Below are 72,089 nucleotides of genomic sequence, written 5' to 3'. Positions count from 1 at the left end.
TAAGAACTTAGTATTGACTAAGACCTCTTCCCCCTGTGAATATGGAAAATTTATTTCAGATTGCACTCTTGTCATTTTCAGTGATTTTAATGAATTATGAAAGTTTAATCTTATAAGACTCCTCCCCCAACATCTTCCCCCAGCTCCCCACACTTTGCATTTCCCATTGCCTCTGGGCCTGAAGTTTCATTCATTTGAAAACTATTCTTGGAAAGATGTCCCCTCCTCCAGCTGTTAATCTGTCATTAATGGACCATAAGTCATTCAGATATACTGCACTATTATGAAACCTCAACAGAGTGGAAAAAATCATTTGCTTTACTGTCAATGTAAGAACTTTTATCTTCTTTGACAGTTTTATTCAGAAAACCTCAGCTTTATTTTAATTTGATTCTAATGATGGTTTTCAGAAAATGATTTGAGTAAGTAAAAGTTTAGTGCAATGACAGCTGTCATGATTTCTGTGGTGGTTTTTTTCAAGGAGTATTTATTGAAAAGATGCATTTCAAATACAGTGCATCATTTTTGGCATAGTGGATGGAAGTTAATTATTCAGAGCTGGTAATGTGGTAGTATTTACTCAGTTGGGAATTTAAATGAGGAAGGCCTATTTGTTTTATCTCCTTCCTTTCCTAGCCAGAACTTCCTTGAGCAAAACAGATTAACAGATATCCCCATAGCTTTGAACTTAGAGCGATTGTTGTTGATTGTCCTTACAAGTGAACTGAGCTTCATATTTTTTATTCATAAAAATAATGACCTGAAATGCATTCAGAATGCAGTGGACTAATGAAATGGCTTTTTGCTCCATTTTTACTCTGAACTGCTGTGTTAAAACCAAGGGTGAAGTTATATATAACAATCTGAGGTTTCTTTATTTGGGAAGTACATTAAAAGAATTAAGCATAATTATGGTTCTCCATGCATGTTCAAACTCATTTTCATTTAGTGGAGAAATATTAACCACGTTTGACTTTACAAATCTGTAATGAATTTATGCTTGCTTGGTAGTGGTTAAAATACAAAGACCAAAACCTATATTCTGAAAAGAATTTTATTTGGAAATATTTACATCAGCTTTTCACAAAGCAATATGACCAGCTGAAATTTGCATTAGCCCAAATAATGGACTATCTAATGGCAGTTCATTCGGTTACCAGCAATTTTACTGTAGAATATGCTTCTTGGAAATAAGGGTAGCGATAGCTGAGGAAGCAAAGCTATGACATCTGCACATTTTCAGTATTAAGAGATCTATGTCTAAGCAAGCTGAAAAATCCATCATCATACAACAGCTAAATTAATAACACTTTAAGTGATTTTAAGACTGTCTTGTGGTTTCAAAGGAACAGCTAAGATTAGCTCAAGAATGAACATTTAATGTAAAAGACAAGATGGACTCTTTCTCTCAAAGCTTATTTTATTTCACAGTTGCAATGATACAAAACAGACAAAATGTAAAATGCCAAAGAGGAACAGTTCTTTTGTTTGTTTTGCTTATTTACCTGGATGGAGGCAAGGTGAAGGATGGCTGCTGTGGGAATGCTGAAGATGAAGCCTCGAAGAGAAATGTCTTCCAATATTACAGAGATTTGTTTCAAATAGTTACTTGCAGCAATGCATTGTCTCTGGGGAAGTTGACATATTCCAATAAAAGATGACACTAAACATTACGTTCTATATCTTGCAATTTTGTTATTAGGAATTAAGCAAAAAGGGAGAAAGTTCTTTCCTTTTCGTTCCTTTATTTTTTTTTTCCAGATTGCATCTTTATGCTAAATTCCTCAGCCTTCACTGAGGAAAAAATACATTAGTGAGATGATTATGTTCCCGTTCCTCCCTAATTATTTTAAACTGAAAAGTTCAAATCAAACAAGGAAGCTGTTCTAAATATGAACATGTTTCCAATCTAAAGATCTAAAGGCACTAATAGTTTATAAGCTCTGCCTGCATAATTTAGGCAGGATGGTGAACACAGCTTAGAGAAATTTTAAGCCATGCTTTTTAGACAACATTAGCTTTTATCCTCACTAGATGAAATCTTATAATACCTTGCTGAATTGTTCCATTGTATTTAAACAAAAACATAACAGATTTAGCAAATGTTAAAAAGAACATTAATTTCACCATAGTTAAGAGAAGATTTAACAAATTCACTACTTAACAAAAAGTTATACATTGGACAACCATCTAATTCTCGTAGATAAATATTTTGTTAATTAACACAAGTGGAAGTTTCCTTAGCAAAAATCTAATGAGTGGTGTGGTATTCCATCAGAGTAACCTAGAAAAGAGGTACTTTGATGTCAGCTATAATTTGTATGCTTTTTTTGTTTAACTACTTACATTTAATATCTTTTTGTCTGTTTAGCTTAGGTGTGGGCCATTTATCATTGCACCAAATGTCCTTCCTCTACAGGAGGGTTGGGCTCTGCAGAATCAAACCTCTGGACCTCATTAGCGAAATCAGATGGAGTGAGAGGGAGGAGGGAGAATCATTCCTTCTCATGCACAGGCATGGATGTTACCCAGCTGTGGTCCCCACAGACATCACAACAGACACACCAGCTCCCAGCTGAGCATTTCCAGGGTCAGAGCCAGCAGACACATAAAAGAGAAATACTTGTTAACCATCCAGTCCTTCAGGACCAATTCCATATTTACATACAGAGCAATTGCAAACAATCATATTGTTTTGATTCATTCTGGGGGACTTTTAAAACGTTATTTAGAGGTCCTGAGAGCCTGTTTAAATACTTACAGATTTTTCAGTCCCATTTGCCTTTGTGATTTTTCAGAATTTGTTTTCAGTTAGCTTGGGGAGTGAAAATCTGCTTTTGAATTTATGCAATCTTGAAGAGACTACTCAGCTGTTCACTGCCAATGTATATATTTTTTAAAACAACAAAACAAAAGGGCTTGTTGGAAGAAGCACCTTTAAATAAACAGATTATTTTCAATGTATAAATAGAATTGCTTGGAATAATCTCTTTGAGGTAATGTAGTGTTCATTCTAGTCTTGATAATTCTCTGCTCTACCTTTAAGGATGTTATCTTTCTTTTTCACAGTTCTACCAACATGAAGAAATATAATAAAAATGATTACAATTTAACAGGCACTGTATATACATTACTTAATTCTAACAACAAATATATGACACAACTTTTTATCTCTGTTTTACAGATCAAGAAACTGAGTCTCAAAGAAAGATTTGATGGAAGTCTGCCTGGCTCCAAAGTTTGGACTTCTAATAATCCACTCCACAGTGTTTGAATATAAAAAAATATCCTGCTAAATGATGGAAGCCTTCCATCTCTTCAGCTCCAAGCTTTCTGCATGCCTGGTGACAGGTGTAGCACTTTAGCTTTCTTTCAAATGGGTGACAATAGCACATAGTGAGTAAAGACATGGTGCTTGGAGTTTGGCTAAACATAGGTTTGAATTCCAGCTCTTCTTCTTACTGGCTCTGACCTTGGAGGAGTTACTTAATTTTTCTAAGCTTCAGTTTCTTGGCCTTTAAAAAAGGGGATTACAATTCTTGTCTCACAGGGTTGTTTTAAAGATCGGTAAGATAAGGTATGCAAAGCATTTAGCACAGTCCCTTGCACATGATAAGCCCTGAATAAATAGTAGCCAGTATTTGAATACAATATAATTTTAAACACTCGTGTCTCTTATGACTCCAATCTCACCCTTTTTCTATTGTCAATGCATTTGCTATGTGTCTCCCATATCTAATCTGGAACTTGCATTCAAAGCCATTATCTCTCAATGCCAAGAGGGTAGCCCCACATGGGTGAATAAGTACTCAAATTCAACATGCCCAGAACTGAACCCAGTAAATTCAGTCACACCCACAGTCCATCCATCCAAGGGACCAAGTTCTGGCAGTCATCTAAGACTCCTCACTATCTTCAGCCCCCATCCATGATTAGTCATCTGGTTGATTCTAACTTCTAATACTCATTTTTTTTTATCACCACTGCTACAACCTTAGGTCAGATGCCAGACTTCTCTATTCTTCCCCTTTGTTTCCTCTTGACTGAAATTCCTGCCTCAAATTTCACCTTGCTTCATTCTTTTGTCCACTCTGCTATGAGAGAGATAAAAATTACAATATATCTAATTCTATTACTCTTTCTTATAATGGCTCTCCAGTCTCCTGTGGGTTGCACACATTTTATGGAACACGAAAGTATTTGCTGGGAGTTAAGAAGAAAATACTGTTTTTCTTTTTGTTTTTTAATTTTATTCTGTCTAACATTATTTTGTAGATGTTTATAAAGTGTATATTTTATAATGTACGTGATATAGTACACATGAGTAATGGTTAATTTTATGTGTCTCCTTGGCTAGGTCACAGTACACAGATATTTAATCAAATATGTCTGGATGTTACTGTGAAGGTATTTTTTAGATAAAATTAACATCTAAGTTAGTAGATTGACAGTAAAGCAGATTACCCTCCATAATGTGGGTGATCCTCATCCAATCCGTCGAAAGCTTTAAGAAAAAAATTGACCTCTCCCGAAGGAGGGAGGATTCTGTCAGCAGACTGCTACAATATCAAATCTTCCCTACTATCTAGCCTGCCAGTCTGCCCTGCAAATTTTGGACTTGCCAGCCTCCACAATCATATGAGTGAATTCCTTAAAATAAATCTCTCTCTTTTTCTTATGTGTACCTATCCTTTTGGTTTTGTCTCTCTGTAGAACCCTGACTACCACAATATTTTAAAAATATATACAATGTTCTCAAAAGTTTTTCAAAATCAATGTTAGGAAACTTTTTTACCTTTTTTTTTTTTTCCCCTAGGCATTTTAGAGTTTCAGGTCTTCTATGTAAGTCATTAATCCATTCTGAATTGGTTTTCCTGTATGGTATAAGATAGGGTCCAGTTTCACTCTTTTGCGTGTAAATTTACTGGTTTCCAACACCATTTGTTGAGACTATCTTTTCCACATTTTGTATTACTGATGCTCTTGTCAAAGATCAGTTAACCATATAGGCACACATTTATTTCTGGCTCTCTATTTGGTTCCATTGGTTTTTATGTCTATCTTTATGTCAGTGTCATACTAAGTTGATTACTGTAGCTTTGTAATATATTTTGAAATAAGGAAATGTGACGCCTCCAGCTTTGTTCTTATTTTTTAGGCTTGTTTGAGGTTTTCATTGTACTTTTGGTTTCATATAGATTTAGAAATTCATTTTCTATTTCTGTAAAAATGCCATTGGAATTTTGAAGGAGAACACACTGAATTTGTAGATTGCTTTGGATAGTGTGAACATTTTAACAATATTAAGTCTTCCAAACCATGAACACAGGCTGTCTTTCTATTTGCTTGTGTCTTCTTTAATTTCTTTTATCAATGTTTTGTACTTTTCGGTATAGAAGGATTTTCCTCCATAGTTTTTTATTCCTAAATAATTTGTTCTTTTTGGTGCTGTGTAAATGCAATTGCTTCCTAATTTCCTTTTCAGATACTTTGCTGTTAGTGTATAGAAGTGCAATTGATTCTCATATATTGATTCTGTATTTTGCAAATTTATTGAATATGTTTGTTTTAAACAGTTTTCTTACAGAGTCTTTAGGGCTTTTATATATAAGATTATACCATCTACAAATAGGAAAAATTTTACTTCTTCCTTTCCAATTTGGATTTTTTTTTCTTTTTCTTGTCTAATTGCTCTGTCTAGGCCTTCCAGTACTGCGTTGAATAGATGTGAGCATTCATCCCTTGTTCTTAATCTTAGAGAAAATTTTTCATCGTTGGGTATGATGTTAGCTGTGGGCTTTTCTTATGTGGCCTGTGTTATATTGAAGCACCTTTCTTCTCTGTTCCTGGAATCTTGAGAGGTTTTATCATGAGATGTGCTAAATTTTGTCAAATGCTTTTTCTGCATCTATTAGGATTATCATATGACTTTTATCCTTTATTCTGTTAGTGTTACATGGTGTATCACATAATACTGAGCTTAGCAAAGATTTCATGGATATGACACTAAAAACACAGGCAACAAAAGCAAAAATAAACAAGTGATACTGTATCAACTTAAAAAGTTTCTGCATAGCAAAGAAAACAATCAACAGAGTAAAAGGCAGCCTATGGAACAGGAGAAAATATTTGCAAACCATATATCTGATAAGAAATTAATCTCTAAAATATATAAGGAATCCTACAACTCAATAGCAAAATAACTAATAATGGGATTGAAAGATACATACTACTATATAAAAAATAGATAACTAATAAAAACCTACTGCACAGCACAGGGAACTATACTCAATACTCTGTAATGGGCTATATGGGAAAAAATCTAAAAAAGAGTAGATATGTGTATATGTATAACTGATTCACTTTGCTGTACACCTGAAACTAACACAACATTGTAAATCAACTAGACTCCAATTAAAAAAACTGGGCTAAGAACTTGAATAGACATTTCTCCAAATACATATAGTTAACAGGTATAGGAAAAAATGCTTAATGTCACTGATCATCATGGAAATGCAAATCAAAATCACAATGAGATATATCCTCATACCTTTCAGGATGGCTATTATCTAAAAAAAATAAAATAAAATAACAACTGTTGGCAAGGATGTGGAAAAGTTAGAATCTGTACATTTTTGGTAGTAATACAAAATGGTGCAGCCACTATGGAAAACATTATGGAGGTTTCTCAAAAAATTAAAAGTAGAACTACCCTATGATCCAACAATCCCACTTCTGGGTATTCAACCAAAAAAATTGAAATCAGGATCTGGAAAAGATACTAGCACTTTGTGTGAATAGCCAAAATGTGGAACCAGCCTAATGTCCATCAGCAGATGAGCAGATAAAATGTGGCATATGCATACAATAGAATATTTTCTCAGCCTTAAAAAAGAAGGGAATTCTCAATATGTAACAATATGTGTGAACTTCAAAGACATTATGCTAAGTGAAAAAAACAGTCACAGAAAGACTAATGCTTCATGATGTCACTTATGTTACGTACCTAAAATAGTCATATTCATAGAATTGAAGAGTGGAATGGTGGTTTCCAGAGGATTGGGGAGGGGGGAAATGAGAATTACTAATCAACAGACATAAAGTTTCAGGTAAGCAAGATGAATAAGTTCTAGAGATCAGCTATACAGCACTGTATCTATAGTCAGCACTACTGTATTATATACTTAGAAGTTTTTTAAGAAGGTAGATCTCATGCTAAGTGTTCCTACCACAATAAAATACAATATATATTTTTTAAAGACTTATTGGCATTTTCATTGAGGGAATGGTTCACTTAAGGGAATTGCCTATGTTGAATTTTTTTTATTCAAGAAGAAGGTACACCCTTCTATTTGCCAAAAACTTTTGAGTCTCCAGTAGTATTTTAGAATTATTTCTTCAAACAGATCTTTCACATTTCTTGTTCAAACTATTCTTATGTATTTTTGTTGCTGTTTTGATATTTAAATAGGCTTTTTCTTCCATCATCTCTTCTAATCCATTGCTGTTTTTTAAGATTCTTTATTTCTATATATTCATTTGTGTCTAGCACCTTACTAAATTCTTAAAAATTTTTTAGTTTTTTATTTTATTTTATTTTTCTTTAATTTATTTATTTATATTTTTGGCTCCGCAAGGGCTTTCTCTAGTTGCAGTGAGCGGGGGCTACTCTTCGTTTCGGTGCGCGGGCTTCTCACTGCAGTGGCTTCTCCCGTTGCGGAGCACAAGCTCCAGGCACACAGGCCTCAGTAGTTGTGGCACGTGGGCTCAGTAGTTGTGGCACATGAGCTTCGTTGCTCCGTGGCATGTAGGATCCCCCGGACCAAGGCTTGAACCAGTGTCCCCTGCATTGGCAGGTGGACTCTTAACCACTGAGCCACCAGGGAAGTCCCTATTTTTAGTTTTTTTAAATGTATAATGGTATGCTTAAGAATTTTACTTATGGCTCTATATGATGAAGTCTAAACTCCTTAGTGTGAAGGCCCTTTGTGGGCTGCCCCTTTCTGACTCCCTAGTCTCATGGGCCACCATGCCCCCACACTCGGGCTGAACCCTTATATTCCAAAGTGCTTGTGGTTATCTAAATATAAATGATTCTTGAATGCTTTTTATTTACTACAGTTTTACTCTGCCTGTAATTCTACTTCCAAACTTCTACTGGTGCATTTGTCTAAAGAACTCATCACCTTTTTTGGACTCAGCTCATGTACTCCCTCTTCTGGGAAACCTCCAAATCCCCCAGACACACTGAGTTTCTCCCTTATTTCTGGTTTCATTGTGCCCGTATGGACCTAATTTATTTCAATTATACTATTAGTTTGTAAGTAGTTATTGTAATGTCTTCTTCATTAGATTGTGAGGTTCTTAAAAAGAGATTGTTTTCTTGTTTGTTTTTATATTTCCAATATCTAAATATAGTAGATAACAAATATATGGTGAATTGACTCTCATAGGTGCATTACTGTATAATATTCACCGAGATACTTGATTTTGCATGGAAGTGAGACACAGTCTAAAGCTGAAAAAGAACTATATGTTCTGTAAATCTAAACCCTTCAGCTTACATATGAGGATAATGAAGACACAGAGGGGTAACTTGCCTTAAATCTGGGAAGGGGCAGAGCCAGAAAGGGAATACAGTTTTTTGTGTGTGTTATCCAGATCTCTTTCCACTACTCCACAAGGTTGAATGGATGTATTTCCAGGTGTGCATTCATTTGCAAAATCTTGTTCTCTGAAAATCTGCGTATTCCTAAAATATATACACAGGAGCATGGAATATGTAATCACACACCTGTCAATACTCATGAGAAAATAGTGAAAACCTAAGTGCTATCCTGCTCATCTCCAGAGAAACAGCTGTTGTAATTTCTTACCCTATTCTCCCAAGGGAGAGGAAGCTGTATAGACAAGCTGATCTCTTAGTTATGCTATTTTCAAAGGATAGAGCCAAGAAGGAGTGATACCTGATTATTTTCTAAAGGATAATTTCTCTTTTCAGCATTACAGTTTTGAGTCACAAGAAGACTCCTATAGAAACATTTAGTGAATATGCACAAACAACTACAGTTTACCTAAAAACTTAGGCCCATTACTCAAATGGTGATTCATCCAGGAGCTTCATTTACTCACAGAAACTCAACTCTGTATCTCAAACTGTTGTCTCAAACCACTCTGCACCCAAATAGCTAACAGCTTTTTGGATATTTCTCCAATCATACAGAGCTAATCACATTTCCTTTTCTCCAATATCATTTTCTCTCCCTGTGTTTGTTCTTTTCAGGATCTCCTCAGCTCAGTTCAGGTCATCACCAACTAGTTTCTAAGTGAGTGAATATATGCCTGAACAATGAAACCAACCTCTTTCCTTTCTACCATCCCTCCAGTATAGACTCCCTTTCATAATAATTTTCTTATTTACACAAGTGGCACCATTATTAGATTGTCAAGAAAATTTTGGAATTAGTTTTCCCCACCAAGATTAGATATAAAACTCAATCCCTCTGACACTTCCACATACATTGCTCTCAAACCATTTTCTAATCTGTATATGATCCTGTGATTGTTGGCCGTGTTCCCTTTATGACTCGGGGTACAAAGTCTCTCTGCTGATGTTTTTTGGGATGGAGTCTTCTGCCCTTTCTGACCAAGCATCCACCTCTATTTCTATCTCTTCTAGATATTTTGTCCATCACTTGAGGGAAAATTCGCTGATGTGATTGGTTAGAGTTTAGGGCACTGTTGCAGCCACAGTTATTATGAGCATGGCTATTATGTCCTAAAGATTGACGTTTTGAGAGGTATTCCGTTTTGTACTTACTTGTCTCATGTGACAAGTATACTTACTCAGGGCATTAAGTCTTGGGGTAGGCTTGGCTAAGTGTCTCTTTTTTCTATGCTATCTCTTCCATGCTAACAACTGAATAGAGAGTTAAGCTTTGGTCTGTGTTGCAGACACAACCATCTCAGCTAGAAAGAGGAGGAAATCAGTGGTCCTGCTTTAAGCCATATGTAAAAACTCATTTTTACACGGACTCTGGATTTTTTAAAAATATTTTTATTTATTTATTTTTCCTTCCAATTTTATTGAGATACAACTGACATATGGCACTGTATAAGTTTAAGGTGTACAACATAATGATTTGACTTACATACATCATGAGATGATTATCACAATAAGTTTAGTGAACATCTATCATTTCATATAGATATACACAGAAATGGAAAAAAATTGTGTGATGAGAACTCACTCTCTTAACAAATTTCATATATAACACATATCAATGTTAATTACATTATCATCTTGCACATCACATCTCTAGTACTTATTTATCTTATAACTGTAAGTTTGTAGTAAATTTTGACCACCTTCATCCAATTCCCCTTCCCCCCACCCCCACCTCTGGTAACCACAAATCTGATCTCTTTTTCTATGAGTTTGTTTGTTTGTTTGCTTTTGAAATATAATTGACTTACAATACCATGTTAGTTGCTGTTATACAACATAGTGATTTTTTTCTATACATTTCAAAATGGTCACCATGATAAGTCTAGTTACTATATGTCACCATAGAAAAGTAAGACTTAGTTATTGACTATATTCCCTATACTGTACATTTCATACCCATGACTCATTTCTTTTGCAACTAAAAGTTTGTACCTCTTAATCTCCCTCACCTATTTCTTCCCTACCCTCTGGCAAACACCTGATTGTTCTTTGTAGCTATAACTCTGTTTCTGTTTGTTACATTTGTTTGTTTTGTTTTTTAGATTCAAATCATTCAGTATTTGTCTTTCTCTGTCTGACTCTGGCTGCAGGGTCTTAGGGATCCTGGAGTTGGTATTTTGCCCACTGGTGGGCAGGCCAGGGCCCAGGGGGTCCTGGGGCTGGTGCCTACCCACTGGTGGGTGAGGCTGGTCCTGGAGCTAATGCCAGCCCACCGGTGGGCGAGGCCAGTTCCTGGGCCCTCAGGTGCACAAGGCCAGGTCCCAGTCTGGGACAGCTGTGGGTTCAAGGGATTTTAGGGCAGCAAGTCTGCTGATAGGTGGGGCTGTGTCTCTACCTGGCTAGTTGATTGGCCTGAGGCATTCCTGTGCTTGTGGCTGACAGGCTGGTGGTGAGGACGGGTCCCACCCAGCACCTGATGTTGGGCTCAGACCACTTGCTTCTTGGGGAGAACCTCTGCAATTGTAATTATCCTCCCTTTTGTGAGTCATCCACCTGTGGGTATGGGTCTTGATTATACTGCCTCTCTGACTCTCCTACCCATCTTGTTGTGGTTCCTTTTTTTATATCTTTAGTTGTAAAAGATCTTTTTTGCTGGTTTTCTGGTTTTTTCATCAATAGTTTCTCTGTAAATAGTTATAATTTTGGTGTTCCTGTAGGAGGAGGTGAGCTCAGGGTCCTCCTACTCTGCCGTCTTGGCCACACCCCTCAGGACTCTGTATTTTGAATTCAGGGACTGCTTTAGCTATTGTAGATGTAATTTTCCAAATCTGCTGAAAAATTTTAACAAATGAACCCAAGAGGCTAAACAAAACCCAATTTGAGATAACACAAAGTAGCCAAGATATCCATTATCAAATTTCTGAAATACAACTATATAAAACAAAATCTTTAAAATACCTGTAGAAAAAAAGACATTACATACAAGGGAACAATGATTCAAATGAGGTCTGAATTCTTATGTGAAACAATGGAGGCCAAGATACAATGGAATTACATCTTAAAATGTTGAATGAAAAGAGGAACTGTCAGCCTAGAATTCTATATCCAGTGAAAATATTCCTCAAGTCTGAAGGCAAAATACAGTTTCATAGCAGGTGAACATTAAAAGAAATGTTAAAGGAAAATTTTCAGGCAGAATAAAAGATATAGTAGATGGAAACTTGGATCTGCAAAAAGAAATGTGGAGTTCTGGAAATGATAAATATATGAGTAAACACAGTTTTAAAAAATTTTTTTACTTTAAAAGATAATTAACTTTTTTAAAACAAAACTGACAAAAATATATTGTGGCTTTAAATATATATAGAAGTAAATTATGTGCAACAAATGCACAAAAAAAGGTGAGGCAAGAAAAGAACATATACTGTTGTAAGGTCTGTATTTTATAATTGAAGTGATGCAATAATATTTGAAGATAAAATATGATAAGGATACATGTTGTAAATACTAGAGAAAACTCAAACACACACAAAAGGCAAAGCAAATAAAGAGGTATAACTAAATATCAACTGAGGAGTGAAATGGAGTATTGAAAAACACTCAATGCAAAATAATGTTGTAAAGGAAGAGAAATAGCAAAGAACACATGCACAAATAGAAAACAAATAAATTGTCAGGCTTAAACCAATCATAGTAACAATTGTATTAAAAGTAAACAGACTAGGGGCTCTTCTGGTATGACTGAGCAGTTCCTAAAGGATGGTGCTGCCTCATAGATAACCTCTATAAGCTCTAGACAAAATACAAAACAAACAAACAAAAAATAGTGCCTGAAGGCAATGAAGAGCTAACAAAAAAAGTAGCCAGATTCTGCAGGCAAGTAGACACTTGAAAAAGGCAAGAGTACAGGGTGAGTTACAGGGTTTTACATCTTTTATCTTGAGGGTAGGTGAAATTTGCCACTGCATGGGGTGACTAAATCTTTAATTAAAAAATACATAGCCTTTCTAACCTGAAGAACCTGAGGATAGAGTTTGGGGAAATCCCAGCTACCTAGAAAAGAGTGCGAATTCTGATCAAGGGAGATGTAGTAGAAGCCCTGACTTGCTGGTGTGAACTCTACCAAGATCTCTCACTTACCTCTGAAACATGTATGTGAAACAGACCAGTTAAGGACAAAAAACTGAACTAAGATTTGAGGTGCTACCAAGAAAGAGAGTTTGTAATTTAAGACAAACTTGGAAATTCCAGAATCCAGATTTTCCACAATATGACATTCAAGATATCTAGGACTTAAAAGAATGCAGGAAAACATACCCATGAGCAAGATAAAACAGCAATCAATGAAGACCAACCTTGAAATGACTCAGCTCTTGGAATTAACATACATGGATGTCAAAGGACTATTATAATTAACCTCAAGGATGTAAAGAAAAGCATGTTCAAGTGAATGCAAAGAGGACTTAGCAGAAAAAAAAAAAGAAGTAAAATAATAAATGGAAGTTGTAGAACTGAAAAATACAATATGTTAAAATAAAAAAAGGTCACTGATGGGATGATCAGTAAAAAGATGACAGAGTAAACAGACACTAAACTTGAAAATAGAGAAACAGATATTATATATTTTGAAGTCTAGAGGAAAAATATAACATGTAAAGAACAGACCTTCACAGACTTTTAGAACAATATCAAAGGACTAACATACGGAAGTAGAATCCCAGAAGCAAGGGAGAGTGAGAAGAGGACAGAGAAAATATTTAATGAAATAATGTTTATCATTATTTCATTATAAATTATAAAAAGGATAATTTATAAATTCAAGAAAACTATCAATCCCAAGCAGGACAAATACAAAGAAAATCATACCTAGAAGCTTCACAAACATCTAAAAACCCAAAATAAAGAGACAATCTTGAAGTAGCCAAAGAAAAATGACACTTTGTAGAGTGACCAATAATTGGACAAATGAAGACCCAAATGCAGTAGGGAAGCATCTTTAGAGTGCTAAAATATGAAAAAAAACAAACCCCAAAACAGAAACTGTCCGCTCAAAATTCTATATCCAACAAAATGCCTATCAAGAAAGAAACAGAAAAAGACATTTTCACAGGAAAATAAAAACTTACAGAATTTAACCTCAGTAGACCTGCATTACAAAAAAAAATGTTGAAGGAAGTTCTTCATACGAAATAAAATAATACCAAATGTAACAAAAAAGAAACAGACTCACAGATATAGAGAACACACTAGTGCTTACCAGTGGGGAGAGGGAAGATGAAAGGGGCAACATAGGGGTATGGGAATAAGAGATACAAACTATCATGTATAAAATAAGTTACAAGGATATATTGCACAACACAGGGATTATAGCCAATATTTTATAATAACTATAAATGGAGTATAACTTAAAAAAAAACCAAATGAAAACTCAGATCTTCAGGAAGGAATTGTGATTGTCATAAGTGATAAATATCTTGGTAAGTTAAAAAGCCTATTCTTTTTTAGCTTAATTTCTTAAAATACTTAGGACTCATTAAATTAAAAATATAATATTGTGAGGTATTTAATGGATTTAGATGTAATGTATATGACAACTATAGTATGAGGGACTAGGGAGAAGAAAACAGATCTATAATAAAATACACTGCAAGGTTTCAAGAACTATTACAATATTCACTCTGAGTAGACTGTGCAAAATCAAGAATATATGTTGCTATTCCTAGAACACCCATTAAAATGAATGCAAAGAGGTATAATTAAAAAGTCAAAAGATAAATCGAAATTACTTTCCAAAAATGTGAGTAGGTTAAATACTCTAATTATAGGACAGAGATTATCAGATGCAATAAAGAAGGTAAACACAAAAATTTTTCCACTTATAAGAGTCACACATTAAGTATAAAGACAGATATATTTTTTAAAGTACCTTGCAAATACTAATTATAAGAAAGGTAGAGTAACAACATTAATATATCAGAGAAAATAGATTTCAGCAAAAAGAGGATTACTTGAGATAAAGAGGAATATTTCATAATGATAAAAATAACAATTCATCAGGAAATCCTAAAAATAATAAATATGTATGTACCTAATAGCAGTTTCAGAATAATTGAAGCAAATATTGACAGAAGGTAAAGGAAAAACAGGTTAATCTGCAGTTATAGTAGAAGATTTCAAAACTCCACTCTCAGTAAATGATAGAACTAATTGAGAAGTAATCAGTAAGAACATAAAAAAGTTGAAAAACTTTATCAACCAACTGGATCAAATTGACATTTATGGAATGCTGCATCTAACAATCTGCGGAATACAAATTTCTTTCAAGTACACACAGATCACTCATCAAAATAGAACATATCCTAGGCCATTTAAAAAGTCTCAATTCCAAACACTGAAATTATACCAAATATGTTTTCTTACCGCTCTGGAATTAAAGTAGTAATCAATAAAAAATGACGTCTAGAAAAGCCTCAAATATTTGGAAATTAAGCAACTCAGGTCCAAGAAACATATGGGTTAAAGAAGAAATCAGAAACAAAATACAAAATATTCTAAGCTGATTTAAACTTCAACATAAGAAGCTTAAAAAAAGACAAGCAATTCAAATCAAAGTAAGTAGAATAATGAAAATAATAAAGAGAGGAGTAGAAATTAATTAAATAGATAACAAACAATAGAGAAAATCAATGAAATTAAATGGGGTTCTTTGAAAACGTTATTAAAATTGATAAACTCCCTATCCATATTCACCAAGAAAAAAGAGAATACACAAATTATCAAAGTCTGGAATGAATATGAGGATGCTAGTGTAAATCTTATTAAAAGGATTAAAAGAAATATTAAGAACAATTTCAACCAATAAGCTCAGCAATTTGCATGAAATAGACAAATTGGGGGAAAAAAATAAGACTAAAGAAAAAAACATAAACTCTGAATAGCAAAGTATCTATTAGTGAAATATAATTTGTAATTAAAAACATACCCAAAAAGAAAATTCCAGGCCTACCTTGTGTCACTTAAATTTCCACAAAAATTTAAGCAAGAAATAATACATATCTTATATAAATTCATTCACAAAATAGAAGGGAACACTTCACAATTTATTTCATAAAGTCAGCATTACCCCAATACCTAACACAGATAAAGACATTACAATGAAATTAATCTACTGACTGAAATCCCTCATAAGAAAAATTCTTTAACAAAACAATAGCAATATACACATGCACACACATACCAGTGGGATTTATCCTATTTATGCAGTTCAACACTCAAAAGTCAGTGTAATTCACAACTTAAACAGAACAACTCAGAGCAATCTAGAAAATATATAAGCAACAGAATAAAAGCACAGAAAACATTTGACAAAATCCAAAACTCATTTGAATTAAAACTCTCGCTAAATTAGGAAGGAAAAAAAACGACTTCATTTTGATGAAAAGAAGAAAATACAGCTTGCATCATACCTAAGGATGAACACTTTTCCCTTAAGATCAAGAATAAGGCCAGGCTTAACTGCTTTCACCACTTGTATTCTACATTGTAATTTAAGTTGTAGCCAGTGAAATAAGCCGAGAAGAAAAAGAGTCATGTAGATTGGAAGGAAGAAGTAAAACTGTTTTTATTTCTAGACAATATGATAGTATGTGTAGAAATTCTAAGTGATCCACAAAGCAGCTACTTGAACTAATAAGTGAATTTAGCAAAATTATGGGATACAAGGACAGTTTATTTCTATATGGTAGCACCCAATGGAAATTGGTTAACAATATATACTATTTACACTAGCATTAGAAAATATAAACTACTTAAGATAAACTTAACATTAAAGTAAGTTCATAGCTTTATATTGAAAACTGCAAAACACTATTGAGAGAAATTAAAGACTTAGAGAGATATATTATGCTTATATATTTTGAAAAATTTAGAACTGTTAAGATGTCAATTCTCCCCAAACTGAGCTATAGTTTCAGCACAACCTTAATCAAAATCCGATCCATTTTTTAAAATGGAAATCAACAAATTGTTTTTAAAATTTACATGGAAATGCAAGACTTAGAATTCTTTTAAATCTTGAAAAAGAAACCAACAATAAAGTTTGAGTACTTACAAATGATTTGAGACATTAAAAAACCAAAAAGAGGGCTTCCCTCGTGGCGCAGTGGTTGAGAGTCCGCCTGCCAATGCAGGGGACACGGGTTCGTACCCCGGTCTGGGAAGATCCCACATGCCGCAGAGCAGCTAAGCCCGTGAGCCACGGCCGCTGAGCCTGCGCGTCCGGAGCCTGTGCTCCGCAACGGGAGAGGCCACAACAGTGAGAGGCCCGCGGACCGAAAAAAAAAAAAAAAAAAAAAACTAAGAGAGTATGCTTAAAAAAAAAAGGAGAGTATGCTTTTTTTTTTTTAAATAGATCTTTACTGGAGTATAATTGCTTCACAATACAGTGTTAGTTTCTGTTGTACAACAAAGTGAATCAGCCATATGTATACATATATCCCCATATCCCCTCCCTCTTAAGCCTCCCTCCCACCCTCCTTATCCGACCCCTCTATGTCGTCTCAAAGCTCCGAGCTGATCTCCCTGTGCTATGCAGCTGCTTCCCACTACCTATTTTACATTTGGTAGTGTATATATGTTGAGTATGCTGTTGATATAGAATAGACAGATCACTGGAGTAGATCGGAGAGCCCAGAAACAAAGTCATACTTTCATTATGAAGTTTCACTGACTCCAAATCAATCCAACGGGGAAAGAAGTGTCTTTTCAACAAATGGCGCTGAAATAAAAGGATTGTGATATGGGGGAGAAGCTTTGCTTCATACATCACTTCATATTTAAAATCTAACTTGAGATGGATCTCAGAACTAAATAGAAAAGCTAAAACTATGAAGCTTCTGGAAAAAAAATTGAATAATATTTTCAATAACTTGAGATACAAAATATTTCTTTGTCAGGACATAAAAAGCAATAATCATAAAAGAAAAATTGTTAAAGTACACATCATCAAAATTAAACACTTCTGCTTATCAAGAGACATTGTTCAGTAAATGTATACATAAGCCACAGACTGGCAGAAAATGTTTGCAGTGCATAAATCTGACAGAGAATTTATATCCAAAATATACCCCAAACTCCTACAATTCAATAAAAATAAAGACAACTAGTCCAATCAAAACATGAATAAAATATTTGTGGTTGTCTTCACTGGAGGATGGTCAATTTATTATTAACTAGGTTTTTTATGGGGTGTTTAAATGGTCTACATCTTGATCTGTGTGGATTACATTCGTGTATACCATTGTGAGAACTCATCAAATGATGCTCTTAAGATCTATGCCTCTCTTTTTGTAAATTGTACATGAATAGAAAAAAAAGTGTTACTTTAAAAAAATTTGCTACAATACCATTTTGTAATGATTTCCTCTTTTGCATCATGAAAATTAATAATCATAAGTCAAATAATGTATTTTAATAAAAATGCAGCTCATTTTAAAAGGTCATCAATGTAACAATAGGTGCTTAAATCTAGAAAGCCTATGTGTAGGGAACAAAACTGTCACCGAGCTTAGGTTATGGTAAATACTACTGTTTTGCTGTGGTTAATGAAAGGGCTTTCTTTTCATTGAATAAGTAGAAAATATATACCCATTAATTTTTCAGCCGCTTATGTAATAATAAGGTAGCATTTTAAGACGATGAAAAATGATTCTTTCAGGCAGCATGATGTAGCAAAAAGAACAATAGACTGAAGTCAGGAGGTCTGAACTGTATTCTTGGCACTGGCCCTTTGTAACTGTGCATTGAACCCTGGAGAAGTCCCCAGCGTCTCCGGCCTTCCCTTTCCTCATTTACAAAGTGAAGTGATTGAACTGAATGACCTCCAAGGCCGTTCCTCCTTCTAACATTCTGTGATCTATGATCCATCCCTGGAACTGTGACCATAGGTGTCCTCTACTTTGACATTTTAATATGTCATGGCACTTAACGCTTGTTTTCATTCATTATATTACTATTCAAAGTTCAAATTCAGGAAGCTATTTTAAGAATATTAGAAACATAAATTAATTTTAGTTGATATTTATTCTCCTGTTAGCACATTATTTGTTATTAAGGTCACATAAAGAACTAATCATTCCCAAACTGATTCCAGAGGCATAGTGTACATTACAATAACATAAATCACATTAATGTGAATGTGAGATTAATTTCAAAAAGAGACAAATTACATGCTTTGCTTAGTATTTACATATTGGATGCTATGAATTTATTTCTTATCCATGGTAATAACTTTAATTACAATAAATTTGGTTTATATTCATGTAGATGTCACACACTTCTGGAATTTAGCATTTATAATACATGAATAAATGGCCACTAGCCTTTTATTCTCACATTTCAAATGAAGTTACTCAAATGAATAATCACAATATTAACAAACTATGAAACCAGGAAAAACAATCTGGTGGTTGCATTTTATTGATTTTGTCACAATATCAAAATATATAATTTCTTACCTCTGGCATTTATTTAGTAATTTCATGTAATGAATTATTTATTAACAGCCAATGGCCTAACTGGAAATTATTTTGATCTACGTTCCGCACTTGAAGAAGCTGTTTTAAGAGGGCTGGGTACTCAGTGAAATCAGCGTTCCTATTAACATATAATCTGGCTCCATGTTTATGCCCCTCACCTCTCCTAAATTTTTTTTCTTTCTCTTCAATTGTTTTTTTATTGAAGTAGAGTTAATTTACCATGTTGTGCCTATCTCTGCTGTACAGCAAAGTGACTCAGTTATATACATATATACATTATTTTTCATCTTCTTTTCCATTATGGTTTATCACAGGTTATTGAATATAGTTCCCTGTGCTATACAGTAGGCCCTTGTTGTTTACCCATTCTAAATGTAATAGTTTGCATCTACCAACCTCAAACTCCCAGTCCATCCCTCTCCCTCCCCCTCCCCCTTGGCAACCGCAAGTCTGTTCTCTATCTGTATGTGTCTGTTTCTGTTCTGTAGATAGGTTCATTTGTGCCATATTTTAGGTTCCACATATAAGTGATATCATATGGTATTTGCCTTTCTCTTTCTGATTTACTTCACTTAGCATGATAATCTCTAGTTGCATCCATATTGCTGCAAATGGCATTATTTCATTCTTTTTTATGGTTGAGTAATATTCCATTGTAGATATGTACCACATCTCTTTTATCCATTCATCTGTCGATGGACGTTTAGGTTGTTTCCATGTTTTGGCTATTGGAGAATGTAAACTGGTACAGCCACTATGGAATACAGTATGGGGAGGTTCCTCAGAAAACTAAAAATAGAATTACCATATGATCCAGCAATCCCACTCCTATAACTCCTTTGGACAAAAATTTAATTCAGAAAATACATGCTCACCTCTCCTAATTTTGATGAGAGATAATGTGATATGATGCAAAGGATTAAAATTTAAAAATCAAGCCACCAAAAAACTGGAGTTGAAATCTCACTGCTACCACTTAAAATAGGCTTATTTTAGGCAAGTTCCCCAACCTCCTTATATCTGTAATATGTACATAACATTCAAATGTGGTTCCATTTGGAACTCTATAGGCAATCAATAAATATTACTTGGATATGGGTTTGCATCTTGTCTTCAGTCTAACGCCTACCTTCTGTTTTCTTAATCCCTTCACTTTATAATTGCTCTATTAGATGAAAAACTCTTCCTTTATCGCCTCTCTATGAAGGAAGAGTCCTCATTAATGCCCTATCCAGGCTATTCATATACATCCCTACTCCATCAACAGGCTCCTAGCTTCAAAACAGTGGCTCCCACTATTGTAGGCAAACCATCCTACTTCCTCAGACTCTTCTTGAAGAATTTTTGCTGGCTACCTTGACTGGTACCCTCAGAATATCACCGCTCCTTGATGGCACTGAAACCCTCAAAATACTGCTGAAGAAAATTCTTCCTTCTCAGTCCTTATTACTACTTAATTGGACCACTGAACTAGCTTCCTCACTGGCATCCTCCATTTTCCTATAGTCCATCATTTGTATTGCCCTTGATTCATTCCTGAGTCACTCCTGATGTCATTCCCTGGCTCAAGACCTTTATTGACTTCTTATGGCTAACATGAGAAACTCTAAATTTATTATATGAATTTAAAGGCCTCCATTAATCTGGTCCAAATCTACCTTTCTAATCTTTATATCTACTTGCAAATCTTTTATTTTAGTCAAACTGAACTGTTGCTTGTATGCCTTCCTTCTTTCTATCTTTGTAGTCATGTTCACATCCTCTCTATCAAGAATCCTTTTTCTCCTAACTCCACATGACCAAATGATACCCATTTGTCAAATATAAACTTAAATTCCACCCCTTCCTGAAGTTTTCTTGGATCACTGCTGGAAATAATGTCTTTCCACAGCATGTTGGTTCTGCCCCTTTCATGGCCCTTACAACTTTCCACATGCACCTATCTATTGAGATAGATGTATTATCTCCCTATGTATTCCTTGACTGCAGAACCCGTATATGATTCAGTTGTGACTGCCTAAAAACATAGCACAATGGTTTACAGAAAACAATTTCTTCAAAAAATGAATGAAAGAAAATAGGTCTGTCTTATTAAAACAAAACATTTCCTCATAAACATTGCTGAAAGGTTATTTGCTGCAGGAAACAGAAATTTATTACATCCATAAAAGAATCCCAGTGGAGCTAAATTTGGCAAAAAGAGTGAATTTATAATGAAGGTATAGGACATTTCAAGTACTGTATGGGCTGTGAATAGCAGGACTCAGGGATGAACGGTAACCAAAGGCTGGCACACTTGGGGAGACTGGGAAATCATTTCTCTCCATCTCTCATTTACAATTCTCTCTGAGTGTCTGGTATTATTTGATCTCTCTCCGAAAACTGACTTTCTTTTTTCTTTTCAGCCCATAGTTCAGATCTTGGCTGCAACAACTTTCAAATTTTCACTTCTTCTATTAAAGAATATCCATACTGCAACTCAAATCTCTTAGTTATGATTCCACATTCCTAGGGAAGGACTTTAATATACCTGGCATGGATCAAGTGCCCATCTTTAATCCTGTCATTTTTGATTAGAGAGCAGAGCCACATTATCAGATGCTTCTGGAGGAACTGCCCTTTTCCCAGAATGCAGATGATTATAGTTTGTACCAAGTTGCCCCGTTGCACTCAGGAATGTCTATAATCATTTGCGTCTTTTAAGAATGAGTAGCTCCTTCAGAATAGCGTGTGCATGCACAAGCAACCCGGTGGGTAGCCACATCAGTGGCTAGACTTCTAAAGCAGTCTACAAAATATAAAAATTTATAAGCCACTATTCTGTAGTTTTGCATGGCTGCTAGTCCCTCAAAAATATTTTTCTGAAGTACTGTCCTTTTGCATTTTGTTCCAGAAGCATTAATTCAGTCACTGGAGCCATTACTAGTGAAAATTTCAAGTCAGAGTTATAGCTTTTGATGAAAACTCATGAAATCATTTTGACTGCTTGAGGCTGTTTATCTTTGAAGCTGGCAGATCACTTTTGTCACTGAACCAGTTCCAGAAGTAGCCCCTCATCTTAAAATGAAGATAGAATCATCCAGCAAGGTGTAAAGAATCATTATTCTTCCATAAGCTAGAGGACAATGGACCTCCAATGTAGGATTCCACAATTTTGAAAAGGAAGATAAACTGGTCTATTCTAAATACAAGTTATTTTGGTCATTAAGTGTCCTTTGGTTTGACAGCTAGTTTCAGGCATGATTGGAAATTGCTTTTTTACCCCTAAATCTGTCTGATCTCTTTCTCTGGCCAGAAGAAAATTAAGTGAGATGAAGTGACCCAAGAACCCAAGTGTCAGAGGAAGGCAGGGGCAGGTGATTCTTACATGAGGTTGAGGTGTGAGGCAAGGAATGGAGGGCAGGTTCAGAAGTTGTTTCCTGGAGCTGGGAGAAGTCAAAGGAAGGAGAGCAAGTCTCAGCTGGGATTAGGTGAAGGGCTAGATCCTGGGTGGGACTGAATATTGCTGACTGAGGGAACTGGGGGTGAGGGGGAGGCGGGCAATGAGGAAATCTGAGAATGAGGGGTAGAGGAGCAAGCAAATGGATGGAGGTCTATAGAAAACACAGTGGGATGTTATTGACAATTTAATAAAATTATAATATCGAAATTTCTGTTTAGTCCTTTATATCAGTTAGTAATGGATTCAGTTGCAACAACTGAAACTCTCAAACAGGAGTTGCTTTCTCTCTATAAGCACAAACTCCAATGTGGACAAACCAGGGCTGGTGACAGTTTAATGATGCCACGTGGGATCCAAGGTATTTCTGCTTTCCCCTCAGCCATCCTGAGAGTACAGGCCTTTGACTCATGATGGTCACCTCTTGGTTGCAAAATGGATGCTGTACCTTCAGAAACTTTATGTCTGCATTCTAAGCAGAAAAAAATTAAGAAAGACTAAAGAGCTGAGTCTGAATACCCTAAATAGAATTAAGGCACTGTTAATTAGCAAGAAGAAGAGAATAAAATTAGAGGAGGTAACTGGAGATATTTGTCTTACTCTACCCTTGATCAACTAAATCTATGGGTTTTTTTTTTTTTCATTAAAAGATCAAGGTGAATTATGAAATGAGGTTAATATATGTCTTATAACCTGTCTTGGGAAGTGAGGCTTGACATTGCCTGGGTTGAGCTGACCTAGTCTCTACTTGATTTTTCAAAGGCAAGTAAAGTATGTTGCAGTACTGATAGTTTATACAAGGCGTGCAAGTCACTATAACTAAATCCCCTGCACATTAGACTTGAAAGAGGAAAGAGGGCAAAAGGTCGATAGGAAATAAAGAAACACAGGTGTTCGGGAAAGAAATAACCTGTTGTGTGCTGTGACTAATATGCATAAAGCTGTCAGGTAAGTGATAAGACAGGAAGCCATGGTGCTGGGAAAAGGTGAATTATAGAGGACAATGTCTATGGTGCTAAGTGTTTTAGACCTTTTCTATAGCAACAGAGAACTTGTGAGGGGGTTTTGAGCAGTAAATACATGAAGAGCCAGAATCCTGAAGAGGTCATGAGGTGATGGCAAAGAACACTCGCACTTTTTAATCCGTGAACTAGCTCTGAACATTTGAACTCAGAGTGAGAAGTTAAAATATAAAATGCCCTTGTTATTAAAGTCACCACATTAGACTTCATAGAATGTCACAATTTATGAATCAGATATTCTTGTGTTGTGTCAGAGTAGTTTTTCTTTATATCCTTACCTGAATTTAAAGTATTTCTTCTTTGTCTACAGAAAGAATCACAGCTTGAAACTCGTTAATATCCGATGTAAAATTATTCAGTTTGGTCCATAATTAGAGGACAAATTGGAAGAAAAATCATGCATCAGAAAGATCTCTGTTCTACCAGCAGCTTGAATTTACACAAGTGCTATAACTGTGTCTGATCTGGGGCCCAGTCTTCATATTAAGGAATTTGTTACTTTCTGTTCCAGAGACTGGACAAACTACAAACTCTACTGTGAATAAAATTACTTCCTATGTTTGAAATTGCCCAAACAGCGGGGGTTGACAAGACAAAGACACATTGCCTTTTCCCCAAAGGAAGCAAAGGCCCAGATCTTTACACCAAGCCAAGATCCATTAAAAAGGATCAAATGAGGGCTTTTATCATTTTAGGTTTCTTTTCTGAGACAGAAGTTAAACACATTGCCGTCACTTGAATTTTAATTTAAGAACAGAGTATACAAAACTTTATTTAATAATTTATTTTGTTTACTGCTAGTATTCAAGAAGATGTGTAATTCTCTGGGAGGCTGTGACAGTTACCTGGAAAAATATTATGTTGAGAATAAAACTCAGCTCAATTCAACAGATGTAGATTTCTAATCTGCCATTTTTATGGTACAAACTGTGTTAACTCGGGAACTTAACAGTTTTCTGGGACTTTGGGTTTTATCTATGAAATGGAATAATTTTTTTTGCCTCCATTCAAGAATCTCTTTGTTTCTTTCAAGAAAGATTCAACTTTATCTTTGAAACTACTCAAAGTGTGAACAGAGAAAGCAATTTCCTAAATAATGTGATCAAAAAATAGAATAGATTCCTCTGGATATCTGAGTATGTAGTCAGCTGAAATACATAACTTCAATAATTATAAACCCATTCAAATTCCAAGCAACATAGTATGTTTTATGTGACCCAGAGAGTGATGCTGAGAGCAAACAGGCTTCATGTTCAAAAATACCTTTAATGCCTTTTGTTGCATTTTATTCTTTTGGAGCAATTAATTATCAATTAACACCTTAGTCTAGTTTTACTGACAACCAGATACATAAAATAAACAAAACTTGGGAAGATGAGAAACCAGCACACATAATGTTTCTGATGAGATTAGTCAGTGAATAAGAAAAAGGCCTCTTGTTTTCACCTTTAGACTCTAACACTTGTGTGTATGCTCTTAATTTTCTCAGATCCAAAGTAACAATGACATTTCTCCAAATATTGTACTGTGTTTTTTAAACCTTTCAGCTTTATGCTATTCTCACCAAGATGGTTGTTCCCAATGGCTCACCGAAATTTCTGTGAAATTTGTCTAAGCTACAGGAAACCAATAGCAAGAAAGGATTTTTACCAGCATTTGTAGAGGCATTCATGTTTATTTGCCCTAATAGTATTTCTCCTAAAAGGGGGCTAGAAAGCAAAATGATGGCTCCTCAGTATCTCGTGGGGAAAGAGAAGGAAAGATGTTTGAAATTGCCTTTTTAAGTGTAGTAACTTTGCAATAAAACAAGAGAGCTTATTTTCTGCTAATGCCTTTGAAACCCAGGATAGTCCTTTTGAAAGCAACATGGCAATATAAGCCAACTCCCAAAGTGTCCCCTACCTTTCCCTCTAGTGAGGCCATCTAAAGGAAATCATCTAAACCAGACCCACAGCTCTACGTATGACGATATTTACTACAGGATTAGCAGGAATGGAAAGTGGCTAAAGGAAACCTTGGAAAAAACCTAACTGTCAAAATGTTTGAGAATGCATAGTTTTTTGTTTGAGAATTATGATACTTCTATTCTATTAAATATTATTTATTAAAAAAGAAAATCTACTTAAACAGGTTTCCACATCAACAGTAAAACTTAGCAATCCTTTTATTGTGTATGTGCTGCTTTCTGGATATCATAATGCTCAGAAAAAATGGCCAGAAGAGTGTATAAATGTGGTGTGTGTGTGTGCATGAGAAAGAGAAAGAGAGAGAGAGAGAAAGAGAGAGAGAGAGAGAGAGAAACTGTTGATGGTATGCTTAATTCTATGAAATGCCAGCAAAATATTATATACAGGGTGGTAACTGGTAAATACTGAGATATGCATAATGGTGGGTTTTATTTTTTTAATATGTTCTAATTTCAGAGAATCCAAAATCCAAAACTTCTGTAGCACAGAAGTTTTAAAATGTGATTTGAGGAGAGACACCACACATTTCTATGGGTTTGGCCATCTGTCATCCCCCGTACTGTGCTTCTGAACAGAAAGGTTCTAAGGTTAAGGGGACAGTGAATGGAGCCCAGGAATATCTACAACCCCTGTCTATCGGCAACCTCATTTTTGCATAGACTTTCTCTTTTTTAAGATGAGTAGAATGATAAAGTGCAAATGAGAGTTATGAACAATAATGCAAATGAAGCAAGAAGAAACATTATTCTGAAGAATCAAAGAGAAAAGCAGATCTCTGAAACTGATCAACTAAAAGAACCAGAAGAAACCCTTCTGGGTCTTCACAATAGAACAAGCAAAAATGGTAGGTAAAATAGAGTGAGACAGTTATAAGAAGAAATCATATTGAGAAAACAACAGTAAGAAGAGTGGCAAAGTAAATATGCTGAGATTCAAAATAACAGTTAAAAAGAGAGAGAAGGGTAAGCTAAAAGATATTGGCACGAAATTTTCAGTAGGACACTAAAACTCTGTGTAGCAAAAGTTACCCAGTCAGGGCTTCCCTGATGGTGCAGTGGTTGAGAGTCCGCCTGCCGACGCAGGGGACACGGGTTCGTGCCCCGGTCCAGTAAGATCCCACATGCCGTGGAGCGGCTGGGCCCATGAGCCATGGCTGCTGAGCCTGCGCGTCCGGAGCCTGTGCTCCGCAGCAGGAGAGACCACAACAGTGAGAGGCCCGCGTAACGAAAAAAAAAAAGTTAACCAGTCAGCATAACAGACAAAAAAAAAAAGAGTTATGTGAAAGTATAACTTGCATGCTATCTCAAAATAATGAAGAAAAAAAGAAAGAAATATAAATAGTAATAGAATATGAAAGGGAGAGAGAATTTTAAGGTGTAAACATTGTAGATGTTCCCCAGATATAAGACAGATAAAATAAGACAAAATCTAAGAATAAAAATACAAATTTAAAACACTAGATACTATAATTAATAGTTTTGAAGAGAGAATCAGATTGCACAGATGAGTCATATTCTTTTTTTTTCAAGTATGTCATTTTTTTTTATTAGTCATCCATATTATACACATCAGTGTATACATGTCAATTCCAATCGCCCAATTCATCACACCACCACCACACCCCCCACTGCTTTCCCCCCTTGGTGTCCATAGTTTGTTCTCTACATCTATGTCTCACTTTCTGTCCTGCAAACCAGTTCATCTGTACCATTTTTCTATGTTCCACATATATGCGTTAATATACAATATTTGTCTTTCTCTTTCTGACTTACTTCACTCTGTATGACAGTCTTTAGATCCATCCACGTCCCTCATATGACCCAATTTTGTTCCTTTTTATGGCTGAGTAATATTCCATTGTATATATGTACCACATCTTCTTAACCCATTCATCCATCGATGGGCATTTAGGTTATTTCCATAAACTGGCTATTGTAAATAGTGCTGCAATGAACATTGGGGTGCATGTGTTTTTTGAATTATGGTTTTCTCTGGGTATATGCCCAGTACTGGGAGTGCTGGGTCATATGGTAATTCTATTTTTAGTTATTTAAGGAACCTCCATACTGTTCTCAATAGTGGCTGTATCAATTTACATTTCCACCAACAGTGCAAGAGGGTTCCCTTTTCTCCACACCCTCTCCAGCATTTGTTGTTTGTAGATTTGCTGGTGATGCCCATTCTAGCTAGTGTGAGATTATACCTCATTGTAGTTTTGATTTGCAATTCTCTAATAATTAGAGATGTTGAGCAGCTTTTCATGTGCTTCTTGGCCACCTGTATGTCTTCTTTGGAGAAATGTCTATTTAGGTCTTCTGCCCATTTTTGGATGGGTTGTTTGTTTTTTTAATATTGAGCAGCATGAGCTGTTTATACATTTTGGAGATTAATCCTTTGTCCGTTGATTCGTTTGCAAATATTTTCTCCCATTCTGAGGGTTGTCATTTTGTCCTGTTTAGGGTTTCCTTTGCTGTGCAAAAGCTTTGAAGTTTCATTAGGTCCCATTTGTTTATTTATGTTTTTATTTCCATTACTCTAGGAGGTAGATCAAAAATGATCTTGCTGTGATTTATGTCAGACTCTTCTGCCTATGCTTTCCTCTAAGAGTTTTATAGTGTCTGGTCTTACATTTAGGTCTCTAATCCATTTGAGTTTATTTTTGTGTACGGTGTTAGGGAGTGTCCTAATTTCATTCTTTTACATGTAGCTGTCCAGTTTTCCCAGCACCACTTATTGAAGACGCTGTCCTTTCTCCATTGTATATCCTTGTCTTGTTTGTAATAGATTAGTTGACCATAGGTGTGTGGGTTTATCTCTGGGCTTTCTGTCTTGTTGCATTGATCTATGTTTCTGCTTTTGTACCAGTACCATATTGTCTTGATTACTGTAGCTTTGTAGTATAGTCTGAAGTCAGGGTGTCTGATTCCTCCAGCTCCGCTTTTTTCCCTCAAGACTGCTTTGGCTATTTGGGGTCTTTTGTGTCTCCATAAAAATTTTAAGGTTTTTTGTTCTAGTTCTGTAAAAAATTCCATTGGTAATTTGATAGGGATTGCACTGACTCTATGGATTGCTTTGGGTAGTATAGTCATTTTCACAATATTGAATCTTCCCATTCAAGAACATGGTATATCTCTCCATCTGTTGGTATCATCTTTAATTTCTTTCAGCAGTGTCTTATAGTTTTTGGCATACAGGTCTTTTGTCTCCCTAGGTAGGTTTATTCCTAGGTATTTTATTCTTTTTGTTGCAATGGTAAATGGGAGTGTTTCATTAATCCCTCTTTCAGATTTTTCATCATTAGTGTATAGGAATGCAAGAGATTTCTGTGCATTAATTTTGTATCCTGCAACTTTACCAAATTCATTGGTTAGCTCTAGTAGTTTTCTGATGGCATCTATGTATAGTATCATGTCATCTGCAAAACAGTGACATTTTTACTTCTTCTTTTCCAATTTGTATTCCTTTTATTTCTTTTTCTTCTCTGAATGCCATGCTAGGACTACCAAAACTATTTTGAATAATAGTGGTGAGAGTGGACATCTTTGTCTCGTTCCTGATCTTAGAGGAAACGCTTTCAGTTTTTCACCATTGGGAATGATGTTTGCTGTGGGTTTGTCATATATGGCCTTTATTATGTTGAGGTAGGTTCCCTCTATGCCCACTTTCTGGAGAGTTTTTATCATAAATGGGTGTTGAATTTTGTCAAAAGCTTTTTCTGCATCTATTGAGATGATCGTATGGTTCTTATTCTTCAGTTTGTTAATAAGGTATATCACATTGATTGATTTGTGTATATTTAAGAATCCTTGCATCCCTGGGATACATCCCACTTGACCATAGTGCATGATCCTTTTAATGTGTTGTTGGATTCTGTTTGCTAGTATTTTGTCAAAGATTTTTGCATCTATATTCATCAGTGATATTGGTCTTCAATTTTCTTTTTTTGTAGTATCTTTGTCTGGTTTTGGTATCAGGGTGATGGTGGCCTCATAGAATGAGTTTGGGAGTGTTCCTTCCTCTGCTGTTTTTTGGAAGAGTTTGAGAAGGATAGGTGTTAGCTCTTCTCTAAATGTTTGATACAATTCGCCTTTGAAGCTATCTGGTCCTGGGCTTTTGTTTGTTGGAAGATTTTAAATCACAGTTTCAATTTCAGTGCTTGTGATTGGTCTGTTCATATTTTCTGTTTCTTCCTGGTTCAGTTTTGGAAGGGTATACCTTTCAAGAAACTTTGAAGAGAAGAGAACCACTTTGGGACACTTTTGCATAATTAAGTTAAAGATAATTCTACAGATATCTGGACAGAATAAACACAGAAACAACCAGCACCACCAAATAATAAAAAACAGCTTACCTAGACTAGGGTTTTTTCTTTTGCTACTAGATGTCTCAATATTACTGTTGAGAAACTATTCTGAAAAATAAGAAATTGAAGGATAAAAGTCACAAGTCAAGCATTTATTTTAAACTAATTTTATCCTTGTGGTAAGGCACAGGAAGAAATCATCAAACAATATATAAAAACTCAGAAAAGACAAAACACACCTGAATTTCTTGAACAACTTAGAGGAGGTAAACAAATACATATTAAATTCCTTGTCTGAAGAGTAGTCAAGGGGTACAGTTTCATTCTAAACTCCAAAAAAAAAGTAATGTTTAAATATGGCTCTTGTAAAGCTTATAGGTGACTATAATGGAATAGGTTATGGTATGTTCATTTTAGATTTAAACATCCTTCTATTGGCCATTTTGATGATATAATTTTTCTATTATAACTCATGCTGAAATGAACCTGTCATAGAAGTCTCATAATTATAATTTTCTTATAATTAATTATAAAAATTGATCACAAATTAAATTTTAATTTTTGTAGACTATTTAATGACGTAAAACCATATTCATGACATGACGTTATGAACAAAACCAGAACACAAGAGGCCATATAAATCACAACCTGTAAAGTGTGCTTGTAAACACACACACACACACACACACACACACACACACACACACAAAGAAAAGCATCCCTAAAAAGTGTCTATCTGTTGATCATGGGATTGGGGGTTATTTTTATTATTCTTATCTTTTTAAAATTTTATAGTCATTTTACATTTGAGAATACTGAATTTCAGAGAGGTTAATAAGTGTTACCATGTTACATAGCTAATAAATGGCAGAGCTAGCACATATACATGCACTTATACATAATTATTTAAGTATCCATAGATAAATTTATATTAAAATATATGTTGTTACCCTTCTGGCATCCCTAAAATTAATATTAATATCTTTATTTCACACTGTTCTATTATACAGAATACTTATTCTCAGAGAGTTTGAGTAACTTGCCACTGTCACGAACATCATAAATTGTAAAACCAGGATTCAGACTCAGGCCCTTTTCCCACCATGCCAAGCCTATAACCTGTATGAAAGCAGTAGGGCTTTTACGAATAATCCTGGAAAGTCATTATAAAATGAAAAGTAGGTCAGGTGACTGATACTCATCTATCCTAGAGTATAAATGTAACAGTAACCGTAAGGTTACTCTAATCCTATCTTTTATTTGTGTGTCTTATATATTTATTTTCTATTCTTAACTTCCCTGTGAAATAGGCTATGCAGCTGGTATTATCTGTCTTTTACAGATGAAGGAACAAGTGTTTAGAGATAGAAAGTACTTCACCTGAGGTCACCAGGCTAACTACATGGTGGAGGAAGTTTCCCTGGCTGAGCCCAGAGTTGCTTTTGTACCATATCACACCAAACTGCTTTCAGATTTATTTTTCATATCCCCACTCTTCTATCTGTTGACCAGGAATAACAATCCAATCCATTCCATTTCTTGGATGCATTAATTCTGAAGCGTTTCCAACCAGCCCCTGAAAAGGTGTCTACAAGAAGCATGTGTCATAGCCATGGCCTGGCTGGTAATACTGCTCTGCACAAAGTTCCAGTCAGGAGTCTAGATTCTAAATAACTGAATCAGCTCTAATTTAAATGGAAGAAGAATGTATTGGAAAGATACAAACAGTTGGGAAGGAAAAAGAACTGGACTCAGGAAATAGCCTGGAACCACTGAAAGCCACCAAATCAAGAACCAAACCAGAGTCATGCCTCAGGCACTGTGTGCTGTGGACAGCACTGCTTGATGCACAGCCATTGATGATTACTACCTCCGCCATGTTCTCTGTTCTCCACCATTAGTGACATGAATAATCTCTAAGTCCCTCTAAAAGCTCTCCTTCAAGGTTCTAAATCCTGGGTGGAAAGATCCCCTTGTCTGATCCTAAATCACATATTCTTTTTCTAGCTTCCAAGAGGGCAGAGGTGGAAATTTACCCTCTTTGTTTTCTCTAGTGTCATGGGGCCTCATCAAGAATCAAACAGTAGATCGTTGGAAGTTAAAGTAAAAACAGACAAATTCCATGACTTTCACAAAGAACAAATTTTTACATCTGATCAAATCCTTGTTTGTAGTGAAGTTAAACACCTAGAGTTTAAAATTCAAGAAACTTAATCTCCCTCATCTTCCAACATAGATACAAACACATATACACATATTCTGAAATGTACCATGTGACTGAGCAGATGTCCTCACTCCAGCTTGTGTGCATCCTCAGTTAGAAAACAGGCACTTTATTACTGGTCACCCTCTAACAGGGAAGTTAGAAGGATTTATGGCCACAATGATTTTGAGCACCTACAAATTAAAATAAAAATGCTCTAAGGCAGTTGAAAAGTGTTTCTCATTTTATAATTTTGAGGCACAGATGCTGTCTTGTAACTTATTCAAAGTTCTTAACTTAAAACTATTTTTCCATCAAGATATTAGAACTTGCTTGCTGTAGTGAAAGAGGGTTCTATAAAAGCCAGAAGTGTGGAAATGCATGAGACACATCACTCTAAAGTAAAGCTCAGCCTTGGAGAAATCAGTCCTGATATGTTGCTGGGCTTGTGTACACATGGTAAGGTAAGCCATGGGTGGGGGCACCTCAGGACTACTTGGCAGCTCTGCTCTATCCAAGCTTTTATGCATTGTGTTCTTAAATTCTGGTTCAAATATTGATGACTGAACAGTTTACAAACATGCTCTTCTCTTAATTCATGCAAATATCATTAATGAATGAAGCAAATGAAAAGATATATTCTGAATTAAAAATACCATGATTTTTCTAAACAAAATAAAACTAACAGAATTCATATATATATATATATATATATATATATATATATATATATATCTCCCTTGGAAAAATGGAGGAAGTGAGAAAGAAAAAGGTTACAATGCATCGTAAAACAATAACTTGCTTATGGAAAGGATTTATGATCACATAAAATTTTTAAATAGCGTAAGAGCTTATTCTCCTGTACATGACAGTCTGAGGACATTTACAATTTTATTTAAAAAAATAAAAAGCTCTTCTTGAGCTACTGTGTAACCAAAGATGCCATGAAACCTCAATAAAATATCTATTTTTACACTTTTACATGGGAGAGAAAAGATTGAAAAGAATATATAGAGCATATAATACCAGAACCAACTTGCATATCTGAGTTGTAAATATCTTCAATAGGTGTTCCTGAAAAGGACACAAATGGAATTGTCAGTTGCTGAAGCTGAGGCAGGAAACACACTATCGAGCTTCATTGGTTGGTATAATTCCTTAAAATTTATGGTAATATTCCCCATGTCACACTCCCAAAATGTAGTCTGTTGATGTTTCTTGGCCCAGAAGGGAGATGAAATAGTCTTAACCAAAAAGTCCTCTTCCTTTTTCTAACAGTTGGCTTCCTAGCCAGGATGAACCATTTATGAAAGGGACAACATTAGGATAAAATCCCTTCCTACAAAATATGTAGATTCAAAGTAAACTGTGTCTTAACAGGACCCCCAAAATTTGAACACAGTTTGTTTGAAGATATGTTAATGCTTGTTGGTGAAAACACTAGAGCTGGAGCCTAAACCCTCAGTCACTCCCAGAAGACAGGAGTAAATACAGAATTAGAGAAACCAGGTTTGAGACTTTCAAGATGGATGTCTTAGAGCTGCTAACACTAAGGATTTGAACAGGGGCTCTATTGGAAGAAATTTCAGTGAGACCCTAAATTGGGTACATGCAGTTAAATTTCAAATAGTTGGTCTTCAGACCCAAAGTTTGATTTGGATACACAAATATGAAGACCCTTGCTAAAAGAGTTGGGTAAACTATTACTATTATTGTGCTAATGAAAGAAAATAATGAAGAGAGAATTAGCACGAGTGTAAAAACTGATTTATATGTACACCTTTGTTTCATAACATTGATAACTTAAAGATTTTTTATATCAATTCCATCCATCAAAAAATATTGAGGCAAAGATGACCTAAGCCAAATCTTTCTCCTTAAAGAATTTACAATATGATGTGTAAGACAAAATTATACAAATACCTATAATGTAATGAGGTGGTTCTATACTAGAGGGATAGGAAATAGACAATATTAATTCTCACTACAGGAATGAAGGATAACTTCATCCAATAGGTATTTACTTTGGACTTTGAAAGATGAATAGAATTCTCATAGACTTGAGGATTATGTGGAAGAAATCCAGGGAGGGAGAAAAAATATGATCAAAGACATAGAGATAAAAAACATCGTTGGTATGTTTGAACAAAACCTTAAGAAGTTCAGAATAGAAGGTGGAAAATATAGTAAGAAATGCTGTTATACTGAGATAAGTTAAGTCCTGATGGTAGAGATCTTTCAATTCTATGTCAATGAGTTTATCTAGGGAGAATAAACTCATTAACATAGCTTTGAAACAGCAGGTCATTGTAGTGCTTAGAGGTCATAAACACTTATAGTTTCTGTAATTTTTGTCAAATATATATGTCAAATGACTGAGCATATTGTGCTAAGTTAAAAAGAAAAAAATAGCTATATATGAGGTGTGAAGCTTAAAGCAAAGTAGTTCTTTCTAATCACCACAACGACCCCCCTAGGGCAAGTATTGTTCATTATACTGAGCAGTGGAGGGGACCCAGAGGGTCAGAGAAGTCAGTTACCTGCCAAGTAGCAGAGCCAAGATGCAAACTCAGATTCCGTCTCATTCAAAGACCATGCTCTACATCATGGAGAAGGTTTGCCTCTGCAGAAGTTGAAAGGAAGCATGACAACAATGCCCTGAGAGTCATTTGGGAGACAAGATCTCAAGGCCCTGGTTGGTGGCACCTGAACATAATTCCTAGTAGCCTACAAACTATAACCAAAGGAATAGGCTTTCCAACCACACTTGGGCAGCTTCATATAGCATAGGAAGTTCAGGAGTACTTGCTTGTGGGAAGCAGGAAAATATTTCTCTTCTTCCTATAGGAAAACACAATTATGAACTCAAATAATAGTGGGAATTCTAACAGATCTTCCAACGTGCTGCATGAAGCTCACAGGAATTATTGGACTTCAAGAGTGTTCCGTTCTATTCCAAGGGAAACAAAATCTTTCTTGCTTCAAAACATTTTGCAATCACTGCAATAAAATAAGAAAACACAGCAAACTGTATATCTGCATTGTCATATATATACACATATGTTAATATATATGTTGGATAAGCAAGAAAGCTATTTCTTAATTAAGTGCTCCAAAAAAGGCATAAATTGCAATTTATATATTTTCAGAAATTGTGGCATTAATTGTCTAAAATTTCATCTTAGGGATAGATAGTTCTTTATTTTTCTCTTTCCAACAGACAGAATTAATCAGAATACGACAGCAGGGAAAGGATATACACTAAGATGGAAAAGTTAGGAAGTTAAAAAAAAAAAACATGTCAAGTAACAAAAATTTTTAGTAGTTATTAGCTGATGGCATTTTTTGGTATTTTAACAATGAATTTTAAAACCAATTCTTAGATATGTCACACAAACTCATTATAAAGATATAGGTGTGAAATAAATAATGGTATATGTGTGTGTGGAAATGCACATGTGTGACAGCACTCAGTGCCATTCTATTTCTCTTTCTTTCCAGGGTGATGTTGACTCATCTTCTCCAATAGATTACTATTCCATTTCTCCCTGATTTAATTGATGGGAACACCTCAGTCCTTTGCCAGAGATTGGATAATGAACAAGACCCTATGATTAAAGCTTACAGAGTATATCTTTGTGTTTTACATTGAGAAAATTAGAGAAAGCAGAATCTTTTTTGTTTCTGTCTTATTTCCCCCATTTTATCACATGACCTAATAAGTATAATATAATAGCTTCACATTACACTTAAAATAAAATTTAAACCTACTACCATGACCTAAAAGCCCTATATGATCTGGCGCCACTTATATTTTTGACCTCATCTCCTTTTTTGCTTTTCCTTGTTCCTTGAACAAGTCAAGCATGTGGACATGGATACATATGTGTGGACTTACTATCTACTTTGCTTGCTCCACTCTTTCCCTAGGTAAGAAGTCTACTGTAACTGCACATTAGAATCACCTTGAGAACTATTCAAAATACAGATGTCTGAGCCTTATCACCAGACATTCTGGTTTAAATGATTTTGAATGGGGCTTATGCATCAGTGTTTTTAAAAGTCTCCTTAAGGGCTTCCCTGGTGGCGCAGTGGTTGAGAGTCCGCCTGCCGATGCAGGGGACACGGGTTTGTGCCCCAGTCTTGGAAGATCCCACATGCCGTGGAGCGGCTGGGTCCGTAAGCCATGGTTGCTGAGCCTGCGTGTCCGGATCCTGTGCTCCGCAATGGGAGAGGCCACAACAGTGAGAGGCCCACGTATAGCAAAAAACAAAAAACAAAAAGTCTCCTTAAGAAGTACAAACAATTATGTATGAAATAAGCTACAGGAATATAATGTACAACATAGGGAATATAGCCAATATTATATAATAACTATAAATGAATTGTAACTTTAAAAATTGTGAATCACTATATTGTACATCTGTAACTTACACAATATTGTATATCAACTATATGTCAATTAAAAAAATTTTGGAAACTCTGTAATCCACTGTATGCTTATTTTTCCTAATCATTGTATGTGTTTATATTGAGAATAAAAGTATTTTACAATAGCAGAATAACAGAGGCAGAAGAACAGATAAGTGACCTGGAAGACAGAATGGTGGAATTCACTGCTGTGGGACAAAATAAAGAAAAAAGAATGAAAAGAAATGAAGACAGCCTAAGAGACCTCTGGGACAACATTAAATGCAACAACATTTGCATTATAGGGGTCCCAGAAGGAGAAGAGAGAGAGAAAGGACCTGAGAAAATATTTGAAGAGATTATAGTCAAAAACTTCCCTAACATGGGAAAGGAAATAGCCACCCAAGTCCAGGAAGCACACAGAGTCCCATACAGGATAAACCCAAGGAGAAACAGGGTGAGACACATAGTAATCAAACTGGCAAAAATTAAAGACAAAGAAAAATTATTGAAAGCAGCAAGGGAAAAATGACAAACAACATACAAGGGAACTCCCATAAGGTTAACAGCTGATTTCTCCGCAGAAACTCTACAAGCTAGAAGGGAGTGGCATGATATACTTAAAGTGATGAAAGGGAAGAACCTAAAACCAAGATTACTCTACCCGGCAAGGATCTCATTCAGATTTGATGGAAAAATCAAAGCTTTACAGACAAGCAAAAGCTAAGAGAATTCAGCACCACCAAACCCGCTCTACAACAAATGCTAAAGGAACTTCTCAAAGTGGGAAACACAAGAGAAGAAAAGGACCTACAAAAACAAACCCAAAACAATTAAGAAAATGGTCATAGGAGCATGCAAATCAATAATTACCTTAAACGTGAATGGATTAAATGCTCCAAACAAAAGACACAGGTTTGCTGAAAGGATACAAAAACAAGACCCATCTATATGCTGTCTACAAGAGACTCACTTCAGACCTAAGGACTCATACAGACTGAAAGTGTGGGGATGGAAAAAGATATTCCATGCCAATGGAAATCAAAAGAAAGCTGGAGTAGCAATATTCATTTCAGAAAAATTAGACTTTAAAATAAAGAATGTTGCAAGAGACAAGGAAGGACACTACATAACGATCAAGGGATCAACCCAAGAAGATATAACAATTATAAATATATATACACCCAACATAGGAGCACCTCAATACATAAGGCAACTGCTAACAGCTATAAAAGAGGACATCAACAGTAACACAATAATAGTGGGGGACTTTAACAGCTCACTTACACCAATGGACAGATCATCCAAAATGAAAATAAATAAGGAAACAGAAGCTTTAAATGACACAATAGACCAGATAGATTTAATTGATTTTTATAGGACATTCCATCCAGAAACAGCAGAATACACTTTCTTCTCAAATGCACATGGAACATTCTCCAGGATAGACCACATCTTGGGTCACAAATCAAGCCACAGTAAATTAAAAAAAATTGAAATCATATCAAGCATCTTTTCTGACCACAATGCTATGAGATTAGAAATGAATTACAGGGAAAAAAAACGTTAAAAAACACAAACACATGGAGGCTAAACAATACATTACTAAATAACCAAGAGACCACTGAAGAAATCAAAGAGGAAATCAAAAAATACCTAGAGAAAAATGACAATGAAAAACACGACAATACAAAACCTATGGGATGCAGCAAAAGCAGTTCTAATAAGGAAGTTTATAGCTATACAAGCCTACCTCGGAAAATAAGAAAAATCTCAAATAAACAATCTAACCTTATACCTAAAGGAACCAGAGAAAGAAGAACAAACAAAACCCAAAGTTAGTAGAAGGAAAGAAATCACAAAGATCAGAGCAGAAATAAATGAAATAGAAACAAAGAACACAATAGCAAGGATCAATAAAACTAAAAGTTGGTTCTTTGAGAAGATAAAGAAAATTGATAAACCATTAGCCAGAGTCATCAAGAAAAAGAGGGAGAGGACTCAGATCAATAAAATTATAAATGAAAAAGGAGAAGTTACAATAGACACCACAGAAATACAAAGCATCCTAAGAGACTGCTACACGCAACTTTATGCCAATAAAATGGACAACCTGGAAGAAATGGACAAATTCTTAGAAAGGTATAACCTTCCAAGATTGAACCAGGAAGAACTAAAAAATATGAACAGACCAATCACAAGCACTGAAATTGAAACTGTGATTAAAAGTCTTCCAACAAACAAAATTCCAGGACCAGATGGCTTCACAGATAAATTCTACCAAACATTTAGAGTAGAGCTAAAACCCATCCTTCTCAAACTCTTCCAAAAAACTGCAGAGGAAGGAACACTCCAAAACTCATTCTATGAGGCCACCATCACCCTGATACCAAAACCAGACAAAGATACTACAAAAAAAGAAAATTAAAGACCAATATCACTGATGACTATAGATGCAAAAATCCTCAAGAAAATACTAGCAAACAGAATCCAACAAAACATTAAAAGGATTATACACCATGATCAAGTTGGATTTATCCCAGGGATGCATGGATTCTTCAATATACACAAATTAATCAATGTGATACACCATATTAACAAATTGAAGAATAAGAACCATATAATCATCTCAATAGATGCAGAAAAAGCTTTTGACAAAATTCAACACCATTTATGATAAAAACTCCCCAGAAAGTGGGCACAGAGGGAACCTACCTCAACATAATAAAGGCTGTATATGACAGACCCAGAGCAAACATCATTCTCAATGATGAAAAACTGAAAGCATTTCCTGTAAGATCAGGAATGAGACAAGGATGTCCACTCTCACCACTATTATTCAACATAGTTTTGGTAGTCCTAGCCACGGCAATCAGAGAAGAAAAAGAAATAAAAGGAATACAAATTGGAAAAGAAATAAAACTGTCACTGTTTGCAGATGACATGATACTATACATAGAGAATCCTAAAGATGCCATCAGAAAACTACTAGAGCTAACCAATGAATTTGGTAAAGTTGCAGGATACAAAATTAATGCACAGAAATCTCTTGCATTCCTATACACTAATGATGAAAAATCTGAAAGAGAGATTAATGAAACACTCCCATTTACCACTGCAACAAAAAGAATAAAATACCTAGGAATAAATCTACCTAGGGAGACAAAAGACATGTATGCAGAAAACTATAAGACACTGATGAAGAAATTAAAGATGATACCAACAGATGGAGAGATATACCATGTTCTTGGATTGGAAGAATCAATATTGTGAAATTGACTATACTACCCAAAGCAATCTACAGATTCAATGCAATCCCTATCAAATTACAAATGGAATTTTTTACAGAAGTAGAACAAAAAATCTTAACATTCGTTTGGAGACACAAAAGTCCCCAAATAGCCAAAGCAGTCTTGAGGGAAAAAAGCGGAGCTGGAGGAATCAGACACCCTGACTTCAGACTATACTACAAAGCTACAGTAATCAAGACAATATGGTACTGGCACAAAAACAGAAACATAGATTAATGGAACAAGCTAGAAAGCCCAGAGATAAACCCACACACCTATGGCCAACTAATCTATGACAAACAAGGCAAGGATATGCAATGGAGAAAAGACAGTCTCTTCAATAAGTGGTGCTGGGAAAACTGGACAGCTACATGTAAAAGAATGAAATTAGAACACTCCCTAATACCGTACACAAAAATAAACTCAAAATGGATTAGAGACCTAAATGTAAGACCAGACACTATAAAACTCTTAGAGGAAAGCATAGGCAGAAGAGTCTGACATAAATCACAGCAAGATCATTTTTGATCTACCTCCTAGAGTAATGGAAATAGAAACAAAAATAAACAAATGGGACCTAATGAAACTTCAAAGCTTTTGCACAGCAAAGGAAACCATAAATAAGACCAAAAGACAACCCTCAGAATGGGAGAAAATATTTGCAAACGAATCAACGGACAAAGGATTAATCTCCAAAATATATAAACAGCTCATGCAGCTCAACATTAAAAAAACAAACAACCCATCCAAAAATGGGCAGAAGACCTAAATAGACATTTCTCCACAGAAGACATACAGATGGCCAAGAAGCACATGAAAAACTTCTCAACATCACTAATTATTAGAGAAATGCAAATCAAAACTAAAATGAGGTATCACCTCACACCAGTTAGAATGGGCATCATCAGAATATCTACAAACAACAAATGCTGGAGAGGGTGTGGAGAAATTCCCACCTCTTGCACTGTTGGTGGGAATGTAAACTGATACAGCCCTATGGAGAATAGTATGGAGGTTCCTTAAAAAACTAAAACTAGAATTACTGTATGATCCAGCAATCCCACTACTGGGCATATACCCAGAGAAAACCATAATTCTTAAAGACACATGCACCCCAATATTCATTGCAGCACTATTTACAATAGCCAGGTCATGGAAGCAACCTACATGTCCATCAACAGATGATGGATAAAGAAGATGTGGTACATATATACAATGGAATATTACTCAGCCATAAAAAGGAACGAAATTGGGTCATTTTTAGAGACGTGGATGGATCTAGAGACTGTCATACAGAGTGAAGTAACTCAAAAGGAGAAAAACAAATATCGTGTGTTAGTGCATATATGTGGAACCTAAAAAAATGGTACAGATGAACCAGTTTGCAGGGCAGAAATTGGGACACAGATGTAGAGAACAAACGTATGGACACCAAAGGGGGGAAAGCGGTGGGGAGCTGGGGGTGGTGGTGGGATGAATTGGGCAATTGGGATTGACATGTATACACTGATGTGTATAAAATTGATGACTAATAAGGACTTGCTGTATAACAAAATAAATAAAATTAAATTTAAAAATTAAAAAAAAAAGAATAAAAGTATTTTACACATGAAGAAAATGTCTCCCAGGTAATGCTAATCTACAGAGAACGTTGCAAATCATTGCACTAGATCTTCAAATAAGGGTTTCAGGTCTCTGTTCAGATAGCTTCCCATAGAGATCTTTCTTATGTCCATGTAAAGAAACTCCAACCTCATAATATGATCACTATTGGAAATCATACAATTATTTTTTTACTTGTTTATTATCCATCTCCTCTACTAGAATATTAGTTTGATAATAGCATGGACTTTGTGTATTGCTCATAATTTTATTCCTAGTACAATAATTACTCAATAAATATTTGTTTAATGAATGAACACCTGCCTGATAAAGATAAGGTAAAAAGGGAGGAAGGTTAGAAGAATTTATGGTTTATCAAAATACTTTATATATATATATATATATATATACATATACATTTGTTGGAATGTATAAGTTTATGAGGATTTGTGTGCATGTGTGTGCATGTATATGTAATCTGCAAATATCTAGGCCTTGTTAGAGTACGGATATAAATAAGATCACAACAAGATTAATAATAGTTTTTCTTGGTCATTAAGTCTACCTATTTGGGTAAAACACTAGGGCCCTGAAAATTATCTGGAAGCATTCCAAAGCATTCTGGAGTCTTACATGTTGTCTTGAACCAGCCCACCAGCTGGTGTGCTTATTTATACATTACCATTTTTATACTATATTCCTTTTTCGCTCTTAGCTCATTACTGGTCTCCTAGGACTTATGGAGCTCTCTGAGGATAACCTTGCCATTGCTGCTCCTGTGCCCCATGAGAACGACAACTATCCTGGTCAAGGCACCCTTTCCTGATATCCCCAGAGCTGCCAGCCCTCCAGCCTCTCCACAAACACACACCAGTTTGTGTTCTGTGCAGAGATGAGAAAAATGACCCTCTTCCCCGCTGGTTCAAATCTGGGCTTCCGGAAGGCCTACTCATCTTTTCTGTGTGCTGATGTCATACAAAGTCCCATGTGAAAAAACATCTCCTCAGCCTCCGCCTACACACCCACTTTTCCTAACTATGAGATTTGAAAATCAAAGCTTGTGGTCGGCAGAGGCCTGTTGTCCTCCAGTTCCTCACTTCTCTATCTCTTCCTGCGGCACAAAAGAGCCAATCTCAAAGGGCCCCTTCTCGGTGCTTCACTCAATAGAGTCTCTGAGGCGAGGGCATGTTGAGATGCAGTGGTTCCACTGGGGTAATATGAGCTTGGGCTTATATTGTACACATACTCAAACACACATATGTATATATGCTAGATATACACACACATATGTATACGTATGTGTGCTTGGCTATGCGTGTACTAACTATAAATTCAGAGTTATAGATTTGAGGCTTGGATCGCCTTTTACCAGTTGTGTAAATCTATGCAGTCACTTAGGCTGTCAGAATATCAGTTTCTTCATCTGCAAACGGGGAATTTCATTAGCTCCGTAGTATTTACAAATTTAATGTTCATGGAATCAAGCCTGTGCAAGTGACCATGATGGACCATGACATGTGGTGATTTGTAATCTTACCGAGGTATGAAATTGAGAAATCGAGGCTTGTACTAAGGGGCTGTTGTGCAGAAATGAGCCAGTTAGCTGGGGCGTGAGCCTCGTTAACTGCTCAGCAGGCAACTAGCCACACGGTTCATTGTTTTCTGCTTGACCCTGGGTACACAGTAAGTCTCTTGAAGCAATTAAAAAAGAAGTATGTGGCTTTCTGGGAGGAAAAAAACATAACCAGCTGCTGATGCTTGTGGATAGAAATGAAAAAATCATGAAGATGTTCAATCTAATGATGTCTTTCAGTGAAAAGCAGAAATCTTCAGCAATTTTTTCCTATGTATACCCTAAAAGAATGTTGAAAAATCACGTGCCCCTCACACATTTTAAATTGACATGTAAAATTTTGTTAAATTTTCAAGTTTAAATACTTGAAAAATGTTGTAATTTTTAGCAAGCTATAAATATTGGCAATTTTAAATAAAATTATTATGCCATTCTTAAATTGGTTCCAAAGAATCCTTATATCATAATGACTTGATTACCACCATTAGTCATTACAAAAATACATGAACAAGATCTTTTTAAGGGATGTTGCCTCAATTTTACCTCCTTAAACTCATATTTTCATTTCATGTACCCTCAGCATTTTATCTTAATTACATTTTATGTTTGAAAGTCAATTACTGATCACTCTATCCTATTTCTTTACAACAAAAATGTTTCCACTTAATTTTTTGTAAACTTCCTGGGACTATAAAGTTCTGTTTAAAAAATATTTTGAGTTTAATTATCATTATAACTTATAGTAGTATGCAATAGATAGAAACAACATAGCTATATAATATAGTTTGATACGTTATTAGCATAAAAGAAAAAATTATTGGGAATCTGTATCTTACGATATACAAAGCTTGTATCTGTGGATGAATATGACTTTCTACTAGACTGAGCCAAGATTCAGCATTAATTCTACTCCTATTTTTGTTTTTATAGATGGAAGTGGTAAAAAATGTTGTCCACATAAAAATATTGAAGGAAATGGCGAGAGTTTTATTATACGTATTGACACAGAAGTCTTAGAACACCTTCCAAGTTATGTGCCTAATGATTTATCATTAAAAATTATTTTAATAACATATCAGCCAACAACTCAGTCAGAATCTCCTTCAATTTTGTTGAAAGACACAAGTACTGGATTTGAAAAGAATTATTGCCTATTAATTTAGATCATTCACTTTCCCAATACCTACAATGATATTTCAAATTGTCCTAATATTAGACACTCAGATTTTTCTATTCTATGACAATGTATCATGATAACATTAGGAGTAAGTGAGAGGCATGCTTTTCTTTCATAAAGTGAAAAATGAGTGATTATAAAAGAGGAAATTGGAGAGAAGACTTGTTTGAGATATCGGTTGTCAGGGAAATTAATTTTAGGAAACGGTGTCTATGGAAGTTTATGGTCTGGAAATTGTTTTCCTGAAACTATCAAGTACCCACACATTCCTTGGGAAGTCTCCACACACCAGTTTGAAAACCTCCAATATCAGTTAAATATTAATAATAGAGTATATTGTAATAACTTTATATGTGGCACTCACTCTGTACTTATAGAATTGCTTAGAAAAGTTTTACTGCTTCTTTGCATTTTATGGCTGAAATGTGATGCTATTTGAGATTCTCAACTATGAAATTCCCACAAATCATAGGAGGTATCCCTATCGAGTGTAGTACCTACTGCCTCACCATAAAGCGTTCGTATGAGATAAGTAAGTGGGTGGAAAGGCTGTGTCAATTGCAAAGCACCATAAAAGTGCTCTGACGTGAAAGAATTGGCTTCCTCTGTGAAGGAGAGGAAACACTGATTGCTCGGGAGGACCTGTGCAATGAGGTAAAAGCTCTAGGAAACCATTTAACAGCTGACGTGAACAAGCAAAAATGTTATTTCAGGACAATAATTACAGAAGCAGGGAGTAAATATGCATCTGGCAAACCAAATAAGAAAGAATTAAGTTTGTTTTTTGGGTTTTTTTTAAAGATTAAGGCTGTGTTTTCTGGAACCCAACCTGAGCAGCTGAACCATCTGTGGCTAGTTCTGAGGTAGGCGACAATCTATGCTTGGAAGTACAGCGAGTTTCCATTATTCTGCATTTTCTTTTTTGTTTGTGTTTCCCTTACGGTTTTCTTGCAAATGTCTAAATATGCTTTTACTGAAGTCAGAAGAAAATGGCTTTATATCCTTTGAAGCCCATATTACATCAGAGATCAGAGTGCCTCTAGAGAGCAGACACCAGTAATCTCCTCACTGGCTCTGCGTTTCCTCTCTCATCTCCTTCCAACCTATTCTCCACACAGCTGCACGGATGAGCTTTTAAACATGAAAATATAATACATTTTCCCCCCTTCTTAAAGCCTCCTTTCCACACTGCACTTGGATTAAGCTTAATATGTTATACGGCCTAAAGTAGTGTTGTGTTGAGACTGGTTTGTACAGGCCTACAAGATTATTGGTAAATTATTGTTAAATTTTGTAAGCTGATGATTAAACTCATCATCATTAAAAATAGAATTATATAGCCTTACAATTAAATAAATCATGTAAAAAGAAGGATAATGAACAGTCAGAATTCATCACTCCCTAATTATTTTACTTTGACTCTTACCTATGTTCTTAAGGTTATGTAAGTTTATTGCATTTGTATGGTAGAAATACTATATATTAATGTGCAGCTGCATGTCTCTCTCCAACTCTGCATTCAGTGACATCAGTTGTAGCTTCACATCAGTGATGTGGTTTTATTTATGCCAAGGGAATCTGCAACAGTGTAAGTCAGGGCTTTTCCCCCCAGAGAGCTGGTTGTCAAATATTTACCAGCACACCATTGGGGAGATATGACTTGAACATGGATTAAAGTATGGGAAGGGCCAAACTGACTTATCCTTGAATATTTCACTGCATTTTTTTGGCATTTTTTCTCATAAACATTTTCCAGATGATAAATTAAATCCTTTTAAATTGATGAAATTTGTTTATTTGTACTAAATACAAATTTAATTTAATCTTTGAATTTATGTTCTTTGAGCAACTTTTGCCCATCATGTTTCATGAGACCTAGCACAAAATTCATATCCTTTAAGAACTTTACTTCTCTGGGAGAAGTGTACTGGGAGACTTTTACCTCTTCAGTATTTAAGTGTGCAGGGTGCCTGACAGTATTCTCTATTCATAATCCTTCTTATTGTTCTTACTGATTAAAATCTTCTAAAACAACGTAGTAAATTATGAAAATAATATTTTTTTAGATACCCAGTAGCACTTGTGAAATAAGCAAAACACCCAGGTATTTTAAGCTTAATATTCTTTGAGTCCAGTTGTTATAATATCTATAGAACTTTTCCTGAACTGCATCAAAGGATCTGAAATTTAAATTATGTTCTTTTCGGCACTGCCAGTAATAGGGCTTTGACAATCATAATCTGTCAATTTTCTTGATAGAACATAAGGCAGAATAGCATCCGGTTGTTTTTCTATTGGAGAACAGGCTATGCTTCACCAGTCCATCTGGAGTAAAAATACAAAACCATTTTGTAGCCATTTTTTCCACAGACTTTCCTCACACCTTTAGGGGTAGAATTTGAACGATAAAGATGTTTGTACACTTATTAGATTCTAAGTAGGGAATAAAGCTTTGGCTAACTTAAAACCAAGACTGTTTTTAAATATTTTAACAACAACAACAAAAAAACCTGGAAAACAACAAAACCCAAGATGCATGTTAAATACACTCCACTCCAAATAGTAAGGACATTTTAAATATTGTTGATATAGCCATTTTAATTTTCTGGGTCACCACAAAGGTAACTTATCTGAACATGTGAGATTCATATAAGAACTAAGGAAAATTCTTAAGTGAAAAGTAGACCACAGGCTTCAAAGGGTTGTATACATGAGTCAATGTTAAGAAGATGGAAAGTGAAAGATCTGTCTCTTGGTCTACCTAGCAATTGCATTTTTATGGCATCAGACAGGTGTTTATTTAATAGATCCAAACATGTGTGGCTCTGAAAAAGAGATAATGTTCTTGAATTTCATCAATATTATCTCTGACTTCAAACAGAAACATGGGTTTGAAGATTTTATGAAACCTAAAGTTTAACAATTTGAAGGGCCCTATTTTTTATTATAGGGTTACAGAAACAAAAGTATGTTCAGGGTTTCCCTGGTGGCGCAGTGGTTGGGAGTCCGCCTGCCGAGGCAGGGGACACGGGTTCGTGCCCCGGTCCGGGAAGATCCCACATGCCGCGGAGCGGCTGGGCCCGTGAGCCCTGGCCGCTGAGCCTGCACGTCTGGAGCCTGCACGTCCGGAGCCTGTGCTCCGCCGCGGGAGAGGCCACAACAGTGAGAGGCCCGCGTACCGCAAAAATCAAACAAAAAAGTATGTTCAATAATGAATATTTATTTAGAAGAAAAAAGATATTATAAAAATTATCATAGGAAAATGGTTTTGAAATATTTTCTATAGACAGAAGGTAAAGATAACTCAGTCTTTCCTCTAATGAGCTGATCAAATTTTGGTTTGATTGTAGATAATTTGGGGATAAATAAAACATGACATAAAAGAGATGGCCTTCATGTTTGTATTATTAGCTGCATATTTGTGCCTTACAAAGAGATTCTGATAAATTCTATTGTGCTTAATTCTTGTCAAAAAAAGAAAAAGCAATTGTGTGGTGCATTTAGATTGTGTATGCTGCATTATCAAATATATTCCTGCTAGGAGGAAACTTCTACTTTGTCTAAGCATTAATAGGAATCAATTCAACCTATGTAAAAATTGGGAACATTTTTCACAGATTAACTTCTGTTTCCATGTACTTTATACCTTGATTCTCCTCCTTCCATAGCCTCCACCGCCAGTAAAACTCTTTCGTGTTGAAATGTACCCACCAACCCTACACTTGTGTGGTGTGGTACAGTGAGCAGCAATATTCATAGTAGATATCTCTCCAGCAGAATTCTTCATGGAAGTTACTATAAGCCACTATATCCCACTAAACTTAAATTAAATATAGCCCCGACTCAACTTACAATAGCTGGATCCAAGGGCTCTCTAAGGCCACCCACTTAAGGAAAGCTTAAAGGAAGTTAGGAAACAATTTTAACCAATATGGTAGAACTTCAAATGTTACAGAAACATATGAACACGTTGCCAGGACTCCTTTTTGGACCTTAGTAGGAGCCAATGTCTGTGAGAGGCTCTAAAGGTTAAATTTTATTAAGCTTCTTGGAGAGAACCTGTCTCTGGACAGTCTAGGGTGCACTGCCAGGAGGTCTCCACTGTAAAGAATTCTGGGAGTGGATCAAGGGGAATTGGAGTTAGCTGCATACTAGCAAAATAGCCAAGCACCAGAACTGAAATCTTAATACAAATGTGGGTAATCCAAACCATGGACAAAAAACATGTTTCTCCTTCAGAATTTCCATTTCAGGAAATGAATAATCTTGATTTCTCTCTTTTCCTCAAGATTGCCTTCTTTCTGTCAGCAAGTCCTGTGGACTATGTCTCCAAACTCTATCATGAATCTATCTGTTATTCTCCATCTTAATATTACTAGCTTTGGTCATGTCACCCTCATCTGTTGCCTGGCATCAGCTAGGATGCATGTAACTGGCATCCTGAAAGACCTTATGATTGCCCCAAGACCACATCTGCACTTTATTCGCCACATAGAAGCCATGGGGATTGTCTAAAAATATTAATCAGATAGTGTTACTTTTCTGTCTAAAATTATCTAACATCTTTGCATTGCCCTTCTGATAAAATAAAACCTCTGTGCTGTGGTCTACAAGGACCTACAAAATTTCGTTCCTACTGACTTTTCTACCTCGTATTATCCACTCTCTCCATTTCTCTGTCTTATCCAGACTCATTCTTCTTTTTGTTCCTCCAATTTGTCAATTTCATTCCCGTCTCGGAGCCTATGCACTAGCTGGTCAGCTTCCCAAATGCTGTAGCTCCTGATCTTTGCTTGGATGACACTTTCTCACCAGCTGAAATCTTAGGTCCTCTAACAGGCACCCTGAAACCATTCTATAAAAATGTTCTTTCCTGGTATCAAATTATCCTATTTAATTTTTGTATTACTTCTTACACAAAACGATTTATTTATTTATTTTTGTTTATTATCTTTTCATGTAGAATGTATAGTCCATAAGCACAAGAAGTTTGTAGGTCTTAATCATTTCAGTCAGAATATTCAGTGTCCAAAATAGTTTCTTGCAATATCGAAGACTTCAAATCTACTGGGTGACTGTGTTAAAAAGGAAAAGGAGGTGAAAAATGTTGGTTCTGATCTGTGGAAAATTAGGAGTCTGGAAAGCATAGAACAATGATGACAAGGATGTTGGGTACTGAATTATGACATTTCTATGAAGGAAATTGGAAACCAATAGTAGATGGCTTTCCTAGGTCTTACATCAATGTCTCTGGGGATTCTGAGAAATGCCAAGTACCAAGAAAGCTACACAGAAAGAAAACAGAAAGGTGACTTGCCTTTCAAGGAGCATTTGAGAAGAAATTAGGGAATATTCCAATGGACCAAAAAGGTGCCTGACTTTGTCATTTGGGGACACAGCGTTAGCACCTGGTATGTTTCAGGGCACAGGTTATTATCTAGTACCCCACTGCCCACCGTTGTTTCTAGGAAAGCCAAAGAGGTCTGTAGCCTAAAGCTAACTTGATGTTTATTCTGAACATATCTGATCCAACTTTGTGGATCAAAGTTGAGGTATTACACTAGACCCTGTGGTTGAAATATTTCTACTAAAATATGTAATTTGGCTTCAGCGATTTTAGTGAATTTCCTAACATTTGTCATGCTTTATAGAATATTAGGTCATTTGTTAGCCACGAGCTATCTAAATTATGTAGCCGATTAACTGATTTTTCAATTCTCATTCAGCTATTTTGACCAGTCCAAAGAATGTTCTTCTCTAATCAATGCTTCTTCCCCCTGTTATCCTGTACTATTTGTAACGAGCAATTCTGTCTACTAAAACTGGATAATATTTCTTATTCTCTCCTATTTCTCAGAACCCACAAGGCTGTTGCCTAAGGAATGCAGTCGAATCTCTTCCTAAATGTGTGAGACTGAATTTTTAAAAGCCATGCATCGATTATTTCTATTTTTTCAACACTGGTGGATTTTATTATAACAAGAGGATCACATAAGTATCTTCAGCTCATCTAAGTATTGTCAGAATTTCATCCTTTTTCCAAAGCAACCATTTGAGTTAGGAGGTAGACACATTAAAATATGTACAGCGCCATCTTTTGATGACAATCACTGGAAAAAAATTTACTATCACTGACATCCGTCGCTTTAGCTTTTGCTAGCTTTTTAAAAATGATGACAACCTACAGCCCTCTCAGACATAGACTAGCATTTTCCCCCAGTCACATTGACACTTGCTTTTTATTGTTGTTTTTAGGTGAGACCAGCTGCCTCGTGATCACTGAAATGTCAGGGGAAAAAAATCACTTTCCACCAGAAAGAGAAAAAATTAAATATTCTAAGAGGGAAAACTCCCTCAGAAGTCTTGAAAAAGCTAAAGAAGTGATTCTCTGCTTGATGGCACCAGGATCACATGGACGACTTTCATTAGTGTTAATGGTAGTTTTGGATACACTGACAGGCAAGGCTGTTCACAAAAGGTTTCGTCTGTTTTCTCTGATTTGTATGTATAGAACAAAGACACAGACAATGGCCATTAGTTATAAAAGAAAAAGTATAAAATGCAAGGAACTATTTTATCTAGTACAAATACTTTATCTCTGCATGACCATAGATAAATGACAGAGCCTCTCTGGGCATTACTCTCCTCACTTCCTAAGTTAACTGGATAATTTTTTTAAAAACTCCTTTCACCTAGGAAGTTCTATGATCTGGTCTATTGTTATTAAATTATCACAGTGCTTAGCACCTTAACTGTATCAAATGGAAAAGCAAATGTCAATTTATCATTACATCACCAGTTTGATAAAAATGACCACACCTATAAGAAGAGCCAGAGAGAGATGGAAAGAAGGATAGATCATTTTTCCTCAGTAATTCCAAGGGAGCCAAGAAGTACTCTTTTGAGACCACAGGAAGTTTTTGGGGTGGTAAAGGGAAGGAATAAGTTCCTTTACTTTTTATGAGATAAATTAAAAAAAATATTTTCTACTCCAAATAGCATGAAGGATTAGGACCCAAGCAGAAAACAGCGGTCTTCCTAGGCTGTGGAAAAAGAGATCTGAGTTCAGAAAGAGAGGTGAAAGAGAATGAGAAATAAGCAATATTGAAAGAGATACTGGTTTAGAATATTCAATTTTAAAAACTAAACAAAGGGACTTCCCTGGAGGTCCAGTAGTTACGACTCCACACTTCCACTGCAGGGGGCGCAGGTTTGATCCTGGTCGGGGAACTAAGATCCCACATGCCGCATAGAGTAGCCAAAAAAAAAAAAACCCAAAGCTAAACAAAGGCATTGAACTATGTATTTAAGAACCCCTATGAAAACAAGTAAATGTGAATAAAACCAAACAAACATGTCATAGTTAAACTGCTAAACAGAATAGACAGAGAGAGAAAAAAACCCCGCATATTACCTTAGAGAAGTAGCAATAAAACTGAAGGCTAATTTTCCAACAAAGACAATGGAAGTTAGAATACAATGCAACAATATCTTTCAAATTCTGCGGTGGGGTGGGGTGGGGTGGGAGGGGGAGTGGGGAATGCCAATCTAAAATTTTATTCAAAGCCCAAAGAGTCTTTCCAACGAAGGCAAAATAAAGACATTTTTACAGAGAATTTGTTGACAATAGACCTGCACTTCAAAAACTGTTAAATAAATTAATATTAAGTGGAGTTCTTTGGGAAGAATGATTATCTCAGATGAAAGCATGGAATTGCAGGAAGGAATGAAGAGCACCAGAAATGGGAAAATAAGTAGGTAAATATTTATCTGCATGGACCGTTTCAAGGCACTAATAGGAAGAAAAGGCTTGTTAATTTGAACTAGATAAAAATAATAGCTTAAAAGGCAAAAGGTATGGAGTTAAAATGTTATAAAGTTTTTCTATCGTTTAGGAAGTAGCAAAGGTAGTTATTTACAGCACACTATATCAAATGAAGGATGAATGTTGTAACCCCCAGAGTAATTTCTATGGGAATACTAAAAGAATATATAAATTAGATGGTGACAGAGTAGAGAAAAAGTGGAATAATAAAAAAATCCCTGTTTAGTTGAAAAAGCAAGAAAGTATTAATAAGCAAAGAAGATATTAGAAAAACAGAAAACAACTAACAACATGGAAGGCTTAAACCCAAATATAACCGTCACTACATTAAATATGATAGAATAAAATTCCAATTAATAAACAAAGATTGTCAGCAGGATAAAAACAAAATACAACTATATGAAGTTATGGAAGCCACAACTGAAATATAGCACACATAGCTTGAAAGTATAATGATGGAAAAAATATACCTTGCAAGAACTAGCCAAAAGGCAGATGGAGTGGCTGTATTAATATTAGACAAACATTTTTTGACACAAAAATATCACCAGAAATAAAGAGATACATTTCACAATAGTAAGTTCAATAGGAAGGTATAACATTCTCTTATGTATATATACCTAAAACATAGTTTCAAAACATATATAACAATAATTGACAGAACCAAAAGGAGTAATATACATTTCCACATTCATATGGGAGTTTTAACACACTCTTTTCTTTAATTATTAGAATAAGAACGTAAAATATAATTAGAACACTATAGAAAATATGAACAAAACTATTAACAAACTTGATCTCAATGGCATGTATAGATCACTACACCCAACAAGTACAGAATAAACATTCTATTCAAGTGTACATGAAATGTTTGCCAAAATAGACCATATGCTAAGTCATAAAGCATCTCAGCAAATATAAAGGGCTGAGATCATACACAGCACGTTGTGTTCCCTGACCACAGTGGAGATAAACTAGAAATCCATAATTGAAAGATAACTTATGAAAAAAATTAAAAGCAGACCTTGATATCCAGGCACTGGTCTGACACAGCAGGCCTCAGTGTTAGAGCTCCTGGTGCTGCCAGCTAGGCCATGTGGTTCTCTGATCGGAGAAAAACAATCTCACAGAATACCAACATCATACAGGATCACTATGAGACTGTGATGGAGTGAAACAAGGCAATCTACTTCATAATTTTGTCTAAATACAGATTAAAAACAAGGTCAGTGTACAACCAACAAAACACCAACATCCCCCACTTCCAGCTAATATGAGTGATTACTGCTACTTTGTCAAGTACAGCTGCAGCCCCTCTCCAGACTGCCCTGCATATAGATGAGATTTATTGAAATAACCAATCATAAAATTGTTCCCTTTTCTATAGTACTTAATCTAGGATAAACCCTCACTTCCTAAGCCTTCTCCAAAGTTACTCAACCAAACACTAATCCTATAATTGGTCCTTTTTAACACCCTCTTACTAAGATGCCCCATGGTTCCCCATGGTGTAAGTTCTGCCTTGCTGTAGTGAATAATAAGCTCAACTTGTTCAATCACAGATATTTACCTGAGAGTCTGGCTGGGTGGCATTGACAGTTGAAATCCCCAAATCTTTGAAAAATAAGCAGCATAGTTCTTCATAATGCATCATCAACAAAGAAATTACAATGAGTTAAAAAATATTTTTTAATTGGATGATAATAAAAATAATATATCAAAAAGCTTTTGGATTCATTTAAACTGTTCTTAGCATGAAATGTGCAAATGACCAAAACATGTTGTCCTGTTTCTGGTAGGGGATGGGGAAAATTAGCCATTTAAAATATGCCCAGAGTGTTTTCCATAACAAAGGCCAGCCCTCAGAGGAGACTACCAGAGCCTTTTCTGACCTGGAGGAAGGGCAGCTAGTCAACTCCAGCCCCCTTGAGATTTCTTGTTTAAGGTAAAGGGAGGAAAAGTAAAAAGCTTAGAAATGCTATTGAAGTTTACTGCCCAGGGACTCATGCTCACTAAAAAACAGATTTAATTATAAGATTATAGGATGCTTTTATTCTCCAACACCTTACCACCACATCAACAGGGCTTGTTATTAGTGTAATAACAGTGGCTTACAACTGAGAGAGCTGCAAGACACAGACTATTTAAGAAAGAGATCTTAGGGAAACTCAAAGACAACAGAGAAGGGGAAAAATAACCCAATAAGGATGCTAGAGGAAAATAAAGCCTCTAGTATCTACAGCTATAACAAACATTAAACACAGCTTATAACCTAGGCAGATTTGCATAAATCTCTCACTAAATGTCTAATTATCTCAGTTTCTATTACCCAATACATCATGTCCAGCTTTCAATAAAAAACTGAGAGATAATATAAAAGGCAAGAAAAAACACAATCTGGAGAAATAAAGCAAGCATCGGAACCAGAATCAAATATAACACAGGTTTTGGAATTATCAGATAAGGGATTTAAAATAACTATGATTAAGATATTCAGGGCCTCAATAGAAAAGTAGACAACATGGAAGAATAGGTGAGTAAATAAGAAGAGAGATGGAAGATCTAAGAAAGACTATAAAGAAAATGCTAGAAATAAAAAAACCAACAAAATGAAGACTACTTTTGATGGGCTCATAAGTAAACTGGACATACACAAGGAAAGAATCAGCTTAAAGATATGTCAACAGAATTTCTCAAAGTGAAATGCAAAGAGAAAAAATATAAATTGAAAACAAAGGAATAGAATGTTCAAGAATTGTGGGACAATTACAAAAGGTATAAAATATGCACAATGTGAATACTGGAAGCAGAAGAAAAAGAGAAAAGAGCTGAAGAATTATTTGAATACTAACAATGGAGGTTTTTCCAAATTTTTAAATGGCAGACCCTAAACCACAGGTCCAAAAGCTCAGAGAACATCAAGCAGGATAAATACCAAAAAAACTTACAACTAGGCATATCATATCTAATGAGAAATATTTAAAGAGTTGAAAAAAAACCACTAGTCTAGAATTCAGAAGAGAATGAGAAATAAATAATTTCTCAAACAAACAAAAACTGAGGTCATTTGTTGCCAGTAGACCTGCTTTGCAAGAAATGTTAAAACGGTTCTTCAGAGACAAGGAAACTGATGTCAGAAATATGGATCTAGGACTTCCCTGGTAATGCAGTGGTTGAGGGTCCACCTGCTGATGCAGGGGACACGGGTTTGCGCCCTGGTCCGGGAGGACCCCACATGCTGTGGCACAACTAGGCCCATGCACCATGGCTGTTGAGCCTGTGCTCTGGAGCCCGCAAGCCACAGCTGCTGGGCCCATGTGCCACAACTGCTGAGGCCTGTGCCTAGAGCCCATGCTCCACAACGAGAGAGGCCACCGCAGTGAGAAGCCCATGTGCCGCAGCGAGGAGTGGCCCCTGCTCGCCGCAGCTGGAGAGAGCCCACGTGTAGCAACGAAGACCCAGCGCAGCCAAAAGTAAATAAATAAATAAATAAATAAATAAATAAATTAAAAAAGAAATATGGATCTATTTTTTAAAAAAGGAAAAGTATTACAATAAATGAAAGTAAAATACAATGTTTTATTTTTCTTATTCTTAATTGAACTGATAACTGTGTGTTCAAAGTAATAGTAGCAATAACGTATTAGGTGATTATAGTATATGGTCATATAAGTCATATAAGGGATAGGAAGGAAGAATTGAGACTACTTTGTTATAAGGTACCTGTTCCATCCATGAAACAGTATAGCATTCCATGGAAGTGAACACAGATTGGTTGTGAATGCGTACTGGTAACTCTAAGACAACCACTTAAAAATCAAAAATAAAGCATAAAATGGGAGAGAAGATAGAATCAAATAAAGTGATTAACTAAGAGAAATGCAAATCAAAACTGCAATGAGGTATCACCTCACACCGGTCAGAATGGCCATCATAAAAAATCTACAAACAATAAATGCTGGAGAGGATGTGGAGAAAAGGGAACCCTCTTGCACTCTTGGTGGGAATGTAAATTGATACAGCCACTATGGAAAACAGTATGGAGGTTCCTTAAAAAATTAAAAATAGAACTACCATATGACCCAGCAATCCCACTACTGGGCATATACCCTGAGAAAACCACAATTCAAAAAGAGTCATGTACCACAGTGTTCATTGCAGCATTATTTATAATAGCTAGGACATGGAAGCAACCTAAGTGTCCATTGACAGATGAATGGATAAAGAAGATGTGGCATATATATACAATGGAATATTACTCAGCTATAAAAAGAAACGAAATTGAGTTATTTGTAATGAGTTGGATGGACCTAGAGTCTGTCATACAGAGTGAAGTAAGTCAGAAAGAGAAAAACAAATACCGTACACTAACACATATATATGGCATCTAAAAAACAAAAAAGGTTCTGATGAACCTAGGGGTAAGACAGGAATAAAGACACAGACGTAGAGAATGGACTTGAGGACACGGGGAGGGAGAAGGGGAAACTGGGACAAAGTGAGAGAGTAGCATTGACATATATACACTACCAAATATAAAATAGATAGCTAGTGGGAAGCAGCTGAATCGCACGGGGAGATCAGCTTGGTGTTTTGAGACCACCTAGAGGGGTGGGATAGGGAGGGTGGGAGGGAGACGCAAGAGGGAGGAGATATGCAGATATATGTATACATATAGCTGACTCACTTTGTTATACAGCAGAAACTAACACAACATTGTAAAGCAATTATACTCCAATAAAGATGTTAAAAAAAATAAAGTGATTAATTAAAATCAGAGAAGTTAGAAAGATAGTAGATTAAAAAGAGAGAAACAAAGAGCAGCGCAATGAATAGAAAACAGTTACAACATGGTTGATATTAATCCAACTACATCAATCGCTTTAAATGTGAATGGTCTAAATACACCAGTTTAAAAACAGAAACTGCCATAGTGGATAAAAAAAAAAAAAAAACCACCTACAGGTTGTCTGTGAGAAATTCACTTTAATTATAAAAACAAAATAGATTGAAAATAAAGGAATGGAGAAAGATATGCCATGTTAACACGAATTAAAAGAAAGCCAGAATGGCTCCATTAATTTCAGACAAGGCAGAATTCAGAATAAGGACAATTATCAGGGATAAATAGGGGCATTACATAATGGTAAAGGGGTCAACTCTCCAAGAAGGCATAATGATTTTTAATATGTATGTACCTAAAAACAGAACATCAAAATAAGTGTAGCAAAAACAAACTGCAGATAGAAAGGCAAATCACTCACAGTTGGACACCTGAATACCTATTTATCAATAATTAGTTGATTCATAGGCAGAAAATCAGTAAGAATATAGTTGAACTGAACAGCATCATTAATCAACTACATATAATTGACATTTATTAAAAAAATACATCCAACCACAACAAAATGTAAGTTCATCTCAAAATCAAAGGAAAGATTCACTATGATATGACCACATACTGGGCCACAAAACACACCTTAACAAATTTAAAAGAGCAGAAAACATACAAAGTGTGCTGTCAGACCACAATGGGTAGAAATCAGTAATGGAGGGCTTCCCTGGTGGCGCAGCTGTTAAGAGTCCGCCTGCCGATGCAGGACACACGGGTTTGTGCCCCGGTCCGGGAAGATCCCACATGCCACGGAGCGGCTGGGCCCGTGAGCCATGGCCGCTGAGCCTGTGCGTCTGGAGCCTGTGCTCCACAACGGGAGAGGCCACAACAGTGAGAGGCCCACGTACCCACCCCCCCCAAAAATCAATAGATTCAGCAAAAGCATTTGACAAAATCCAATAACCATTCATGATAAAAACCCTCAGTGAATTAGGAATGGAAAGAAATTTCTTCAGCTTGATAAAAAAAAAAGGTCAAAAGCCTGCAGCTATATCATACTTAGTGATGAGAAAATAGATCCTTTCTCTCTATGATTAAGAACAAGGCAAGGATATCCCCCTCTCACCACCTTATTCAACACTGAACTGGAAGTTCTAGTAAATTCAGTAAGACAAGAAAATAAAGTAAAAAGTATATATATTGGGAAAGAGGAAATAAAACTGTCTTTGTTTACAGATGACATGATTGTAGAAAATAACAAAGAATTAGCCACAACAAAAGACCCCCTGCTACTAATAAGTGATTATACCAACCTTGCAGGATACAAGATTAAAATACAAAAGTCTGTTACTTTCCTTTACACCTGCAATGAACAACTGGGAAATTAAAAACACTATACCATTTAAATTAGCACCAAAAAAAAGAAACAAATACCTAGGTTACAAACCTATCAAAACATGTACAGAATCTATAACGAGGGAAATTCCAAACTAATGAAAGGAATCAAAGAGGATTTAAATAATTGGAGAGATATTCCATGTTCATGGACTAAATATGAATTCTCCATATGGACACATTGGAGATGTACATACTGATATCAATTCTTCCCAGTCTATAGATTCAATGCAAACTCAATCAAAATTCCAGCAAGTTATTTTGTGGATATGGAAAGTCATATATGGAAAAACCAAAAACCCAGAATACGCAGCATAATACTGAAGAAGAATAGTGTGGGAAGACAGACACTACCTGACTGCAAGACTTACTGCCATGCTATAGTAATCAAGACAGCATGATATTGGGGAAAGAATGGTCAAATAGGTCAATGGAACAGAATTGTGAGCTCAGAAATAGACCCACACAAATACAATCAAGTGATCTTTGACAAAGAAGCAAAGGCAATTCAGTGTAAAAGGATGAACTTTTCAAAAAATGGTGCTGGAACAATTTGGACATCAATACAAAAAATAAACTCAATAAAGAACCTACAGTTTTCACAAAAATTAACTATAAATGGATTACAGACCTATATGTAAATTTAAAAACTATAAAACTTCTAGAAGATAATATAAGAGGAATGATAGAGACAGCAGGTTTGGTGATGAGTTTTTAGATATAATACCAAAAGCATAATCCATGAAAGAAAATAATGATAATTTGGACTTTATTAAAATTAAAAACATTTTCTCTGTAAAGGACACTGTTATAAGAATAAAAAGAGAAACCACAGATTTGGAGAAAATATTTGTAGAACACATATCTGATAAAGAACTGTTATCTAAAATATCAAAAGAACAGTTAAAATTCAACAACAGGAAAATGAACAACCTGATTAAAAAAACTTGCAAAAGACCTGAACAAACATCTTGCTAAAGAAGATATATGGAGAGCAAATAAGTATATGAAAAGATGCTGTACATTATACATCCTTAAGGAATTACAAAATAAAACAGCAAACAGACACCACTACACAACAATTAGAACAGCCAAAACCCAAAACATTGAGAACACCAACGAAGATGTGGAGCTAAAGGATTTCTATTTATTGCTGGTGGGAATGCAAAAGGGTACAGCCATTTTGGAAGATAGCTTGGCAGTTTATCACAACACTAAATATAGGTTTATCACATGATCCAGCAATCATTCTACTTGATATCTACCCAAATGAGTTAAAAACTTATGTTCACACAAAAACCTGCACACAAAATTTTACAGTAATTTTATTCATAATTGTCAAAACTTGGAAGCAACTAAGATGTCCTTCAACAGGTAAACAAACTATGGTATATCATACAATGGATATTATTCAGAGATAAAAAGGTATGAGCTATGAAGCAACAAAAAGACATGAATCTTAAATACTTTTTGCTAAGTGAAAGAAGACAGTGTGGAAAGGATACATACTGTAGGACTCCAACTATACAACATTCTGGAAAAGGAAAAACTGTAGAGATAATAAGATCAGTAGTTTCCCAGAATCCAGGGAGGAGGTAAAGTGGGGAGGAAATGGAGAGATGAAGTACAGGGGATTTTTAGGGCAGTAAAACTATTCTCTATAATCGTTGTAATGGTGGATAAAGTACATTATGCATGAGTCAAAACTCATAGAACTATACAAGAAAAAGAGTGCAAAAAGTACAACAATGCAAAATATGAACTTTAATTCATAAATAAGTATCAATATTGATTCATTAATTGTAATGTGTTGCCATACTAATGCTGGAAGTTAACAATAGGGGAAACTGTGTGTGTGTGTGTGTGTGTGTGTGTGTGTGTGTTTTGGGGGAAGTATACGAGAATACTCTGTACTATCTGCTTAATTTTTATGTCAATCGGCAACTCTTCAATAAAATGTACTAAAAAAATTGGTAGGGAAATATCATTCTATAAATGGAGAGAATTATACCTGAAGTAACATAAACATTAAGATTTTGATTTGGCACATAACATGAAAGGTGAAATTTATTCCTAGAAAAATACTCTATGTTTTTCAATGTGGAGAGAATAACAGTCACTATAAAATTTACATAAATAGAATTTAAAGTAAACATGCTACATACTTACTTTACAGAATGGTTTACTTTCAGACGCTATTTAACACAGAGAAATAATAGTTGCTACGTTACCATGCATTGTTTAATTTTACTACTAAGCTAAAATATAAATGCAGTGAGAATGAACATCAATCCATATAAAACACAGTACTCTTTCAAAGTAAACAGTATTTGCTTTTACTCAGTATTAGCTAATAGTCCAATTCAATCTGGTTATGAAAGAGCATAATGTGGTTAGCAGATTTTCCTACCTACTCCAAGAGCCAGACTAAAGTTCCTCATAGAATTGAATTTGGGTATTAGGTAACAGGAAATGTGGCTGCTGATAACTGAGTTACTTTAAACCCTGAAGCAGTCACTGGGACATTTTGTCCATTAAGTTTACAGATGGCAAAGTAGATATGTTATTCACAGCTGCATTCATGAGGACATGACATTTTTGTCTATATTAATCTCATGGATCGCTTGGCATGACTCATTTAACTTCCCTTTCTATTAATGAAAAGGAAGCTAACTAGCAAAACTTATGATGCCTTTTAAATAGATCCACACACTGTCCCTGTCAACTCTTAAAAGTTTTAGAGAGAAATAGAAATACTCATTTCATTTTACCAAATAATTGGGCCAAACAGAAGTTACACTTTGTGATTTAATTACCCTTCATAATCATAGTAAGGCAGTCAAAGATTAAAATAGTGCAAATATGCCAAAAGAGAGTGTACTTGATGCATGTGTTCCTGACAAGCGTTGTTATCTTCAGTGGCAATAGACAAGATACTAAAAGTTATCATGGAAATTGAATTTCAGGAAAATGCATTGGCTGGAATTATTCAGAATCCCAGGCGGAAAAAAAAAAAAACTTCAGAAGAGCTTAATCATTTGTTTTGTTTGAACCCTATAATCATGAGCCAACAGTAAATCAGGAAATCTTCTCAACCATCTGTGTCTGACCTATAAGTTTCAATTGTCACAAATCTGTGTGCTGTGATGAACATCCAAGGTTATAGAACAAAGTCATGATGGGCATATTCAGTGAGGCAATATGAGCTGCATTCCACAAAGACATCTAACCAGAATTGATAGGATGGTTATCAATAGATCAGATAAAGCACAAATAGGGATGCCTGGTATATATGAAACAGCACAAGCATGCAACGCAAGCCTTAAACAAAAGGAGAAGCATTTTATGACCAAGAACTTTGAACAACCCACTGAGAACTTGGAGGATCCTAGAGACTTCAAGGAACCCTGAAGCAAAACTTGAAAACTCTATTCTGAAAACTGGGAGCTGAGTTCTTACATTTGAGAGCCATGCATGAAAAAAAAATGAATCTTAAACTGTGCATAGACTCGAGCTGAGAGATAAGGTCTGAAGGTCTGTGTCATGCTCAAAGGCATCTTCTCTTTCTATGCAGATTAGGTTGCACTTTAAAGATGTTTAAGCCTCTTAAACAAAAATCACTTGATCTCTAAAAATACTTTTAGATGATGAGCAACTCAGCATAGCCCTACAAGCTCGTTTTTAAAAAATTACATTCATCTATTTACACAGTCTATTTCTGATGTCTGTTGTCACAAACCCGAAAAGTAAAAATCTTCACTGGCTTTTATCTTCAAAATTTGACATATTGGAGGGCAATCCAGGGCAATATTTAAATTTTAAATAGGAGGAGAGTTCACACTCTAATACACAGAGGGATATAAGTGGTGAAATAACACTTATAGGCTTATAAACGGCAAATGTGTCTGAAGTGGGCAGAGCATGCTGCTTTCATATCCTGGGAAAGAAATAAAAATGCGACAACAAAAATAGCACGGAGAATGCCTGAAGGGTGGAAGCATTTTGCTGTCCATTAAGCAAGTACCAATTAGGTTCATGGAATCTAAGAGATGAAAGAAGGTATAAAGATGATCTCAGCAGTCATTCTCAACCATCGTGAGAATAATGACTGTGAGAGATAGTTTCCAAAGATGTCTCCTTCTCAAAAAACATGCCTCCTGGAATTTACAACCTTATGTGGTCCTCTCCCACAAATGGGATGTGGACTATCTAGCCCAGCTGCTTCAGCTGGTGCCACTTTGAGCCCTTCTTGAATACCTGATCCACAAAATCATGAGCAATATAAGATGGTTGCTTTAAGCTAGTAGATTTTGGAAAGGTTTGTTTTTCAGGAAAAAAACAAAAACAAAAACACATCAATGACTTTTCTCAGTTCAAAATATACCTTGCAGACCTACGTGATCCTTGTATTTTTAACACTCATTCACTGAAAATATGCATAATAAAAAGAAAAAAATGCTTTTTTAAAAATTCTAGTAATAATAATTGTGACAATTGTAATGGCTAACCTTTGTTTAATATTGTTTATTTGCAAAGTGCTCTTCCAAGAGCTTTCCTTAATTATGCTATTTAATAGTCATAATATACCTATGAAAATGGTATTGCTATTATCATCCCCATTTTATAGATGAGGAAAGTGAGTCACAGAAAGATTAAATAACTTTTCCCAACCGTTACCTAGTAGTGAGGAATTATTATGTATTTAATTTATTACAATAGTAAATATGTATCTTGACACATTGTAGTTCACAGGTGTACAAACATGGTATTTATATACAATGCTCAGTTTATTGATAAATTCACAGTCACTATATCATAGCTCCAGGGTCTCCAGGGAATTTATGGACCACAGTTTGAGATCCATTGTTCTACACCAATTATCTTGACATTTCTTAGATGAGGAAACTGAGAGCCACAGAAGTTATATGAATATCACAGGTTTATACAATTAATGACCTAGTCAGAGCTATAACTCCTTCCTAGTCATTTCCACATTTCCACATTTATATTAATCCTAGGTGGTCTTTAACTACCTTTTGGGTCTTCAATTCTTTGTGTCTTTCTGTCAGAAATATATTGACTTTAGATCCTATTTGTTAAAAATCCTCTCTTGTGACTTTTTAGTTTTTAAAATTTCACATTTTCATATTTGTATGATTATGAATTATTATGTTTTCTTTTTATTCTAGGTAGTGTAAAAGCCTGAATAAATAACATTACACCTTTAAAAAACACCAAGGTGGGAAAGCGGCGGCAGGGTTGCGATGGTGGTGTGATGAATTGGGCGATTGGGATTGACATGTATACACTGATGTGTATAAAATGGATAGCTAATAAGAACCTGCTGTATAAAAAATAAAATTAAAAAATTAAAAAAATTAAAAAATTAAAAAAAAATTTCCTGATATGCTCCTTTATTCAGATTGACTTTATCACAAATCAGTGTTTTACTGTTCTATGAGAAACTGACTTAAAAATAAAGCTAAATAGGAAACTGTTCCTATCTAGGTTTCACATCTACTTAATACTGTCTACTGTATTTTTCTGCATCAGCCTTGCTCTGTACGCGGTGGGAATTATCAGTGGCCAAGTAAACCAACTCTTTTTCTATTCGCTCATTGCCTTAACCTTTTTTACATTCCAAGGGTGATCAATGCAAATACCTTGCCAAAGTACATTTCTTGTGCATGTTACTGCTAAACATCATTCAATCATTTGAGTGGAAAGCTTTACAGGAGTTCATCTTAGGTGAACCTGAATACTCCCGTTTTTCTTTTAGAGTGGAATGAAGAGTTCCAAACAAGTCATAAAACTGTGAAAGCAATTTCAAGCGTCGATCCTAATTGTTCCCACTGTGAAATAGAAAGAAGCACCGGGGTTTCAAAAACATTCCTGTACTCAAGGATATATCAGTAAATATTTATTGAACATTCCTGCAGAAAATATTCTGCAGACTGGGGAGAACTCTGCAGTGGTCTGATGCGTTATTTACAGAGGTCTCAAGGCAGGCTGTTGTTATTCATTCTGAATATGAGTTACCTAACAGTAAATCCAATAGTAGCAAAAAGTAATTTATGGCAGAACTCTCCTATTAATTTATTGTTAGTATTACAACGATTGGGTCCATATAATCATGCAACCGTAGTTCTGAAAAGACTTTACTTCCCTCATTTTATCTACCAGAGAATATAAACCCAGACACAAAGAAAGTCAGTTTCTGTGATTTTTAATGATTGGCAGGGTGAAGTTTAGACACCAGACCTCTTAATCCCAACTGTGGGTTTATGCTTTTATGTCTAGTACACTGTTGCAAAGAGCAATGGTAATTAGTTAGTGACAGGAAATAATAAACACAAACAAAACCAATTCTTGGATATTTGGGGTTATGCAAAGGTCTTAAAAGTAAAAATAAAGTTTGAATAATAGGTAGTTTCCTAAACCATATTTTATAACATCACAGATTGTGTATTCTGATTAACCACACTGTCCTTTGGTAAAGAACAGTGCTTTCAAGGAATTCCAGCAACACTAATCACAATAATTGCAATGCCTAACGTTTATTCAATGTTGCCTCTGGATCAAAGTCTCTGTGTAAGGTAATAAAAACACTCTACTTTGTCTATGCATCAGACTTCTATGGGGATGACATGAAACAACTCTCTTGAAATACAAAGACAATTATTTATTCATATAAATGAATAACATATAAATGGTGTTAATTGGCAGCCAGAGGGGGTAAGTCCAAGAGGAGTGTACTTGACATTCTAAAGACAGCGACTGTTCTTCAGCCTCTACTCTGGCAGGGCCCATTTGTTGTTTTCTTTTTTTGAATTTTATTTATTTTTTTATTCAGCAGGTTCTTATTAGTTATCTATTTTATACATATTAGTGAATATATGTCAATCCCAATCTCCCAATTCATCCCACCATCACCCCCCCCTCACTTTTCCCCTTTGGTGTCTGTTAGTTGTTTTCTGTAAACTGTATCTAATTCTCACATCATTCTTGTGGTTTAGCTATTATTTATTTTCCTTGTTGATGTACGAGGAAACTGCATACAAGAGAGATTAGAAACTTGCCTAGTGTCAAATGTTCAGAAAGTGTTGGAGACAAGGAGTGAACTCAAGTCTGAATTTAAAGTCCAAGCTGTTTTCCCATGATGCCAAGCAGCCTCGACCAATCTCAAGCTAAATAGTTAACCTTACTGACTACTTAGCAGGCAGTTTGTCTTTATATTTCTCTACCTTTGAAAAGAAGTCTCCAGATTCAGCTGAAATTAATTGTCCTCCTGTTAATTCCTAGCCTTTATAATGAGAAGAGTAAAAATGTCCAGAAACTATGTCCACGCATATGTGAAAACTTGATTTATGACAAAGCCGACTCAAACAGTGGAGGTTACAATTAGTGTGTTTTTTTAATCAATAAATAAAATTGCGTCAGTTGAATATCTATATAAAAATTATCTGTATCTCACACTGAATCCAAAAATAAACATTAAAAGTGATAGCTATCATAGAAGAACATGGATATCATAGAAGAACAACATTGGAGTAGTAAAGATTTATTGAATAGGACATATAAGTAGTAATCATAATATAAAATTTTAATAAACTGGAATACATTAAAATTTAAATCTTTTTATTAAAAGACAAAATTATGAAATAAATAGGTAAGGCACAGATTTGGAGAAGACATATGCAATGTGTTTAAATAACAAAGCCCTTCTACTCAGAATATATATGATCTATAAAAATTCATAAGTAAAAGACAGCCAAATATAATTCTGGATAGTAGTCTTGGACATCTACTTTATGAATGAGGATATTCAAATGGTCAGTAAGCCTATGAAAAATGCCCAATATAGTAATCAGGGAAATGGAAATTAAAGCTAAAGAAGATACCAATACACACCCTAGCCAAAATAATTTTTTATTTTAAAGTAAAAAAAGAAAGTGTTAGTGAGAATGGATGTGGCATAACTGGAATTCTCATCCAATGCTGTGGAGATCATAAATTGGAAACCATTTGGCTATATCTACCAAAGCTAAATATATACATACTTTATCACCCTTTAATTCCATTTAAAATATATACCCGCAAGAAATGTGGACATTTCTATACAAAATACATGAATGAAAATGTTCATAGCAGCACTAATCATAACTGTCCCAAATAGGAAACAATCCAAATGTAAATCAGCAGTAGAATGGAAAAACAAGTTATGGTCTACTCAAACAACAGAATACTGTACAGAAATGAAAATAGATAAAATTTCCTATGTGCAACTATGTGGATAAATTTCACAAAAATAATGTTGAACAGAAGCCGCCAGACTCAAAGAGTATATACTGTTATGATTATATTTATAAAAGTTTCACAAACAGGTGCACATAACTGATGGAGTTAGAAGTCAGGATAATGGTTTATCTTGGGGGAGGAAGGGAGGGTGAACCCTTCACAGTAGGAAGGACATAAACAGATTCCGTGGTGCTGCCAGTATTGTATTTTTTTTTAATTGAAGTATAGGTGATTTACAATGTTGTGTTAGTTTCTGGAGTACAGCAAAGTGAATCAGTTATATATATATATATATATATATATATATATATATATATATATATATATACACACACACACACACATATTCTTTCTCATATTATTTTCCATTATGGTTTCTTACAGGTTATTGAATATAGTTCCCTGTGCTGTAGGATCTTATTGTTTATGTATTTTATATACAGTAGTTTGTATCTGGTAATCCCAAACTCCTAGTTTATCCCTCCCCCACCCCTTTTCCCATTTGGGAACCATAAATTTGTTTTCTATATCTGTGAATCTGTTTCTGTTTTGTAAATAAGTTCACTTGTATCATACTTTAGATTCCACATAAGTGATATCATATATTTGTCTTTCTCTTTCTAACTTACTTCACTTAGTGTGATAATCTCTAGGTCCATCCATGTTGTTGCAAATGGCATTATTTTATTCTTTTTTATGGCTGAGTAGTATTGTACTTCTTGATAAGGGTGATCATAATACAGCCATGTTTGCTTTGAAAAATTCATCAAGCTATATACTTGTGGCATGTACACACACACATGCACGTGTCGTATGTTAATAAAAATGTTTATTAAAAATAGAAGAATCAGACTCCATGTGACCCTAGTGGTAAAAAAAAAAAAAACTACCCAATTTGTTTTGCCTACTTATGTATGGAACTAGTCCATTATGAATTGGATGTCTCACAACACACGTGTTGAAAGTCCTGGTCTATTTTAAGAATTGGAAATTTAAGTTCATACTCTTCTTGGTAAATGTTTCCATTTGTTTCCAAGTAGGGCAGACCAGTCAGACTCACTTAGAATTTTAGGCTTTAATTTATGCTAATAAATGTTGAAATATGTAGTCTGAAGTCTTAAATTTATTGGTAAATAAATTTACCAGACATTAGGTGTTCACAGAGTTTGTTTTCCCACTGTGAATGTTAGGAATAAGTTGATCTGCATATAAATTCTGAATCAGTTAGGATTATTTTTTTAACATCCTGTCAAAGAAACCCACCCACAGTGGCTAAAATAAATAGGCATTATTTTTCTCACATAACAGGAAGTCCAGACAAAGCAAGACTGTCCAGGGCTGCTGCAGAAGCTTCATCTGAAGTTATCAAAGTCCTGTTTTCCTTCTAGCTTTTTACATTACAACTCTTTACATGCTTTCATTCTTATGCTTGAATCCTTAGTATCCAGTCTTCTATCCATGTTCTAGGCAGGAAAAAGAATATAGAATGAAGGAGGATGAAGGGAACTCCTGAATTAGGAAAGTAAAAAGTTTCTCAGAAATTCACCATCTCCTGCCCCAGCTCCAAATGTAAAGCAGTGAAGAAAGGTGTTATATTTTGGGGCTCAGTGCTGTTCCAAACAAAACTAGGTTCTTTTGGTGACGACGAAGGAGTGAGCAGATATTGGGTAGGCAATGAGCAGCATGTATCATAGCCATGTTTTCTTACTCCCCCAAACCAATAGGAATTGCTGACAGTGTCTCTCACGATCTGACATTAGGGTGAAAATCTATTTTTTATTAGTTTCAAAGAGCAATTTGAATATGGAATAATTTGGTTTTACTTTCTCCAGAAAACCTGACTCAGACCCTTTTTCAGATGTAATTTTTTGGAGAGTGGTATATTTTAAATGCTAATGATAGCATTATAGCAATTCTGTTTGCCTGTGACATTTCAAAGGGAACATTTTTTCCAAGTAAACATTAATGGATCATTTACATACACAGCAACCAAATAACTACACTGTTCCATTTAAAGCAGTTTTTCCCAACCTATAATAAATTGCTATTTTAAATTAAAGTTTAAGTTTAATAAAATCTAAGGGCATTTTTGTAAAATGTGCTGAGTTGGTAAAAGATAAGTTAATAATTCAAGAGTATATTAAGATTTTTTCTACCTCTGCTAAAATAGTTTTAGTTAGTAATCTGAAAAGAAAAAGTATTTGTGTTTTCATACGTTTTCAGGGAATAAGCTAGCATCACCGTTTATATGTAACTTGCATACCCATATCATACCCTAGGGAACCTATTTAAAAGTTTTGATGATTTACAAAGATGATTAATGAAATGATTAATAAAGCTTGGGTTGTGTATGGGGAAGAGAAAGAGTTTTGTGAGACCAAACTGTCCTCTCAGAACTAAAACAAAGAAATATCTATGTTTTGGAAAAGGTATAATTTCATGCTTCACAAATGCATTTTCAAAGAAAATAGCTCTCCTTAGTTTAGGAAGAATTTCTTTTAGAATAATTGCTTATACAGCAATTAAAAACTGGATGTGTGAGGTACTGCGTCAAAGACCTCGATCCACTTGAATTAGGAAACTTTCCAAGAGAGTTAAAGATCCACACAATATGTCCACATCCCTCATGGCTGTGCTCTGGTCCAGACTCCTGATTTGTATCCCTATTTCCCTAAGGCTGAAGCTCACCTAATTATCTAGGCTTTCCCTCCTGCCTCCTCTCCAGACCTTGGATCCACTTGCTAAGTTCCTGAGTAAATCTGGCAAATATCCTAACAACCCTCATGCCACCAACCAACCACCTAAGTCAAAGAAGTAGGAGTACTTTTCCTAAATGAACATTAGTGTCACATGGCAACAGGGCTACAACTCAGTGAGCTTGCAGGAGACCCGCCCACTATATACCTGCTTCAGAACAACGAGACTTTTGCCAAACCTAACTGACAGGATCTTCTTATCTTCTCTCGTAGCATCCTCTTTTTTCCTTCACACAATTATCAAAATTTGGATTCTGTACTTAGTGCGTGTCTCTCTCGTAGACTTAGGTCCCTTTATCATGCATGGAGCATTCTCCCTTTGGACCAGTCCAGCCTCATGGGCTGTGACAAGTGCAGTTACACAGGGCCCTGTTCTCCAGAGTGCCCCACACTGGCTTTAAAGCTGTGTGGCAAGCCTATTGAAATTTTGAATAATTCTATCTTTGAACCTGGGTTTTGTAAATGAGGTCTGATAGGGCAATGGGGCATGAACATGAGCAGGGACATACCCCAGGTAGCAGACGTGCAGGCTCAGGCCCAGGGCATCGCGGGCAGAGCCAAGCGCTGAGCAGTGGCATGGCTGCCCAGCACATATGCACTTGTCTAGGGGCAGTGCATATACGCTGGGAACAGAGGGGTCAAGAGTGACGATAGTGGCAGTGGCCACAGAAGCAGAGGCAGTGCAGCAGTAACAGCCATAGGCCAGAGGAAGGGCTCTGCATGGGAGCAGCCCTGGGACTCACAGTGGGAGGCTGGCCCCAAAGCCTGTCTCTGCAGCACCTGTACCAATATTAACTGCAGACTGCGCAGCGCCAGGAACAGCAGAGGCCTGGGCAGTAAACTCTGTCAGTAAATTATTACAGAATAACAACAGGTACATGGACACGTGTGTGTCAATTACTCAGGAAGTAAATAACTCAGGGAATTATTAGAACTATTCAAAGAGTTTAGAATCTCTGGCTTTGAAAACAGCCACAACATTGCAAAGCAAATTTCCACAAGCTTAGAAATATAAATTCAGTGTGATTGTTGCATTTGAAAGAAAAGAACTCTATTGTTATACAAGGCTTTGAATGAACTAATTTTAACATGGAAGATAATTTTATAATTAAGTGCTCCTTATAACTGAAGATACAATAGAATATGGAAACAGGTGTTTTGAATTCTATACAAATCATGAAGCCACTTTTGATTTCTTGCATAGACAGTTATAAGAAATGTCAGAGGAAACTTTAAAGTGCCATTGTATAAATTTATATTTAAAATTAAGTTAGGATTATATATAAAAGTGATTTTTATGAAGAATTAAATCTCTTTAGAAAAATTGCTCCAAAAGAATTATTAGTTCTATATGTAGTAAAATTTACATTTCAAAATAACTTACAAATTTATCCTAAAGTTGTCACAATCTATAAAATATGTTGCATCAGAAGAATCTTTGCAAAATTAAAAAATTACTAAAAATTATTTATAATCTTGCATTTGACAAGAGCACTGACACAGTTTTCAATTATGTCATTTGAAAACAAAATTATTAAAAATAAATAAAGCTTTAAGACAGCAAAAAAAAAAAAAAAATTTACAGGAATCTTTAAAAGGAAATAGGTACCTACTTAAGAAAGTTGTTTTTATACCATTTTAGGAAGTCTCTTTCACCATTTAGGAAGTTTCATCATTTTAGGAAGTCTACATACATACAATTGAATTCCATGTAAACTAAAGCTAACAGGCAGATAATTTGGGCACATTTAAATCTGTTGTTGAGTGCAGAATGTCTACTGAACAACATTTAACCAAATGCAGCCACAAGGCACTTAGCCTTAAAATTGTATTTGTTTATGTGTATAATCTATAGCAGAAAAATTTTTCTGAATTCAGAAAATACTTCTCTCCAATAGGTCAGAATTACTGAGGGGTTTTGATAATTTTAAATTTATTTTTGCATTTATGTGGTTATATTGTCAAGACTAGGAGTGGCTTTATCTTATGTTCCTTCCAAGATGTGGCATTCTCTGGGACCACATTCTGCATATGGTAGGTATCCAATAAATATTACTAGTATGCATGAAGGAATAATATAAAATTTTCATAATTACTTTTGAAAAAAAAGTATATATTTTGATGGCTTTACAAAAGAATTTGCAGAAAAGTAAGACAGAAAAATCTTATGATAAATTAAGATAACCCATTTTAAAAGTCTTATTTCTTTATTAATTTTTATTGGAGTATAATTGCTTTACAATGTTGTGTTCGCTTCTACTGTGCAGCAAAATGAATCAGCCATACATATACATATAATCCCTCCATTTAGGACACTACAGTGCATTAAGTAGATTCCCTGTGCTATACAGTACAATTCCCATCAGTTGTCTATTTTATGCATAGTATCAACAGTATATTATATATGTGTCAGTCCCAATCTCCCAGTTCCTCCCACCCCACCCCTTTCCCCCTTGGTTTCCATACTTTTGCTCTCTACATCTGTGTCTCTATTTCTTCTTGGCAGTTAAGGTCATCTGTACCATACTTCTAGGTTCCACATATATGCAATAATATACGATATTTGTTTTTCTCCTTCTGACTTACTTCACTCTGTATGACACATGTATGACACATCCATGCACGTCTCTAGAAATGACCCAATTTCATTCCTTTTTATGGCTGAGTAATATTCCATTGTATATGTGTACCACAACTTCTTTATCCATTCCTCTGTTGATGGACATTTAGGTTGCTTCTGTATTTATAGTATTATATAAAATTATAAAATAAAATATATTTTGATATTTATA

The sequence above is a fragment of the Globicephala melas genome, chromosome 4 (genome assembly GCF_963455315.2).
Source record: "Globicephala melas chromosome 4, mGloMel1.2, whole genome shotgun sequence".
Taxonomy (NCBI): Eukaryota; Metazoa; Chordata; class Mammalia; order Artiodactyla; family Delphinidae; genus Globicephala; species Globicephala melas.
This window is presented reverse-complemented; position numbering follows the sequence as displayed.